We start from the raw sequence: 72,089 nt of genomic DNA, 5'->3' as shown, positions 1-72,089 counted from the left end.
AGAAGATAGGATTTGGTCTCTTCTCAGCATTTTTCTAGGATCCTGCCGGTGGTGGAGGCAGAGTGTTCTGGGACGAGGTGACTGCAGACATTGCCGTGGACGTATTCTTCAATGATGAAGCCATGTAACTCTTTGAAATAATTTCGAACAAAAAGGTTTTCTTATGAATGAAGCACCAATTGCCCCACGGTGGGCGCCAAACTGTTTTGGTCAAAAATCACACAAGGATATTGCAACCAAACTCTAAGTAAATGGGGAATGATGCTTGGTTTATTGAAAAAGTAAAGGATCACTTTAGTAAGAAATATGCAAGTGACACAAGGATTTATACGAGGAAAAAGCCCTTGATCAATGAATGATCTCCGGCATAAAAAACCTCGGGTGATGGCAACTACCGATCACCAACTTCAATATATAAAAATATGGTTACAACTTCGGATGATAATGAGCTGAGTACAAGGATTACTATCGTAATGTGTGTCTAAGCGTGTGAGAATTGTGTTGTGTGTTCTTCCGAATGGGGAAGAGTGTTATATATACAAGTGTAGGTGGCCTATTTTAGGTAAAAAGACTAATAATCAGCTCATTACCCCTTTAGAAATAAAAGTAAATCTAGCCTAAATTGTCGCCCTTAAATCATGCCAAGTTTCCATATCCTTTGCTACGTCCATCTCCGATTAAGCACATGCTATAATTGTAAAGACGCGTCCTTTGATTATGATGCTAAGAGCGGATCCTGCTAGTCATTCCTGCAAAACAACATTAAAGTTAACGAAAGCAACTGTTAGCATGAGGATCCTTGTGATGGTCCGTGATCCTGATCCTGGAACTCTGCTGAGGATCACTATCTGCCAAAGAAACAAGGATCACTGGCTAGGATCACATGTAAGGATCATGTATTGTAAAAATCCAGCCCTAACACTAAGGTTTTGACATTTTCATGTCACCAAGTTTGGATAGTCGCCAGTAAGGGCCATACTCCAGTTTACATACGATCCTTGGGCTTGTCCCCAGTTATCCTTTGGGCTTGTCCCCAGTTATCCTTTGGGCTTGTCCCCAGTTATCCTTTGGGCTTGTCCCCAGCTACTAATTTATCTTTCACATTGGCTTAGTCCCAAGTTATGTTCCATTTCTCAGGTTTTCGAAGTTAAACAATTAAGGATCCTTAATCCTTATTATCCATTAAAATTTCATTTACGGTTATCTTGATTGAAGGTTAGGATCCTAACTTGGATTCTCATGTATGATCCTTGACTATTTTGATTATACTCATTATTTTGAATAACCCTTACACTTTGACAACTAAACCTATGATCCTCGATCATAAACTATTTTTGAAAATTTTTCGATTACAGGATATTTGATCCAGGATCATATCCTAAAATGATTGAACATGATTTGCTTAACAATTGGAAAATAAAAGGATAAACAAAGGATAACAACACGAGATAAGCCAGAAAGATTAGAGTTATTTTATTAACAAAGGATTTTAAACCCTTCAAAGTTGTCGAAATTGCCAACCCACGTTTCTACCAGCAAAACGTGGCCGGTCCACATGGGTTGGCAAAGGGTGTCCATTGTTTATGCGGTCATAGCAGGTGCAGGAAAGTAAAAGTGGCAGGATCACAAAGGCTTCATCCCCCAAACAGAGGATCCCTCCACCATTTGCGATCCTACCTATTGTCCAAAGGATCCAGGATCCTTAATCCTAAAACTATTGTTTAAGTTACAGACCATCATTGTTTAAAACATCACCGCTACCAAAATTAAAAAATTGGGCTCTGGCTATGTCTAGAAGTTTCCTTCATCGCCCAATTCTGCAGCTCAAACTTTCGCAGCACCATCACCACCAGCTCCACTTGCTTCCCCCTGATCCTTGCCAGCATCACCACCTTCAAGCATTGGGATCTCCTCGGCTTCATCATCATCCTCCAACTCTGCTAACCTTGCCTTCCAGCCCTCCACATCCCATGTGCTCTTGTCAAAGGCAGGATCCTGAGCCTCCGCAGCCATCTGCAATTGGATCTTATACATAGCTATTGCGGCAGAGACCTTGGCATCCTGGGTGATCTCCTGCTTCTCACAATCCATGTTGATCAGCATTTGAGCAGCTTCATCCTTGGTAGCCCGGAGTTCCTTCTCAAGATCAGCTATCTTGAGATCCTTCAGCACGCCCATTTGTTGGAGGTCGGCGATTTGATGGTCCTGATCCTCAACATGGCCAAGGTAGGTTTCTATTTCAGCAAGTTTCTGCAGAAAGGGAAAAGGTAAGTTCAGGACCAGGTGATCCTCAAACAAGCAGGATATACAAGCAGGATATACAAGCAGAATATACAAGCAAGAGCAATGATCCTTACTTCATTAACATAATCAAGAAACTGTTGGCGGAGCAGGGGAAATCCTTGAAGATCCTCAGAAGCCTTTCTCTTCTTTCCCTTACCCCTAATAGGTGCTTTAGGGGCTGAAGCAGATGGACTAGCAACAGGGGTCTTCTTCCTTGTAGACTTGACATTAGCAAGATCATCAATACCAAACTTGGAGGCAGACTTGACATATTTCCCAGCGCCTACACAATCAAAATAAGATAAGTACTCTAACTAATTTAAAAATCTTACATAAAACTACTTTTTAAATGAGGATACTTACTTGACATTGTGGCAGATGCGGAAGATACTTCCTGTGAATCTTGAATGGCAACTTGAAAACTTCTGGTCTCAGGATCAAGCTTTTTGAAGGCTAAAACTCTCTCTCTTGCAGCAGGAGTCAACTTGAGATGAGCAACAGATATGGCTGCACAAAAAACAAAATATTAGTGATCCTCACCCTAAGGAACAAACCTTATGGTGATCCTTCCAGGATCCTCTATCCTACCATGAGTAACCCACTCCTTGGGCAGATCCTTCCCATTAGGGATGGTATCCCTCCTAACGAAGAAAAATCGTCGCTTCCAATTCGTGTCATTCTTGGTGACCTTAAGAATAGGGTGATCCTCTCCAGCTTTCCGTTAAAACAAATATCGACAGGATCCAAACGTTGTGAGATCATACATCTCATCCAGCTCCGCCATTCCTAAATCAATCCCTTCCTGCTCAATGATCCTTTCAAGGGTATATAAAACCCTCCAGATCATTGGCATGGCCTGGATATAGGAGATGCCGGTGAGGGAAAAGAAGGACTGGGTGAATTGAGGAAAAGGATACGAATATCCTATTAAGAACGGAGTAACGGGAAAGGCTACCCAAGTATCAGAAATAAAGTCACTCAAAGCAGTGGGAGTGAAGGACTTGAAGATGGTGTTCGCCGGAAAACAATGACGGATTCTATTAACCTGAGGATCAGTAAAACAGCACTTCTCGGTGGGAGAGTCTTTGATGATCCCTTGACCTTTCAAGGGACTGTTCTTCTCAGGATCCTTATGAGGGGAATTCCGGAGCAACATATTTGCAGAAGAATGGAAAGAGACAGAGAAACAGAGTAAGAGAAGGAAGAAAAGAGGAGAATACCTGATCAATCTTCGGACGAGATTATAAAGAGAGTTTCTCTTGAATTTAAATGCAAATTAATCCTATCTCTATCTCCTATTTATAATGATGATCTGCAGGGCTGTCACTTCTGTGACGTAAGAATTGCAACGGCTAGTCCGACTTCAACGGCTAGTTATCCGATTAACTTGTTGCGGATAAGATCAAGCAAATATAACTCATTCATTTACAATATTACTCCTTAAATTTTGGGGGCAATTGTTAGGGCTGGATTCTTATAACATATGATCCTTACATGTGATCCTAACCAGTGATCCTTATTTCTTTGGCAGATAGTGATCCTCAGAAGAGTTCCAGGATCAGGATCACGGACCATCATAAGGATCCTCATGCTAACAGTTGTTTTCATTGGATTTAATGTTATCTTGCAGGAATGTCTAGCAGGATCAGCTCTTAGCAACGTAATCAAGGGACTCGTCTTTACAACTTTGGCATATGCTTAATCAGAGATGAACGTTGTAGAGGATATGGAAACTCGGCATGATTTAAGGGCGATAATTTAGGCTAGATTTACTTTTATTTCTAAAGGGGTAATGAGCTGATTGTTAGTCTATTTACCTAAAATAGGTCACTCACACAGTCACACTTGTATATATAACACTCTTCCCCATTCGGAAGACACACAACACATTTCTCACACGCTTAGACACTCGATACTATAGTGATCCTTTTACTCAGCTCATTATCATCCGAAGTTGTAACCATTTTTTTTTTTTTTGTTATATTGAAGTTTGGTGATCGGTAGTTGCCATCACCCGAGGTTTTTTATGTCGGAGATCATTCATTGATCAAGGGCTTTTTCCTCGTATAAATCCTTGTGTCACTTGCATATTTCTCACTAAAGTGATCCTTTACTTTTTCAACAAACCAAGCATCATTCCCCGTTTACTTAGAGTTTGGTTGCATTATCCTTGTGTGATTTTTGACCAAAACAAAGGTAATGTCTCCAAATCTTAAGGGCAAAAATTATGGCTCCAAATTCCAAATCATGGGTTGAATAATTTTCTTCATGATTCTTAAGCTGTCTGGATGCGTAAGCTATAACCTTTTGACGTTGCATTAACACACATCCGTAACCTAACTTAGAAGCGTCACAATAGACTACAAAGTCTTCAGTTCCTTCTAGTAACGCTAGTATGGGTGCATGGGTTAATCTTTGCTTAAGGATTCTAAAGGCTTCTTCTTGTTTTGGTCCCCATTCAAACTTAATGGATTTACAAGTTAACTTGGTTAAGGGAATGGCTATTCTAGAAAAATCTTGAATAAATCTTCTATAATAACCGGCCAATCCTAAGAAACTTCTAACCTTGGTTGGCGACTCAGGGGTTTTCCATTTGGTAATTGCTTCGATCTTTGTTGGATCCGCATGAATTCCTTTATGATCGACTAAGTGTCCAAGAAATTGCACGTTCTCTAACCAAAACTCGCACTTGGAAAACTTAGCGTAAAGCTTTTCCTTTCTTAATAAACTTAAAAGTAAGTGCAAATGCTTTGCATGATCCTCTTTACTTTTAGAGTAAATTAGAATATCATCTATGAAGACAATTATGAATTTATCCAAATATGGCTTACATATTCGGTTCATCATGTCCATAAATGCGGCTGGGGCATTGGTTAAACCAAATGGCATGACAGTAAATTCATAATGACCATACCTTGTTCTGAAAGCGGTTTTAGGAATGTCATCTTCCTATACCTTTAATTGATGATATCCTTATCTTAAATCGATTTTCGAGAAAAATCGAGCTCCCTGCAGTTGATCGAACAGATCATCGATCCTCGGTAATGGATACCGATTCTTAATCGTGACCTTGTTCAATTCACGGTAGTCAATGCACATACGCATTGATCTGTCCTTCTTTTTGACAAACAAAATCGGTGCTCCCCATGGTGATGAGCTTGGCTGTATAAATCTTTGCTCCAATAATTCGTCTAACTGTTTCTTCAGTTCCTGCATTACAGAGGGTGCCAAACGATAAGGTGCTTTGGCAATCGGTGCCGTTCCTGGTAGTAGGTGGATTCTGAATTCAACTTCTCTGTCTGGCGGTAGTCCTGGCAATTCTTCTGGAAATACATCTGTAAACTGGGACACTACTGGAATGTTTTTTAATTCTTTTCCTTTAGTGTTAGTGATTATAGAAATCAAATACACTATAGATCCTTTTCTTAAATAACTTACAGTTTTCATCACAGAGATGAATTTCATGGATCTAGATAGTTTATCTCCTTTAATCGTGATCTTTTCACCCCTTGGTGAATTTACTTGGATTGACTTTTGATCACATAAAATACTGGCTTTATTGGCTATTAACCAATCCATTCCTAACACAACATCAAATCCTGCCAGATTCATTGGGTAAAGGTTTGCAATAAACTTTTGATTAAAAATTTCTATTCTTGCTCCATGCAAGATTTCAGAAATTCTAACGGTTTCTCCATTTGCTGTCTCTACTAGACATTCTTGTGGTATTTTAGTTAATGATTGATTAAGAAGTTTGCATAATGAAGTATTGAGAAAACTTTGGTTTGCACCAGAGTCAAATAATACTTTAGCAAAAAATATCATTAACTAAAAACGTACCAGCTATAACATCCGAGATCATCTTGGCTTCATCTGCAGTTAGAACAAATGCTCTAGCATTTTTAGGGTTCGTGTTGTTTGCAGCTGGAGCCAATTTCGGACAATTTGGCCTGATGTGACCCTTTTCTCCACAATTGAAGCACAGTCCATTACTGGATTTCTTCTTGCAATCTTCTTCCTTGTGTCCTGTGGCTTTGCAGAAATTGCAGTGAGTGGAACATCTTCCTGAATGCTTCTTTCTGCAAGTTTTGCAATATGGTGCAGAGGTAGAACCTACATTCCTACGGTTGGAATTCCCAAAACGGAATTCTTGAGTAAGCCTTTAGGTTAGGTTTCTCCTCTGGTCTTCTTCTCTAGTACGGATTAACTCATCGGTCAAGGTATTGGCTAGTTCTACAGCTTCTTCTATGGTTTGAGGTCTAGCTGCCTTGACTACATGCCTAATCTCTCCAATTAATCCCCAGATGTAACGGGAGATTAATACCGGTTCAGGTGATGCAAGGGTCGGTACTATTCTAGCATATTCAAAGAATGTAGTAGTATACCCCTTACTATCTACTCCGGTCATTCTAAGGTTTAGAAACTTATTTGCTATCTGCTCCTTTTCATTGGGAGGGCATAATTTCCTTTCTACCATGTTTTTAAACTTCTCCCATTCGATGTTATAAACCCTATCACTTCCCCTTGACTTGAGGATAGTGTTCCACCATTCTAGGGCTGAGTTTTAAATTGATTAGAAGCAAACATTATCTTGTCTTCTTCTGCACACTTGCTTACTTTTAGAACAGCCTCAGTTTTCTCTATCCAACGTAGAGCTGCAATGGGTCCTTCATTGCCCGAGAATTCTATTGGTTTGCAGGACCAGAATTCTTTGTAAGAACAACCATATGGCATGGTTCTTCTTCTTTTGGGAATGGGCACTTGAAGTACGGGTCCATTGTTTATGCTGTGTTCCGGTTCAATTGGTCGCTTACTGCTATGCTTACTTTTATTATCTGCTTCCTTAACAGTTTGGATAATAAATGGCATTGCATCTATGATTCCTTGTGCCTCTATGTGTTGGATGGCACTATTATCCACTTGATTTCCAATTATTGTTGTTGTTCGGATTCTCGTTATTCTGATTATCATTATTCGAGTTATTGCCATTCTGGATATTATCATTCTGGTTTTCCTGATTCACTTCATTGTCCATCCGAATTTTAAACATTTATCACATATTAATATCACCAATAATATTTGAATATAGCCAATCACATGACACGCACTTTGGTCAAAAGCGTCGAGCATTGCGACTTTTACTTTATTCATATATTATGCGTCTATTACACACTAGTACTGAAATTAAAAATTACAATACCAACTGAAATTTAGAATTACACTACTAGTAATAGGCATCCGTAATTTTTTTTCTAACACATACACACATATATATTATTATTATATTATTATTATTACTACTACCGTTCCCACCATCACATTCATGGATATGGATTCATCCAAAAATCCATATTGCGTTCATCGTATTTCCATACGAGACGCTCTCCCACCTGTCTCATTCTCTCACTGCTTTCGAAAATTTCCTCACCAAAAGTCCTAAGTTTTTGTACGTTTTCTGCACTCATTGGGGGTGCAGGTTCTAAGACTGGGTTCGGAATCTGGGGTGCGGGTTCCTGGTATGGGGGTAGAGGGGCCTGGTATGGGTAAGGATTCTCTAAAATTTCCCTAATGTATGCATCGTTATCGTAATAGGGATCTTGAGGATCTAACCCTGGGTAGGCTCCTAGATTGGGCATTGGCAAATCTTCGTGTATCGGGTAGCGTTGCACAAAGTCCCTAACGTCATCCCACCAGGGGTCATAATTTGGGTCTAGGGGATTTGGTGCAGGCACCCTAGGTATTTCCTCCGGGTTGAAATCATGCATTTCTACTTGATTTTCAGGGTTTTCTATCTCCATTGGTTGATCAGGAATTGGTGGTTGTGGTTGGGGTGCTAACAGTTGTTCCAGGTTAGGGTCAGCTGCAGTGGTTGCTAAGATATGAAAATTAGCTAGGCTTCTATTAAGCATATCTTGAGCATGAGCATCGGTTTCTCTTTTGGTTGCGGCTAACACTCGCTGGTCCTGTAACTTTTTCATACACTTTCTACGCTCGTGTGCTCCCCTACTGAACCATCCCCTCTTTCTCTGAGGAAATGGCTCTTCAGATTGAGCCTTAAATACGAATATTCCTTCTTCTGTATCAGCAGAGTACCCCGAGAGGGCAGGATGAGAAGAGGCACCTTCGCTGCTAGGCGAACCAGACAATTGACGATAGGCGTCAGATGGTCCTTGGTCGCTCATACTGTAAACTAACAAATAGTCAGATAACACATAACAAGAAAATACAATTATGCATGTATTCCCGTTATTTATTTCCTAACACCTTGAATTTTGATGTCAGCAGAAAACTTCTGTGGCTGAATCAGTGGCATAGCTCTGATACCACCTTCTGTCGCAACCCCCGATCCCAAATCCCCGGGAACGGGCGGCCGCGAGCCAGTTTCGGTGGTATCATGCTATTGTCTAATTTGGCAGCGGAAATTTTCATCAGGACCGTAGTTAGGAAATATTTTATCAGAGTAAAATACCACATTTCCATATCATTAAATACATGGGTGAAACCCAAATTTTCAGTACACATATCTTCATAGGGATGCACCCTATTTTATTTAAGAAAAACATTTATTTCTTTTTTTAGGTAACTTTATTACCACTTTTCCAAGCCTTCAGTGCTGTCCAGCTGGCTTCTATTTGGCTTTCACATTTTGTTACCTGAAACGCGTTTAAAAACATTTTGTCAGTGGGAAATACTGGTGAGTGAATCCCAGTTTAATCAAGTTTAAATAAAAATCAATTTACAGTATTGAGGGCACATCCGCAATTACATTTGTTTCCAAGATATAACAATTAACATCTGTGGTACTGTCATACTCAACTTGTGGAAATGTTACCATGCCAGTAACAAATTTTGTATACAAAACCCCAACATACCCACGATAATTGTATTCTTAAAAATACTCAATAACTGCTTAGTATATGTTTAATTAAGTGGGGTTTTGTAAAAACATTTAACAAAAAGAGGATTACTCACATTGCTGTTTTAGGGTTTTCAGTAAGGATTTCCTGGGAATAATCTATAAATTACACAAATGCACGTGTGTTAGTATAATAACCCATTTTAACATTAGTAATACCCTCCCCGAGACGGCATTCCAACGACTACGTCGGGCAGAACCACGACAGCCGTTACGGAACCCTAGATCAATCGGGCAGAGTATCTAATACGTCTCCAGGGGTTATGATACTTACATCGTAGCAGAACCTCGCTATTTAGGGGGGGGTATTAGACCCCAGTATAATGCCCACTATTCAGAAATTGAGATTGAGAAAGAAACTTTGAACGAATTTGAATGAAATCTGATGGCCTGCTTATATAGTTGCTGAGTCGGGTCCTCTCACGGCCCGCGTAAAACAAGGGCAGGGCCTACGCGGCCCGCGTTGACTCCGGGTCATCGTGTAGCTTGTCCAGATCATCAGGTAGGCTTGCCGTGTGTTGGGCCACGTGGGTGCACCGGGCTGAGCCACCTTTTAAGTTCACGCAGCCCGCGTGAAGGTTGGGCTTAGGCTTACGCGGCCCGCCTCAAGCCCAAACTTTAAATTTTTAATTAAATCTAATAGTATTAGGGTTTCGGGCCCGTTTTCACGTATGGGGTGTTTTTAGGTACATATTGGGATATTTTAAAATATTTTAGGGTGTCGGAAAAATTATGAGGGTGTCGAAGAAATGTGCAAATGACCTTTAAAAAGGTATGGAATGTGGCAGTTTATAGTAAGTCTAACACCTATGAGTTATGAGTTATGGTGATTAGAAGCTACAAGGCAGTGAAGGTTGTAATATTGTTTATAGGAATAGCTTTCGAAGCCTAGCTAGAAGCTTGTTGTACTTGACCCACATAAGGCCAGAGTTAACATTTAGGTTTATTTCTAGATTCATGCAGGATACACCAGCATGTCATTTTGGAGCAAGTAAGCGAGTCCATAGGTATGTAGCCAATATTGTGGATTTTGGGTTGTAGTATTGATGTGCCATCAATTATACATATTTTTAATGCATATTTACCCCCATTTTATGGTACTTTTATTACTTTATTGTTGAAAATACTATCTAAATCGCTCCTATTTGGTAATTGCGGGTTTTTAAGGGCTCTGGATGAAAATAAGCGAAAATGAGCAAAAACAAGGCAAAAATCCAGGATTCCAAGAAAATATGCCAAGTGCCAAATAGGCACGGCTGTCACTTCAAGTAAAATTTCAGGTTAATCCATACAACCTAATCACGGTTTAATTGTTAATTACATGCATTTAGACTTAATTATATGTTAATTGAGTCCCTAAAGTCTAGCATTGTCCGGGTAAATGCATGGGTTTGCATTTGGAAAGTGTTAGTGTCGTCTTATCACATAACTACAAAAGTATATAAAGCAAGTGTTGGTGATTAGCCGGTAAACATTTTCAACCTGAAATTGTTCCAATATGCCTGGAACATTACATCAATGGCATTATTATGTGTTTGGCATTAAAAATAGATAGAACAAAATACGGATATAAAAGTATCGTATTTTCAGGTTTTATCGCGTATATGTTAATTTTAAAGAAATGTAACTATACTCTTAATTTTTCACCAAACTATGTGTTGTTATGTGTTTAATTGTTGTCTAGTGATCCTAGAACCCTAAATTACAAGAATTAAGGGTAATTAAACATAAACACAATTAAAATATGATTAACCTAATCTAGGGGACAAGACTAGATTTGTTAAAGACATACATATCATACCATACCTTCTCATTCAACACTTGTAACCTTCTTTTAAATCAGAGTCTCTAAATCTAAAAGGCTTTTGAACATTTTCTCTTCTAGGCATATCTCTTGCAAGAATCAAGATTATAAGTATGTGTTCCTTCTCCTAAACCTCTATTTGATTCTCCTGAATCAAACTTATCTGACCCAGGTTCCACCTCAATCTAAACACCTTTTTTTTCTTTTCATCACATTTCTTGTACATAACCTCTAACCATTAGCACCTTCTGGATATCCCAGAAACACACCTTTCAATGACCTTGGCTCTAATTTTCCCTTACTTATATGTGCATAAGCCAATGAGCCAAACACCTTTAAATCTTCATAATTTGCCTTCTTTCTTGTCCACACTTCTATAGGAGTCTTCATTTTTAAGGGTTGTTGAAGGTGACTTGTTGATCAAATAGGTTGCAGTGGTGGCACCCTCACCCCAAAACTTCTTTGGTTGCCTTGAACCAAACAACATGCACCTTAGTCTTTCAAGCAAAATTTTGTTCATTCTTTCATCTAACCCATCTTGTCGGGGTGTTCCTGGAATTGTCAAATGCCTTGCAATACCATGGTTGTTACAGTATTTATTGAATTCATTATTGTAGAATTCTAACCCATTGTTTGTCCTTAACTTTTTCACTTTTCTATTTGTCTGGTTTTCTATCAGAACCTTCCATTCTTTAAACTCTATGAATGCCTCATTCTTATGCTTAATCACAAATACCTACACCCTTCTTGAATGATCATCTATAATGGACATAAAGTACCGAGCCCCACCAAGTGATTCTGTTCATGTAAGACCCCACAAATCTAAGTGTACATAATCCAACACTCCCTTTGAACAATGTATCCCTTTACATAACTCTCTTTTGTTTATCCATAATATAATTCTCACAAAAACTAATCTCGCAACTTTTAAGATCACCAAGAGCCTGTTGTTTCTTAAGTTCAACATGACCTTGTTTACTAATGCGCCCTAGCCTCTAATGCCACAAAAGAGCATGTTCATCACCTTCTTCTAAGGCCACAGCTATACATACATTAACTACCTTACAATCCAACAAAGTAGATACTATTCTCCTGTCTAGTTCTAGATAATACCACCATAGACGCTTTAACCACTTTAGCTTTCCCATTCTTTAAACTCACAACATAACCATCCCTTTCAAATGATAGTAAACTTCTTTGAAGAGTAGGCAGATACCTCCAATCCTTTAATCAATTTTTGTGCCATTGTTTAGCCTGAAAGTGACAACACCTTTTCCTTCAATCTGCATGGCCTATTGTCACAAAGTTTCATAGATCCAAGACCTTCTTGTTAAAAATCTTTAAAGAATTCTCTAACAGGAGTCATATGGAACGATCCATTAACCAGTCACTTTTGACATCTCCATTCGTGGTCATGAACACATTTGTGCGCTCATACCCTTCCAAAGAATCATCTTGACTGGTTTGGTTATTATGTATCTTGGAACTACTAGATTCACCTCTTCTTTTCTTCCATTCAGGACAATCTTTCTTGAAGTGTTTTTTTTCCTAATTACATAAAACACTTTCTCTTGGAATTAGATTTGGATCCTCAGTTATTATTTCTTTGTTTGAAGTTCCTATGTTCAGGCCTGCCTCTCACTACCAAACCCTCTCCACCTTCTAGATTAGGATCAGATTTATTTTTTAATTCTTTGGAATCTAGGGCTGCTAACACCTCATCCATTGATAATGTTTCTCTGCCATACATCAAGGTATCAACAAAGTGTTCATAACTTGATGGCAGAGATGTGAGAAAGATAATGGTCTGATCCTCCTCATCAAGAACAAACTTTAATATTCTCCAAATCAAGAACCAACTTCTTAAATTCATCTGTGTGATCTTCAAGTGTTCTTCATGGCCCCGTAAGGAAAGTATACAGTCTCTTCTTGTGTAACACCCCAAAAATAATTAATAGCTAAAACACCATATAATAAAAGTGTGAAAGAAAATGATAGATTTAACATTAGTCAACTAAAGTAAACTAGAGGGACTAATTCAGCAAAAGTGGGAAACTTGGTTTTTAGTAAAATAAATAAAAGATCAAGAAAAATCACACACACATACGTGCGTGGGTGTGTGCGACCAGAGGAAGAAAACAAGGACTAAAACCCTAGTTCTTGAGCTTGCCCATCAAATTCAACCTCTAAATCACATGATTCTGAGTTGCATGTTGCTGAATTAGAGTGCCTAACAATTTCTCTTCATAAGGTATGTTGGGAATTGATGCATACTTGTGTATTGAATTCTTGATGAAGTTTATGATGCATAATTGAGTAATAATCTGTTGAAATTATGTTAAAAATAGTATAATCTACATGATTTCAAGCAAGATTTTGATAAATATGAGTAGAATATTTGCTATGATTAGGTAATCGGTTGAATGCACAAGTAGAAACAATTGGGTTTTTGATGCATAATCGGAGCTCATGAAATCAGAAGGTAAATAATGATATCAAAACAAATTACAATCAGAAATTAGGTGTAAAAAAGGACATAGTAAACATTCTACTTGTTAATTAGGGGTTTTATGGTTACAAAACTTCAATGACAAGAATAATATGACTAATTGTGAAGTATGCACACAAGATGCTTGATAAAACGCCTAAAAGAAGTTGATAAACCCTAATTGTGGTGTTTGGCTAGGTTAACAAGCTTAAGTCGTGAGCCGAAAGGTTCTAGTGATAATTGGCTTGTGTATTTTAGGCAACACGAGTGAGGCGTCGGGAAGTCAAGCCGGTGCGGACACTCGCTTGAAAGGGAAGCTTTAAGGTACGTGGCTAACGTTTCGATATTATCGTTAATTAGTCTTCATTATTAAAGTTTGATGACAATATAGAATATGAGGTTGTAATAGTTTGGTTGCTTGAATGATGGACCTCATGATGGTAAATCAAACGGGTTATCAAGGGTGGGTACAAACCGGGTAACGGGAGTACCTTCTCCGTAGACTATAAGCTCGGGTGCCGGGTAATTATGTATTAAACACGTAAACCGGAAATGGGAGCGTGGGTATTAAACATAAAGAATACCCAAGATGGGTTACTTGTTACGAAATAATGTTCCGTGATGTGCCTAGTTGTTTGAAAAATGTGCAAAACTGGAACATACGGGTCAAAACAACAAAACAGGAAGATATGCAGAAGCTACCGTAAGTTACGGTAGCTACCGTAACTTACGATAGAGGGGATGTTGTTACGGCAGTTCTCTACTGGTTTACGGTGGACCATTGTAGTAAATTGACCACCGTAACTTACGGTGGAACTGTAAGTTACGGTAGAGCCTGAATTATTGTAAATTTTGTATAATTGTACATATTCAAATTCACTTCGACCGTAATTTTGATCAAGTATTATTTCTAAGCATTCTAATACAAATGTTTATGTAAACATTTCAGTTTTAGGTATTCAAGATTTACGGATGACGATCAAGCAAACTTTTGAAGAACCGAACACATACTTTTGAAGCTTTCGCATAAATTAACTCGGTTTAAACAATGTTTATGTTGTAATTTGTTTGCTAAACAACTTTTGAAACTTTTAAATTAGTTAGTAGAAAACTAATGTTTGGTACTTTAATACTCTACTTTTGGATCTTATGTTATTAAATGATCGTAGAATTTACATATATCGTACATTTACGTCATATAAAAGATGGGTGTTACAAGTTGGTAATCAGAGCTTAAGGTTGTCAACAAAGTGTTCAGTTCAAGGCTTGATCAACATCCGGTAAAAATTTATTTAAATCAAATTTAATTTAAAAAGATAAAAAGGAATAATGATTTATTGTGTATGGGAGGAGTATAGTAATATACTCGAACCCGGTAAGTACACTTAGTATAAATGGTTAAGGCAAAGTTATATACTTGGCCGAATAGCGAGTATGAATTCTCATGTAAAGTCATGAGAGTGATTGAATAAGATTATTTATCGAATTATTTTAACATTTCAGTAAGAAGATGTCGGGAGGTGCTAGTGACAATGTCCTATCCCTCACTGCCGACGAGTTGAAAGAGAGGATTGCCGAGGAAGTCGGAAGGGCAATTGAAGTTAGCCTACCAAGATTTATGGAAAGGATGCAAAACACCTTACTTTCGACTATGGAAGAAAAGATTGGTGAATTAAGAGAAGACCTTACCAATGATAGAGGCAAGGCTAAAGAAAAGAAAGGTTGTTCTTACAACAAGTTTATGGCGTGTAAACCCCCGATTTTCAATGGAGAGGTGGATCCAATTGCTTGTCAAAGGTGGATAAGCGATATCGAGGGTGTTTTCGAACGAACGCATTGTGATGAAAGTGATTTTGTGGCTTATGGAACTGGCCAACTTAGAGGCCAAGCCAAGGATTGGTGGGACAACCTCAGGAATGAAAGGGGTGTCGAAGCAACAAGGGCAATGACTTGGGAGGATTTTAAAACACCATTCCTCAAACATCATAGCCCCAAGGCGGTAATCAATAAGATAAAAGAAGAATTCATGCAATTGAGGCAAAAGGGTGAAACCGTTGATAAAGTTACGGGGATATTTTTGGATAAGCTCAAGTTTTGTGATGAGTTGGTTAAAACTGAAGAACAGAAAATCTATTACTATCATACCATGCTGAGGGCTGAATATAGGGAGTTTATGACTCCCTCACATTACCAAAGCCTTACCGATATAATCAATGCAGTGCGGGAACGCGAGATTGAATTAAAAAGGCAAGTTGAAAGAGGTGAGAGAAGGGCCTTGGATGAAAACCCGAGTCCCACAAAGAAGTCAAAGGTAGCTGAATCTTCGAAGAAAGGAAGTGTAAAAGGAGGTTCTCCGAGTTGCAAAATATGTGGACGCGCTCATAAAGGTGAATGTTACTTTAAGAACAAGCCTTGCGTTGCATGTGGCAAGACGGGGCATGGGGTTTTAAACTGCCTAGACAAAGTGACGGTGTGTTATAAGTGCTATCAACCGGGTCACAAAAAGTCAGAATGTCCGGAACTAACGGGAAAGAAAGAGACTGCTGACTCCAAAAATGAAACCCCAAAAGCTAAGGCAAGGTCATTCCAAATCACCGCTGCTGAAGCAAAGATGGAACCGGATGTGGTTACAGGTATATTCACTGTAAATTCTGTCCTTGCACGTGTTTTGTTTGATACGGGTGCGAATAAGTCTTTTGTTTCTCATAGATTTATCCAAAACCCTTTGTTTACATTAACTAAATTGCCTATGCCAATGGAAGTAGAAGTAGGTAATAACAAAAGTTTCATTGTTTGTGATATATGTCGGGAATACAAACTGGACATCGATGGCGAGGAATACTCCATTGATCTAATACCCATGTCCATGGGTGAATTTCAAGTAGTAGTCGGAATGGACTGGTTGTCTCGATACCACGCTAAGGTGATATGCTTACGTAAGGAGATACATTTAACGTCTCCAAGCGGGAAGCGTGTCGTCATCTATGGGGAGAAGACTTGTAATCCCGTGATATGTTCTATGATAGAAGCTCACAAGTTTATACTACACGGGTGTAAGGCATATTTAACTTATGTACGCGATGTGGAAAAGGAGACACCAAGAATTGAAGACGTACCTGTGGTGTGTGAATACAAAGACGTTTTTCCCGAGGTTCTTCCGGGAATGCCGCCAGAGCGCGAAATAGAGTTCGGGATTGAACTGACTCCGGGTGCTAAACCAGTTGCTAAGGCACCTTATAGATTGGCACCGTCGGAACTGCAAGAATTAATGTCCCAATTACAAGATTTACTCGAAAAGGGATTCATCCGGCCTAGCGTATCTCCTTGGGGAGCGCCAGTGTTATTTGTAAAGAAGAAGGATGGGAGCATGCGGATGTGTATTGATTACCGAGATTAAATAAACTCACGGTAAAGAATCGATACCCGCTCCCGAGAATCGACGACTTGTTCGATCAATTACAAGGCGCTAGCTGGTTTTCAAAAATCGATTTGAGATCAGGTTACCACCAACTAAGGGTAAAGGAAAATGATGTACTAAAAACGGCGTTCCGAACGCGATACGGACATTTCGAATTCCTCGTGATGTCTTTCGGATTAACGAATGTGCCCGCGACTTTCATGGACCTCATGAACCGGGTTTGCAAGCCGATGCTCGATAGATCGGTGATTGTCTTCATAGACGACATCCTCGTTTATTCAAGAAACGAGGCGGATCACGTTAACCATTTACGAGAAGTGTTGGAGGTGTTAAGGCGGGAAAGATTATATGCTAAATTCTCAAAATGTGCCTTCTGGTTACGAGAGGTGCAATTCTTAGGGCATGTCATAAGTGCCGAGGGAATATTGGTGGATCCGTCAAAGGTGGAAGCGGTGTCAAAATGGAACCCTCCAAAGAATCCATCCGAAATTAGAAGTTTCTTGGGGTTGGCGGGTTACTATCGGAGATTCATTCAGGATTTCTCCAAAATTGCAGCGCCATTAACCAAGTTGACCCGCAAGAACGAGAAGTTCGTCTGGGGAAGCGATCAAGAAAAGGCATTTCATACATTAAAAGAAAAGTTAACCCGTGCACCGGTGTTGACTTTACCAGATGGTACGGAGGATATGGTAGTGTATTCGGATGCATCACACCTAGGTCTTGCGTGCGTGCTAATGCAAAGGGGAAGGGTGATCGCATATGCCTCTAGGCAACTTAAGCCGCATGAAACAAAGTACCTGACTCATGATCTTGAGTTGGCGGTCGTAGTCTTTGCCTTAAAAATATGGAGGCATTACTTGTATGGTGTGAAAAGTACTATTTCCACTGACCATAAGAGTTTGAAGTACTTCTTCGATCAGAAGGAGTTAAATATGAGGCAGAGGCGTTGGTTAGAAGTGGTGAAGGACTATGACTGCGATATCCACTATCACCCCGGGAAGGCTAATGTGGTAGCGGATGCCCTTAGCCGAAAAAATGAATACGCCCCAATTCGAGTACGGTCTATGCAGCTGGTAGTAACCTCAGGCTTGCTTGAACGAATTCGAGGGGCCCAGATTGAAGCAGTAAGGGAAGAAAATTGGAGGAAAGAAAAGATCTTGTGGAAGGGAGTAATGGGATAAAATACCGGAATGGTAGGATTTGGGTCCCAAACACATGTGGTGTTAAGGATCTTCTACTTGACGAGGCTCATAAGTCTCGCTATTCAATCCCTCCTGGAGCAACCAAGAGGTATAGAGATTTGAAACAAGATTATTGGTGGCCAGGGATGAAAAGAGATGTGGCTAAATACGTGGAGAAGTGCATGACTTGTCTGCAAGTCAAAGCGGAGCATCAAAAACCTTACGGCAAACTCCAACCACTAGATAATTAATAGCTAAAACACCATATAATAAAAGTGTGAAAGAAAATGATAGATTTAACATTAGTCAACTAAAGTAAACTAGAGGGACTAATTCAGCAAAAGTGGGAAACTTGGTTTTTAGTAAAATAAATAAAAGATCAAGAAAAATCACACACACATACGTGCGTGGGTGTGTGCGACCAGAGGAAGAAAACAAGGACTAAAACCCTAGTTCTTGAGCTTGCCCATCAAATTCAACCTCTAAATCACATGATTCTGAGTTGCATGTTGCTGAATTAGAGTGCCTAACAATTTCTCTTCATAAGGTATGTTGGGAATTGATGCATACTTGTGTATTGAATTCTTGATGAAGTTTATGATGCATAATTGAGTAATAATCTACTGAAATTATGTTAAAAATAGTATAATCTACATGATTTCAAGCAAGATTTTGATAAATATGAGTAGAACATTTGCTATGATTAGGTAATCGGTTGAATGCACAAGTAGAAACAATTGGGTTTTTGATGCATAATCGGAGCTCATGAAATCAGAAGGTAAATAATGATATCAAAACAAATTACAATCAGACATTAGGTGTAAAAAAGGACATAGTAAACATTCTACTTGTTAATTAGGGGTTTTAAGGTTACAAAACTTCAATGACAAGAATAATATGACTAATTGTGAAGTATGCACACAAGATGCTTGATAAAACGCCTAAAAGAAGTTGATAAACCCTAATTGTGGTGTTTGGCTAGGTTAACAAGCTTAAGTCGTTAGCCGAAAGGTTCTAATGATAATTGGCTTGTGTATTTTAGGCAACACGAGTGAGGCGTCGGGAAGTCAAGCCGGTGCGGACACTCGCTTGAAAGGGAAGCTTTAAGGTACGTGGCTAACGCTTCGATATTATCGTTAATTAGTCTTCATTATTAAAGTTTGATGACAATATAGAATATGAGGTTGTAATAGTTTGGTTGCTTGAATGATGGACCTCATGATGGTTAATCAAACGGGTTATCAAGGGTGGGTACAAACCGGGTAACGGGAGTACCTTATCCGTAGACTATAAGCTCGGGTGCCGGGTAATTATGTATTAAACACGCAAACCGGAAATGGGAGCGTGGGTATTAAACATAAAGAATACCCAAGATGGGTTTACTTGTTACGAAATAATGTTCCGTGATGTGCCTAGTTGTTTGAAAAATGTTCAAAACTGGAACATACGGGTCAAAACAACAAAACAGGAAGATATGCAGAAGCTACCGTAAGTTACGGTAGCTACCGTAACTTACGGTAGAGGGGATGTTGTTACGGCAGTTCTCTACTGGTTTACGGTGGACCATTGTAGTAAATTGACCACCGTAACTTACGGTGGAACCGTAAGTTACGGTAGAGCCTGAATTATTGTAAATTTTGTATAATTGTAAATATTCAAATTCACTTCGACCGTAATTTTGATCAAGTATTATTTCTAAGCATTCTAATACAAATGTTTATGTAAACATTTCAGTTTTAGGTATTCAAGATTTACGGATGACGATCAAGCAAACTTTTGAAGAACCGAACACATACTTTTGAAGCTTCCGCATAAATTAACTCGGTTTAAACAATGTTTATGTTGTAATTTGTTTGCTAAACAACTTTTGAAACGTTTAAATTAGTTAGTAGAAAACTAATGTTTGGTACTTTAATACTCTACTTTTGGATCTTATGTTATTAAATGATCGTAGAATTTACATATATCGTACATTTACATCATATAAAAGATCGGTGTTACATCTTGATATACAACTGATTCGCCGATGACTTTGTCATATAAAGTGTTTCCAATTTTGCCCAAACACCTACTGCAGAATCTTCTTTTGAAACTTCCCTAAGAACTTTGTCCCGTGGACTCAGGATGATGGCACTGTGTGCCTTCTCTAGGATATCTTTCTTTTCTTTATCTGTAAGATCACCAAAAAAGTTTGCCACACCCAACATTGCATCTGCAACACCTTGATGAACCAGGAGAGCTTGCATCTTCACCCTCCATAAACTAAAATCGTTTTTCCCGTCCAATTATTTCAATTCAAACTTTGTCAAGACCATCTTGTTCTTCCTTTCTTCAATTAAAACCCTAATCAATCGAAAAAATCTCTGAATTAAGCCACAACCAGGCTCTCTGATACCACTTGTTACAAAATTAATTCAGAGAACATGAACAAAAACGAAATTAAAGCCAACGATTACTCTTATTCATCAACTACGATTGATTACAAACTAGAATGAAAGAAAACAACAATGAATCGAATGAGAATTTAAAACCTAATTTGAACCAACTAATTTCCCCCTTTTATCAGTTTATAACAGTGTTAACAAACTTCTTTCAAGATTGGCAGAAATGGTCCCTGTAGTATCACTACTTACGATGACTAAACTTTGTTGACTGTTAACTTTTAAGTATAAACCTGATACTTTGACTTTAACTCTAAACCTGATACTAATTGATTATTCGCTGGAATGAATTGGCATCAACTGAAATTAACCTATACATACTTCATGTGGTGTTTAATCCAAGCAATTATTGATAAACCATGAATTTCACACTACTTAGTTCTTTAAATATATATTACGCCATTGTCTTGCATTAGATCCTGATAATAACCTTGATTTGGACAACTAAATGAATGTTGAAAGTAGATACTCGCACTAACAACAAATAACAAAAATAATAGAGTTAAGTGCCATTTTCGTCCCTGTGGTTTGGTCACTTTGGCCATTTCAGTCCATTTTTCAAAAATGCGCCATTTTCCTCCCCGACATTCTGGAAAGGTGCCATTTCAGTCCAAAAATCATAACCCAGTTAAGTCGGTTAGTAAATAAGGATTGATTGTGTAAATTTGTAACATAAAGGACCATTTAAGTAAATATTAAACACCACCACCACTAGCCCTGCCACCACCACCACTCCGCTGCCACCACCACCACCACCACCACCACCGCCACCACCGCCACCACAGCCCTGCCACCACCACCACTCCCCTGCCACCACCACCACCACCACCGCCACCGCCACCACAGCCCTGCCACCACCACCACTGCCATCACCACCACCACATACTCTCTCTCTATGCTCTGCAATCACCACCACCATCACCTTTACCTCTCTACTCCGGTGACCGGAGTAAATCCGACCATCTTTCCGACACCCCACACCCCCACGTGTTAATATAGTTGAACAACTCATATTTGAAACTAAAAGCGAAAACATTCAACTATCATATACTACTGTAAGAACGATCATTGATTACTATGGCCTTTCAAAGAACGGTGAAGCTGCATTGACGGTTTTTAAAAACGTTAAATCCCTTTGCGGTACATTGTCAAAACAACGTCTTTTGTCTCTATATTTATCTATTTTGAAAACATTAGTCAAGTGTAAAATGGACTCAAAGATCTTGGATATGTTAGACGAGATGATTTTATCCAGAATTATTCCCGACATTCAAACATTTTCTTCATTGATGCATCATTTTGCAGTCACGGGGGACATTAAAACCGTTCAGAGGCTGTTTGGGATGGTCAAACAGAGTGGTATAGAACCAGATGATTATATGTTTAAGGTTTTAATAACTGCTTACTGCAATTCCAATAGAGCTGTTTTAGCTTTTAGAGCTATTGAAGATATGAAAACGTTTAATCGGAAGCTTGATGTTTCTACAAAGCGTTTGCTTGTGAAGAGTTTGTGGAAAGAAGGCAAGTTTAGGGAGGCTGCAGATGTTGAAGAAACAAGTGCCGAAACTAATGATGTTTTTAAGGTTAAGTTACATGGTAAGTCGCGTACCACGCTTGCTGCAGATGTACAGAGAGTTTATTTAGTTTATTCTGGTAGTTTTCCAACTATCAGTGACAGCAGAGTGGTGGTGGTGGTGGCAGCGGAGTGGTGGTGGTGGCGGTGGCAGCGGAGTGGTGGTGGCGGCGGTGGTGGTGGTGGTGGTGGTGGCAGCGGAGTGGTGGTGGTGGCGGTGGCAGCGGAGTGGTGGTGGTGGCGGTGGTGGTGGTGGTGGTGGTGGTGGCAGGGCTAGTGGTGGTGGTGTTACAAATTTACACAATCAGTCCTTTATGTTACAAATTTACACAATCAGTCCTTATTTACTAACCGACTTAACTGGGTTATGATTTTTGGACTGAAATGGCACCTTTCCAGAACGTCGGGGAGGAAAATGACGCATTTTTGAAAAATGGACTGAAATGGCCAAAGTGACCAAACCACAGGGACGAAAATGACAGTTAACTCAAAATAATAATAAATGTTAAAGTAAATTACAATTTTCGTCCATGTGTATGGTCAGATGTGTAACTTTCATCCAAAAAAATGTATTTTAATCTATTAACTTATTATAGGTTATTAATGTTACGGTTTTTTTAATACGAACCCAAACACGACACGAAAAAATCGTATTAGACATATGAACTACACGATACAAAAATATATGGGTTGACCGGAACACGACCCATTTGACCTTAATTTTTTTCTCTTTTCAATTTTTTTCACATATTAATACTCAAAATTTACATTTTTACTAAAAAATGTAAAAAAGTATACATCTTAGTTACAATTTTATGTCAAATTCTCTTTTTAAATTTTAGATTTTGGCATAAAATTCCAAACCAAGTTAATTTATGATATAAAACATGACAAAAGATCAAATAAAAATAACTTTAACGTACAAAACGTACGAACTGAAGGTTTTGCTGAAAAAAAACGCGGTGGCATTTTCGTAATTATCAAAATTACTCTACAAATGATCTTGTAGGGTAATTTTGATCTTGTAGAGTAATTTTGTAAAATGTTCTTGTAGCGTTATGTTGATCTTGTAGAGTAATTTTATAGAGTATCATAATTACTCAACAAATGATCTTGTATGGTAATTTTGATCTTGTAAGGTGATTTTGTAGAGTATCATAATTCTACAAATGATTTTGTAGAGTAATTTTGAATTATATGTTGTTTGATAAACTTGCAGAGTAATTTGGATACACTTGTAGAGTAATTTTGATAATTACACTACGAGCAAATAATTACGAAAATGTCATCGCGTTTTTTTGGCTTTTCATGCCTTTCGTACATTTTGTATGATAAGGCACTTTGTACGTGAACTTAACTCTATAAAACATATATCAAAAAAATAATGGGGTTGAACGGGTCAACCCGCAAACCCATCAGGTTAACCCAAACCCGGCCTGTTTATCTAAAAGAGTTAGCAGATCTAACCCGAAACCGACTTGAACCCGTTTATACTAAACTCAAACCCGCAAATTTCGTGTTAGGTTTGTTTCATGTCATAAATTCGCATCCTACTTTAGATCATGTTCAACAGGAGCTTTTGAAATAGAGTTCAAGTTGGGTTACGAATAGTATGAGGTTAGTATAAATAGACGGTTAACACTTATATAATTTGTGTGCTTTGATTTATAATAATGAAAAGAGTCGAGCGAGCGAGTTCGTTCATATCGTGTGCTTTGTGTTCGATCTAGACCTGATTTTCCAACACAAAATGTCTTTTCCCTGACTAAGCTAACTAATGGTGAAATTAACAATTGCATAATGTCTAAACCGTCTAACAATTAACACAACCAAACAATATCACTAGCAGTATACATGAACAAGATGTCACAATATATAAATATTCAAGTGTGGGATACAAACCCTCACGGACCAAAACTGCTCTCCATTTAAGAATGAACCCCGAGTCCCCAACTGTTGTGTAAGCCGTAAACCTCTTTTTGTTATTTTAGTTGGGCTGCCAACTTTCTATTGTGCATTGTTATGTTTGTGGGCTAGTGGGCTCTTTTTTGTAATGGGCTGATAAACTAATGTAATTCTTAGCCCAAATAATGTTAGCTAATACCCAGTTAACTTCAGTCAACCAAATTAACATCATCTTATTTTTCAGTAACCCAGTTAACTTCAGTCAACCAAATTAACATCATCTTACTTTTCAGTAACATACATGAAGAGAGATATGATATCAAACCTGGTAAGGGGACTCGGATGGAGTGTGATACACCTCCTTCACGGAATGTGATATCGTAATACATCACCGCTAAAAGGTGTATCACGCGTGATGTGTGTGTTTGTATGATACCCATCGCGATGTGATGGTCGTGATTTGTTGTTGAATATATCCGTTGGGGGAGGGCAAAATTTAAAAAAAAAATCATCGTATAAATACATCCAAGCTTTACCCATTTTATACACTGCAAACTATCTCTCAACTCTATAAAAATTCTCTATTTTTATAGTTTTTGAAAAATACCAATGAGGGATATGGAGTACCCAAGTACATTTTTCTTGTTGGTTGTATTTTATTTAATTTAATGCATTTTAAACATGTTGGTTTTTATTATATTTAATTTTATATTTTATTTGTTTTCATATTTTATTTTAATTAGAAAAACAAAAAAATGAGTGTTGGAATCTCATGACCATTACAAGTGTGATTAATGAAATGTTATAGAATTAGGTGTAAAATGGTGATTAGTGTGATAGTGTGATGAGTCATGAGTGGTGAAATCACACCACCACTTCCCCCTAATCTAGTCGGATTTTACCAACTATGTTTGTATTTTTTGATGTATAAATTTTCTATAATTTGGGGCTGTGAAATTCCGGGCCTAAAGCTTTATTTGTTTTAGGAAAGAATAGCATACATGTTAAATGTAAATATTTACACATCACTTTATGTACAATGCATTTGCTCTATAATATACTGTAGGGTTTATGTACAATGCATTTGGTCTATAATATAGTGTAGGTATTTGGTTTGTTTGATTCAATGGAATTGACATGTAAATTTCGCTTCTAACATGCCTGGTTTGTAGAATTCGATGAAATTGAGATAAAAATTAAAGAATAACATGTTTCGTTGGAAAATAAAGTGAACTAAAATATTAATATGTCAGACCCGACCAAGTGATAAGATGTAACAATTGTTATCAATAATAACTTAATAAGCACTGAAAATAGTTATTTAAACACATACATCCAAAGCTTTCATGTTTTTAATGGGGGCACAATGATAGTCTATCTAAATCATCAATACAACTAAATCAAAAGTCACCAACAAGGAAACATGTCTAAAGGTGTTAAATAACATCCAAAATCAAGCCTATCTTCTTGAATTCCTATCCAGTAAGTTACCTGAATATATGGTCAACAAAAAGCGTCAACTATACAGTTGGTTAGTCTTACCACAAATTCGTTCAAATTTGAGAGACAGTCTTCTTTATGAAAAACCAAAAGCATAATTATGTTGTGCCGAACAATAAGATGATGCCCATAAAACAATCTAAAATTGTCGATTCTTTTAATCCAAATACGACGATCGATGATGTCTGAGTTTCGATGGCCGTATCAAATTTGAGAGACAGAGAAGGTTAACGGATTAACTGAACAATAGGGATAGATGTCAATCTAAAAGGAGTTCTAGAGGAGTTCTGCCATGTGGACATCACTTTTGTTTTTCATGCATACAGAACTGGAAGTCTTACCACAAATTCGTTCAAGTAAAAAAAGTTAGCGTGAAGGCAATTCTAAACAAATTAGAATATTTCTCTCAACATCGTTGTAGTTGTCGTCATCGTCGCCACCGTCTTCATCACCACAACCTCCTCCATCAAAGCCAGAATCATCGCTCTCAACGTTGTCCCCATCGTTGTGACCACTATTGATGTTGTCACCACACTGTAACCCGTCTTTTAATTTCTACGAGTTAATCATGATTATTTTGTCAATAAGAGCCTTTTCAACACATCTCGTTTCAAATACTCACAGAAGTGTTATGCCAGCTGGCATATCAGATTTCTATACATCTTTCAAACATACCCATTGTATCTAATGGTACGTCAACTATTATACATCTTTCAAACATACCCATTGTATCTAATGGTTCATCAACTATCAAACACCATTATCTCTATATAATTAGAAAGAAAAAGAATAGTGATTTTCCGTACTTTGTTCTATTTTTTTCATTTAGTGTAAACTTTCACTTATAACCCATGTACTTTAATTGTTCTATTTTTTTACTTTAATCAAGTTACTTTTCTAGCCCTAAATAGTTTTTTAACGAACACGTTAATACCGTTTTAGACATATTTTTTTTAACTTCTCTTTTTTCTTTGCTATAACGAGTGTGACGAAGGTTTTTCTTTTTTAGTTTTTTTTAACGAATGCGCCGATACTTTTTTAAACATATTTTTTAACTTTTCTTTTTCTTTATTATAACGAGTGCACCAAAACCGACTGAGTTTCTATCGTTTTTTTTTTTCGTTTACCTTTGTTATTTACTATATTTTTTATCTTTTCTTATTACTTTGATGTTCAGACCTGAGTTACGACGCAAATACCATAACACATTTAGATATTAGTTTATTTAATTTGACGAATTTATTTATTGGTTGTCACGATGTGCTATATGTTCTGAATTCCAATCGCGTCTTTGTGCAACACACGGGTAACTACGACTCTAGTTTTCTTAAAAAAAACTAAAATTATTTATTTATTAAAAAAGTGTTGGTTGTGTGTAGAGGGCCCCACCACCTTAGACTCTTTTGCGTTTGGAATTCCAAACGAATTTATTAACGTTTAGAAGTGGATGTGCACTCTAAGGTCAGGGGCAGATTTAGAGGTGTTTTGGGCGTTCTTGGAAACCCCTCAGTTTGAAAAAATAGAAAATATTAATGAAAACCTTGTTTGATTTAGAATATCAAAAACAATCTATCTTCAAAAAATTCATGAATCTATCACTTTCTAAGTCTCAAATGGGGATGTCTCCTCTCGTGCCACACGACCTCCCTTCTACATTTCTCACATGCATCACATTATAATTTCTTATATACCTTCTGGTTTTTCTATATTTTAAATCGTTAAAAAAATTATTTCAAATACTTCATAATTAAAATTTAGTGGGTGTTTGGCATTTCTTCTCAAAATGACTTATTAACTTATATAAGTTAGAAGTGAGAAGTCAGAAATTCTGACTTCTCAAAAATAACTTCTCACACACACAAAATCCTCCAAAATAAGCTAATCCAAACACTCAAAAAACAACTTATTAACTTTTATAAGTTAATAAGTCAAAAGTTGCTCCAAAATAAGCTAACCCAAACACCCCCTTAGTTCTTCATAACATAATATTTTTTAGTAGATCATGTGACCAAAGGTCTCCTCCTCCTTATTTGTTCCTATCCTTGTTCCAATCATTTAATTATAAAATAATAACACACCATGACTCATTAATATCAACAGTATGGTCATGACTCATGAACTTACCTCCACAGACAATGCCCCATTTCTCTACCAGGACACATTATTTTTATTGTTTGAACATGCCAATGATCTGGTTTTACTCACCGCCCTTTTCCTTCTTCCTTTTTTTAATCACTCATTTCTTCTTCCCAAGAAACTTCCACACGCTTCCAGTTACTCCATCTCCCCTTTCACGAGTTTTGCTCTACTTTCAGATTCCAGTCACTAGATTGATAGATCATGGTGGAGAACGAGCACCACCACCAGCAGCCACCAGCTCCGGCGCCGCCGCCGCCCGCCGTCCAGCAGCCGCTGGGTGCTGCCAGAGGCCCTGCTTATCCACCTGCTGAACAACTTCTGCAGCTTAACTACTGCATCCATTCCAACCCTTCATGGGGTTTGTTTTAAACTTTTTAAATAATATTCTTGAATCTTGAATTTTGAATCTTTAATTTTGGTTTGTGGGAAGTGTTTAAATGATGGGTATCTTTGCAAAAGCTTATTAAAGTTTTGATTTTTTTTTTCCTTTTTTGTATATGAAAGGCATGTTTCTTTTTCCCCTTTTAGATCTCCTTATAAACCCTTTTTTTTCTTGAAAAAGAATGAATTTTTATTCTAGTTATATATGTGTTTTATGTGAAAAGTTGCATAATTTGCAACTTTCATTAGACTTGGCTATGGATTGCAGAAACTTTAGTGACCTCCATAGAAAAAAAAAAAGATGAAGATAGTGGCAAGATACAGTTTGATGTTGACCTAGTTTGACTCTTAGATCAAGCCAACTAACTTTCAATTTCAAATTAGTAGGTTTAGTTGTAACTTTTAGTAATTAAAAAAAAAAAGAAAAATTAATTTTAAAATTGCAATATATTCTATACATTAAGAATTCTAGATTTATATTTGCTAATGGAGATTATCAAGTGCTTAGCTTTGATCATATGCAAATTGTCTAACCTCATGGTCATGAAAACAGTATTTTTATTATTTGTTTACCGCAACTCGTATCTTTACATGGTTAACATTATGCAGCACAAACCGCTATTCTAGCATTCCAACACTACATAGTAATGCTTGGCAGCATAGTGATGATCGCTTCCATTCTTGTTCCTCGAATGGGCGGTGACCATGTGAGTCTTTTAGAACTCTTACAAAAAGACACAATATGACAAATATAGATTAAGTTACATCGTATGTTAACTAAAGTTTGTTTCTTTTGGGCTATACAGGGTGATAAGGCGCGTGTGATTCAAGCGTTGCTATTCATGTCGGGAATAAATACTCTTTTGCAAGCATTGTTTGGTACTAGGCTACCTACTGTCATGGGACCATCGTTTGCTTATATTTTAGCCATATTGTCGATCATAAATGATTTTAGAGACGAAGATTTCTCATCTGAACATGAGGTATATATCTCACTAAGTATATCTAATCTATATATTGCAAACTTATAGTTAAGTCCATTTGATGCACCGGGACGTTGTGTATAATTCTTTGTAAAAAGCGGTGATTTTATTATATAAATGATAGAGATTTCTGCATACTATGAGAGCTATTCAAGGATCCCTGATAATTTCATCGTTTATCAACATGCTCCTTGGATTTAGCAGGTCATGGGGAGAATTCACAAAGTAATATAACTTTCTCTAATCATTCTTTCTATCTTTTTTTTTTTTTTTTTTTTTTTTTTTTTTTTTTTTTGAGGTTGAAGTTTAACGATTATAATCGTATTTATGTTTGTGCAGGCTACTTAGCCCACTTATTGTTGTTCCTTATGTATGTGTAGTTGGCCTTGGGTTATTTGGGAGGGGTTTCCCACAGGTATATTGGTTTTTATCAAACATTTTGTTCGTATATTTCTCTCCTTACAAAAGGGAGGAACTCATTTGATCTCTTTTACTATGTACAGCTGGCAACATGTGTCGAGATCGGCCTACCTATGCTTGTGTTTTTGGTTGTCGTTCAACAGGTATCGGCTCTATGAACCCAAATGAACAACAAAGTTTGACCATAGTACAAATGTAAACAGTTCTTTTACCATAGTAAAAATGTATATCTTACGTTGTAGTACATGAAACGCCTACATCCAGCTGCACATCCAATTCTCGAGAGATTTGCGTTGCTCGTCTGTATCGCGCTCATTTGGGCTTTTGCAGCCATACTAACTGCAGCTGGAGCTTACAATAACGTTGGGGATGCAACAAAACGCAGTTGCAGGACCGATCGTTCTTTCCTCATGTCATCTGCTCCATGGTAAACGTTACATTTCCCAAGAACCAAAGGTCAACTGGTTGACCTTTTTTTAACTCTTAACAAACTCGTGTTAATCGCATATAGGATTAAGATCCCGTATCCTTTTCAATGGGGTACCCCTATATTCAGAGCAAGTCATGTTTTTGGAATGATGGGAGCTGCTCTAGTTACAGCAGTAGAGGTTCGTTATTTACGATTATATATACACATCGTCAATATGTTGATTTCATATTTGGTCTGTATATTTACATATATTATCATTGCTTTTCGTACAGTCGACTGGAACTTTTATAGCCGCGTCACGTTTCGCGGGTGCTACACCTCCTCCAGCACATGTTCTCAGCCGAAGCATCGGTCTACAGGTTCACACCCTTCGATTATTCCGATTTTGGTTCTTGTTTATCTCTAGACCTCCAAGAAAAAAAAAACTATAGCTTTTTTGTTTTACGTAATCTTGCAGGGTGTTGGCCAGCTGCTTGATGGAATATTCGGTTCGATCGCTGGAACAAACGCATCAGTGTGAGAACTCACGTCTTTTCACATCTTCAAGAATCAAGATTCTTATTTTGTGACATTAAGTTAACGTACGTACATTCTTGAAATACAGTGAAAATGTTGGTCTTCTTGCGTTAACACACGTGGGTAGTCGAAGAGTGGTTCAAATATCAACAATCTTCATGTTTTTCTTCTCCATATTTGGTTCTCATTTTTCTTTAATAATATTTTCTTTTAATTTTTTTTCTTTTTCAATTTTCGTGTCTTACTTGAGAACTGTGTTAATTCTTCCTCAGGAAAGTTTGGAGCTTTCTTCGCATCGATTCCTCTCCCAATATTCGCAGCCATTTACTGTGTCTTGTACGGTCTTGTAGGTGAGTTTTTAACTTGAGTAAAGTACACGATGGTCCCTATGGTTAACCAAAATTTTGGATTTAGGTCCTTAGTTTTTCAAAAGTACACGGATGGTCCCTGTGATTTACACTTTGTAACGTATTTAGTCCCCAACTTTTGTCAAAAGTACACGGATAGTCCCTGTGGTTTGCACTTTGTAACGCATTTAGTCCCCAACTTTTAGTGACTAAATGCGTTACAAAGTGCATACCACAGGGACCATCCATGTACTTTTAGAAAAAATTTGGGGACTAACTACGTTACAAAGTGCAAACCACAGGGACCATCCGTGTACTTTAAAAATGCTAGGGACTAAATCCAAAATTTTGGTTAACCACAGGGACTGTCCGTGTACTTTACTCTTTTTACGAGTACGCTTTTTGGTTTTTCATTATCTTGCAGAAAGTTTTATAAAGAATTTGTTTTTTAACAGCTTCTGTTGGGATCACTTTTATCCAATTTACAAACAATAATTCAATGAGGAACATCTACATAATGGGACTATCTCTATTTCTTGGAATATCAATACCGCAATATTTTGTGACTAACACCGATGGCAACTCTGGCCGTGGACCCGTGCACTCGGGTGGTGGATGGGTAAGGATTATGGAACCACAACGGTTAAATTTAAACGTATTCCGAACGTGTCAGTTTATTGTTTGTCTGACTTGAAATGGTTGTGTGGGCAGTTTGATGATATATTGAACACTATATTTGCTTCGGCTCCAGTGGTGTCGTTGATAGTGGGTACGCTACTAGATAATACACTAGACGCGCACCATGCACGTGACGAGAGGGGGGTACCATGGTGGGGTCCGTTTCAGCATAAGAAAGGTGATAGTCGAAACGAAGAGTTTTATAGTTTTCCTCTTAGGATTAACGAGTATGTTCCTACCAGGTTTCTTTAGACTCAACTTCTGTTTAATATCACTGACTCTACGAATTGAACTTGCTGATAATTGTTTTTGTTGGTTCATTTTGGTCGTCTGGTTATGTTCTTTTCTGTTTGGTCAAAGGTTATCTATAGCCTTTGAGCCCAAGCTTAGGTTATATGGTGTGGAATAAAGCCTCTAGGGGCTTTATCACGCAACATCTGCAGCACGTAGGCGACAAGTCAGCATGGGGCTTTATTGTTAATTGTCATGCTGTAGGATAATGTCCCATAAAGCTCCTATCTTCATTGTCCAATCATTGTTTATTTTTTTTTCTTTTTTTAGTCTAAAAACAACAAACAAAAACCTATAACATAAATGACTAAACGAGAAATGAGAACGTGTCGAGTTCTTTAAAAAAAATATTTCTGGCGGCCCATTTTAAAAGCAAACACTAGCCTAAATCTTTTAAAAACTAAAGGCCCATAAGCTCAATCACTTCTCTTTTCCTTTTTGTGTACATTAATAGTTCCATGCTAAACATAGCAAGCAGTGGCAGCAAGCAACCGCCTGAGATAGAGGCCGGCCATTTTTCTGGTCAATGAAGGAGACCGCCCGAGATAGAGGCCGGCCATTTTTCCGATCAATGAAGGAGATGTTAGGGCAGCAAGCGAGTACGAGCTTGGCAATGATGGTGGGTCCCCCGTTTCTTTCCTTCTCGTGCGCGTTATGGGCTTGACGGATGAGAACATGGCGCCCCTCTTCTCTCTTGCGCCATCGGGATGGTGTTAGGGTGTTATGAATCCGAGCTGGACCGGGGCGCCAGCCCACGCGGTCCAGCCAAGACCGACTAATCTATACACTGAAAACAATGTTGGACACAGGACGGGTGCATGTTCCTTAAGTAGGTGCCATATTGAACAAGAGGGATGTTTACCGTCATATTCCACTTACTTTTACGAAAATTCTGAACATGATTAATGTGAACATCTACACAAAACATGCATAATTGAAAAATGAGAAGAATAAATAAATAATAAATAGATTAAATGTCTGAGATTTTCATGTGGCAATATCAGGCGAACTCGAACTCAAGGGTAAATTCAAAACATTTAGGACAAATGGTGAAACAGGTTTCCGGAAATGGTTTTAGTTTTAAGATCTTTTACAAGTGGTATTAGGTGATATACCCGATCCAATTACCCGAGAAATACATATATACTTACCCTAACAGAATCATATGCGTAAACCTTTATTTTTCTGTTTATTTGCTTTTGTCTTGTGTAACATAAAAATCTACTTTTTTTTTAATGGCGCATAATAGTCTTCTAATTTACTAATTTTTTTCGTTTTTAATTTTATTTTTTTCTTGAGTAAAATTGGTAACATAATAAATAATCTACTTTTTTTAATGGCACATAATAATCTACTAATTCACTAATTTTTTCGTTTTTATTTTTTATGTTTTTCTCGAGTAAAATATATATAATAGTTAAAATATTAAAAAAAATATAAAATTTAGAAATCTTAATATATATTTTTAATAAACTAACGTGTATACCCAATATTCAATTTGTAACTATTCCGACACATAACTAATAGTATTGAGCCGAGTATAATACGCGGTTATACAATGGAACATCAAAATGGGATTACCATACATGTCCACATTGGTATATCTTTTCTTAGGTTTTAAACCGTGAGCCTTGTCGTTTTAAACGGATCGTATATTTTATTCTTTTTCGAACGGTGACCAAAGGCAAAGCGTGTATATGAATATGATAAATTAGAAATCAATTTGAAGTACATGGCAGGTTAGACGGAGTTATTGGTTTGACATTTAACATGAAAAGAACGTTTTATGTATTACGGCGAAAAGAGGGAAAAGGAAAAATCCCGACAGGTGTGAACAAATGATAAGATGAATAAAATATCACGACTTTTCGCTTTCCATGTGACATGTGTTAAGTTCCTACTAGTCTTTTTCATTGGGGTTTGTATAATTTTTTCAGAAACTATATATTAATTGTGTAATCACCAGACCCATTCATACTATTTGAGTACAAAAAATATATGTTAATTATGTAATCACAAGACCGATTCATACTATTTGAGTACGAATGTTCAAAAAATATATGTTAATTATGTAATCACAAGACCAGACCAATTCATACTATTTGAGTACGAATGTACATTTATTAACCAAACTCTTTTTTATTTAGTTCTTGACTCATAATCTCTAATTTCAACAACTTATACCTTTTTAACAAGAAACCACACTACTCTTAAAATTTACATTATTTGGATTTTAGGCAATGTGGGGTAGCCCATTTGGTTGAGACACATGCTTCTTAAAGGGGATGTCCAAAATTCAAATCTGAGTAAGGAAAAATAATTTATAATAATTGGTGAGAACTAGGTCGTTAAAAAACTTAATATCTCTTTAATGAGGCTAGAAGTGTCAGAGCATTCACATCCAACACCCTAAAATTATACATACATTCCACTAAAAAACAACTCCTAAATCAATATATTTTCACTAAAAACAAATATTTTTTCTCTCTCCTTCTCAATTAAATAATATTTTTATACCTTTATCATTACATTTTTCTCTCTCCTTCACTCACAACCACTTTCAATATATATTAAAAAATTATAGTGGGTGAACAGTGTCCCTCCAAATATACAGATGAACAGTAACATTTTCTCTCTCCTCTACTCACAACCATTTTTTATACTCTTTATATTTTAAAAACCCCAGACTCACATTTTAGTTCTTTGGATGTGAATGCTCTCATAACTCTATAACTCTGAAAAAATACAGAGATGCTACATTTTGATACTATTGGGCTAAAAGCCCTTTGATTTCAATAGGTTTCAATAACTTATATAGTTTCTCTTTTCCTTCCTCAACGCATCACCACCACTTATTCTTCCTTTTCAATTGATTTGTGCGTTTTGACGTAAAATCAGTTTTGAAATCTAATTAGGGTTTCATATACGTTTGGTTTTAGTTTTTGGAAATTGATTAAGTTGATTGTTGGTGTTTGAACGTTTAAGGATGAGTGATTTATAAAAGGAGGGCAAATAATTTGGGTGGGACATGCTTGGTTAGGGTTCTAGATTCTTAGTGTCTTATGGTGTTCAAATGTGTTTTGGGGGATGGATTCAAGGATGAGCGTGACTATATTCGGTTATAGACAGAAAATGAAACTATAACCGATGTTTTGGTTTTTTATCCTCATAACTATCTTGATTTGGCTATTAAAAAGGTTTGTTAATTTGGTTATTGAAAAAGATGGTTGATATAACTTGCTTAAGCATCGGTTAATCACTAACTTCAGACATTGTTGGATTCAAGCTAATTTCAATTAATAAATCCAGTTATATCTTGTTGCCTCGCTGTACTTTAAAAGTCGTGCGCCCTGCCAATAGGCAGGAACGTCGGTCCGGGAACAGGAAAACGTTACAGTGCTCAAGCATCCAACGGGCTCTTTCTGTCTGGAAAGACGGGGAAGGGATTAGCGAGCTAGTTGCTTCCCTCTTTCAGGATGTAAAGGAGAAAGGGGTGGTTAATGGGTCCGACCCGTTTCCCGAAGGTCGGGAGGGCCGAACCAATGTTAAGCAGTGCCTTCGTAAAGTGGCAGATGGTCATTTCACAGCTGCGGTCAAGGTGTTGTCCTCTTCTGGCGTTGCCCCCTTTGGGCCCTCCACTATGGAGGCCCTCGCGGATAAACACCCCATTACGCCCCCTCCGGTTGTGCCGGCAGGCACAATCCCTCAGGCACCCTTAACTGTTGATGCGGAGTGCGTTTTGGAGTGCATTAAGTCATTCCCCAAAGGAACTTCGTGCGGGAGAGATGGGCTCAGAGCGCAACACTTGCTGGATAGTTTTTGTGGAGAGGGGTCCTCAACTTCCTCGGGTTTAGTTTTAGCCATCACCGGGGTTGTCAATGTCTTCTTGGGGGGGTTATGCCCCAGGTCTCTTGCTGAGTTCGTTGCCTCTGCTCCTCTGACCCCCTTGCTGAAACCTGATGGGGGAATCCGTCCTATTGCGGTCGGGGCCATTTGGCGTAGGCTGGTTTCCAAGATAGCGATGAAAAAGGTAGGGAAAGAGATGGTTAGGTACCTGGGGGATCATCAATTCGGGGTTGGGACACCAGATGGGGCTGAAGCTATCCTCCATAGCGCGAACAGGTTCCTTAACGCCTTTCACGATGATGGAGCCTTCGCCATGCTTACTGTTGACTTCTCCAATGCCTTCAACCTAGTGGATCGCACAGCTCTTCTGCGGGAGGTTTGGATTCAATGCCCATCTATATTTCCTTGGATACATTTTCTTTATGGGCAAACCGCTAGGCTTTATGTGGGTAATGACTGTATTGGGTCGTCCACGGGGGTCCAGCAGGGGGATCCTTTGGGACCTCTATTGTTCGCCCTTGTCTTGCACCCCCCTCACACAACGTATACGAGACAGTTGCACCCTCCCCTTCCACGCGTGGTATTTGGATGATGGTACTATTATGGGGAAAACATCTGAGGTAGCAAAGGCTCTGGCTATCATTCAATCTGAGGGGCCACCTTTGGGGCTCCGGCTTAATATAAAAAAAACAGAGGTATATTGGTCGTCTTGCAATGGAGAAAAATTGGAGGCTAGTTTATTCCCGAAGGAGATTGGAAGACCAACGGGGGGCGTGAGACTCCTTGGGGGGGCTGTTAGTCGGGACCCCAGTTTCATTAGTGCTTTGGCTGCGCGACGAGCTTCCCGGGCAGTGGGCCTTATGAGTAGCCTTTCGCAACTCCGAGACCCGCAAAGTGAGCTTCTCCTGCTGCGCTCTTGCATGGGTGTCGCCAAGCTCCTTTTTGGACTGCGAACTTGTCAACCTGCGTTTGTAAAGGAGGCGGTATCCTTATTCGATAAAGGGCTACGGGGGGCTATAGAGGACATTGTGGTGTGTGGGGGCCCTTTTTTTGGGGATTTTCAGTGGCGGGTTGCTTCTCTGCCCTGTAAGATGGGGGGGCTTGGGCTTATCTCGGCCACGGATGTCTCCATTTACGGTTTTGTTGCCTCGCGAGCTCAATCGTGGGGGCTGCAAGATCACATCTTGCGCGAGAGTGGGGTTGTTGGGATGGATGGGGATTATGACATGGCTCTGGGGGAGTTGCATAGACACCTCCCGGATTTGGATATTGGCGGTTTCGCTAACAGGGACACCGCCCCACCGAAGACCCAGAAGACTTTGGCGAGTGCTCTGTTTTGTCGTATCGCTCAGAATATTGGATTAGATTTCTGTACGACCCCTCGTCAGAACGCCGTCCTAGAATGTTTGCGGGGCCCCCACGCCCAAGATTTTCTATCGTTCATCCCCATCGAGGGCTTAGGCCAAAAGATGTCAGCCGTTGAATACCGTGCTATCTTAAAATATCGGCTCATGATTTCTATATTCCCTGATGATGAGCAATGTCCGATTTGCCGGAAAGCTTGCTTAGACCAATTTGGGGAGCATGCTCTGCACTGTAAAGAACTGCCAGGTTTTAAGTATAGGCACGACTGGGTGCGGGATGTCTTGGGGGACATCCTCAAACGGGCGGGGATCTCGGTGAAGAAAGAAGCCCCTGTAAACTTTTTGACAGATCCGAGGGAAGGAAGATCCACATTGCGCCCTGCGGATGTGTTAGTTTTCGGGTGGGATGCAGGTAAACACGCGTGTGTCGATCTTACCGGGGTTTCCCCCCTTGTAGGCTTACGGGATACAAGTTTTGTCCCTGGTCAGGCAATTGCAAAGGCGGCAGCGAAGAAAATGGACAAACATGCAAAAGCCTGCGAGGATAATCAACATTCGTTTATCCCTTTTGCCTTTGATACCTTTGGCTCGCTAGCCCCAGAAGCCATCAGGTTTCTTGAACGGGTCCAACGGGTTGTTCACAACAACATTTCGTCTCCTAGAGATCGGGGTTTCGTTTTTACTAGGTTAGGTTTCGCTATTCAAAAATGGGTAGCGGCGCAGCTTGTTGCCCGCTTACCGGCTATTTTGGTGTAATTGTTCTTAAAGTTTTTATTTGAAACAACAATTTATAAAAAAAGTTATATCTTTGGTAATATTAATATTGACAATGCTTTTAATTAATTTAATAAACACTCCAATGTGACATATTTTTAATTTGTAAAAGTCATACCGGTTGACAAACCACGAATAGTGAATAACTTTTGCAAAGCTTACTTGGTTCTGACCTCAATCCTTGAATCTTTCTATAATATCCTTGAAGTGTTAGCTATTATCTCCTTATTTTATAAATGACCATGAGTTAATTTATATAGAGGTTTTATTCTAAAATAAATAAAATATGTATAAATAACATAAGTATTTGGCCGTACACACAATAATCGAATCTTACTGTCACCTTATGACGGCAGTCGGCTTTTATTCTACTCTAGTCTCCAACCCCTTTCACATATTGACGACAAAAACAAGACAATCACCGTCACATATTACTTAATAACACCCCCTAATTTTATCTCTTCCAAATCACTCACCTATGAAGTTGAATTACCCACCTAACCCCCTATAGTTTCTTCAAGTTGTTAAAACTTACCCCAAAGAAATCTTTTTTCAAGCATATAGAAAGATTGGTCCACAGTTCACCATGACACATGAGCAAGCAATTCAACAACAAAACTTGGTGGACAACATATAACCAAAGACTTTTCAATCTCAATAGCAAGCAAGATCAACTAAAACATCTTTTTTTTTTCTTCAATCAACCATAAATATAACATTAAATATTAAAAGTCAAGTTACATAAAAAAATCAAACAATAGAACTTGACTTTGCTTCTATTTGATAATCCGAAAATCAAGTACACTTAGGATTCTTTTGTTACTTCTATTTCAAACTAAAAGGACCAAAAGTAATCAATGCTTATCAATTACGTTATTTCTATGAAATGTGTTTTCTAAAGACTGAATAGGTCATACAACAATTATCCTTCATCCTTTTCTTATATTAATTGACGTTCTTGTTACTATCAAAATAAAATAATTCATATTTTGGAATTTCTCACAATTATTCAACCAAATATTGTGATTGTTTTCTTCTTAAGACTTGTAATATTACTTGATTAAGAAAACTTACTCTTAACAGACAATGAGCTAATCATGAGCTCATCAACTTAATCTTATAGTTATTTAAAGGAAAAATGGATTTTAATAATTCGAACTATTAGTCGTTGGCTGGTAACGGTCCAAACTTTAAAATAAGCAGTGGTGGTCTCACTTTTTCACATATTGTAAACTAATGGAACTTTACTAATAGAACCTTAATTTCTTTTTGTCCCCTTATTCTTTTCGGTTTAGTAAAGGTTCATTGGTTTACAATATATGAAAAAGTGGGACCACCACTAGTTATTTTTAAAGTTGGGACCGTTGTCGGCCAACGGCTAATAGTTAGGATTATTAAAATCCATTATTCCTTATTTAAATTCGTAGGTCTAAATGAACTTATAGATTGTTTGTAGCAACTCTCACTGAAAGTCCTATTTATTATTTTAATTAGTCTAATTGGAAACCCAAATTGAGAAACCCAAGTGATTCTGCAGAAACCCTGAAAGTTTTAGAACAATCAGAATCAGGATCAGGACCTCTAAAACTCAAGGGGGGTAAAACCTAGCTAATAATTATCCTCAAAACTCGTTGTTTAACTTTGATTGGTGGAAATTTTCAAGTCAGCAAGCCTAGTCCCGAACTTAGCCGCCTTATAATTAGACTGCTTCCCTTACGGACCGTAAGGGATATGGCATACGGTCCGTAAGCAAGACCAAAATTCGGCTATAAATAGCAGGCCTTGGGACTTGCCTGAGGAAGTTACAACGACGCACAAACTCTCTGTGTACGTCGAATTATAGAGGAAACAGTCCAAAAACACACACAATCACTAAATGCTGCTACGATTCAGGGTATTAATTCAATCGCTATTACGATTCAACGTCCGATCGATTGTAACTATCCAACGTATGATTAAGTGCTGCTCAAATTGAGTTGATACTTTATTGATTCGTCGTGATTTCGACTTGAATATTTGAGTGCTGTTCGAAGTCGGACTATGCTCTGTTATTCGTTGTGAATCCGCTGAATTGTTAAGTATTGCACTTTGTCATTTGTTGTGAGGGTTTAATCTCGTGAATTGTCGTAAATGTTGTATTGGTTATTTACCTAATTTCGTGTGCATTAGATTATTAGGCTTATCAGTAGGCTAAACTCTATTCAATACCCTTACAATCAAAGAAGATAAGCAAACCGAGCAAAGCAAAAGCAAAGGTGAGTTCACGAACTTTCTACAAGGCACGGCCATCCTCCAGAGGTAGGATGCCACTCCACTAATCTTCACACACATGCCTGTAGGGCCGCGACGTGATACGGATGCTAACCTTCGTACACATGTCTGGGAGACCGCAATACGGGCTAGTAAGCCAGTGAACCAACCGTGAATTCACTCAACTTTGTTGTTGACTCATTGTTACATGCCTTGCAGGTCGTTAGGTCCCTAGCTTAAGGAGCTTGCACTGGGAGGCGTGGTCGTTGTGGGAAAACTTATATTAAACTTATGTTTTGTTTCCGCTGTAAACTCAAACTATGTTTTGACACCAATTGTATTGTGGTTGGTTTTATTTACTTAAATACGTTGTTCAATATTATTGGTGGCTATGATCCTGGGCATGTCACGCCTCCAAGGCGGGGTGGGGCTTTGGAGGGGTGTGACAGAGTGGTATCAGAGCCATTGGTTATAGTGAACTTGGTTTTAAAAAGGGAAAAGTTTTTGATAAAACCGGACTATAACCTGTACAGTAATCCGCAACGATGCTTCGCTCCAAGTGCAAGACTCAATACTTTACTGTATTATTTATTTTAAGTGTTACGGCTAAGGTTAAGTCTTCCCTAAGTATTTCATGTATCCAACTTTAAGAAATACCTATCTGACGAATAGCTGGTAGTACCTCTTCAAGACAAATAAGTGAATGAAAAATTTAAAAGATTTGTTGAGAAACCACTTTAGATAGAAGACAGGTTAAGTTCCTCGAGCATAAAAGATTAGTACTAGTATCCTTACTTATTCAAATAAATCTCGAGGACGAGATTTCTATAAGGAGGGGAGAATGTAGCAACTCTCACTAAAAGTCCTATTTATTATTTTAATTAGTCTAATTGGAAACCCAAATTGAGAAACCCAAGCGATTCTGCAGAAACCCTGAAAGTTTTAGAACAATCAGAATCAGGATCAGGACCCCTAAAACTCAAGGGGGGTAAAACCTAGCTAATAATTATCCTCAAAACTCGTTGTTTAACTTTGATTGGTGGAAATTTTCAAGTCAGCAAGCCTAGTCCCGAACTTAGCCGCCTTATAATTAGACTGCTTCCCTTACGGACCGTAAGGGATATGGCATACGGTCCGTAAGCAAGACCAAAATTCGGCTATAAATAGCAGGCCTTGGGACTTGCCTGAGGAAGTTACAACGACGCACAAACTCTCTGTGTACGTCGAATTATAGAGGAAACAGTCCAAAAACACACACAATCACTAAATGCTGCTACGATTCAGGGTATTAATTCAATCGCTATTACGATTCAACGTCCGATCGATTGTAACTATCCAACGTATGATTAAGTGCTGCTCAAATTGAGTTGATACTTTATTGATTCGTCGTGATTTCGACTTGAATATTTGAGTGCTGTTCGAAGTCGGACTATGCTCTGTTATTCGTTGTGAATCCGCTGAATTGTTAAGTATTGCACTTTGTCATTTGTTGTGAGGGTTTAATCTCGTGAATTGTCGTAAATGTTGTATTGGTTATTTACCTAATTTCGTGTGCATTAGATTATTAGGCTTATCAGTAGGCTAAACTCTATTCAATACCCTTACAATCAAAGAAGATAAGCAAACCGAGCAAAGCAAAAGCAAAGGTGAGTTCACGAACTTTCTACAAGGCACGGCCATCCTCCAGAGGTAGGATGCCACTCCACTAATCTTCGCACACATGCCTGTAGGGCCGCGACGTGATACGGATGCTAACCTTCGTACACATGTCTGGGAGACCGCGATACGGGCTAGTAAGCCAGTGAACCAACCGTGAATTCACTCAACTTTGTTGTTGACTCGTTGTTACATGCCTTGCAGGTCGTTAGGTCCCTAGCTTAAGGAGCTTGCACTGGGAGGCGTGGTCGTTGTGGGAAAACTTATATTAAACTTATGTTTTGTTTCCGCTGTAAACTCAAACTATGTTTTGACACCAATTGTATTGTGGTTGGTTTTATTTACTTAAATACGTTGTTCAATATTATTGGTGGCTATGATCCTGGGCATGTCACGCCTCCAAGGCGGGGTGGGGCTTTGGAGGGGTGTGACATTGTTAAAACAAGCTTACCAAATTCTAAGCTTTTAATAATTTGATTAGTCCGAATAAATCTTTATCGGTAGAAAAAAGGGTGTAAATAAGTTGAGTCAGATTCGACTGATCTCTACCTTGGTGTGTTGACTTAACAGAGATTGATCTCAAACTTGGTCCATTAGTATTGTTAAGCTTAAACTTGGCTTAGGCTCGAGTTCCTTAATTATTAATCAATTATAACATGTTTTAATAAACTTATTATAATTCTATACATAAAAAATATAACTTTTTATTACTAGCCTCTTTTCGGCTCCGAGTCTAATCAAGTATTATGTATGAAGATCACTTTAGCACTCGTTTGTTAAATAAACTCCAGTTTAACTTTGAGCTCAAGTCAACTTTTTTAAGTTCGAGTTTAGCTCAAGCTTGTTTAATCTCGACATGAGTTCATGTTAAGTTAATTATGAGTTTAAGTTCGGCTCAAGTTCATTTAAGCTCGCACACAAACTCAGGTCAAGCTCTTTTAAGTTTAAACGCGACCGAGTTCGTTTAAGCTTAATCGATTTATAACAAGCGAACTCCGTAAAACTCGCCTTCTAAATAACGTAGCAAGGATACTTTTGTATATCTATAGATACTTGAAGGGGTGTTTTAATGAAATACAAAATCTGAGGGGAGTGAAATGCAACTCTCAAACTCCAAATAGTATTTGTCCCTCTCACTGGATTTGAAAATTCAATAGAAGATATCTTCTTCCATTCCCTCTTACCGTGTATACATACATACAAAAACTATACGTATATCGACGACTGAGTATGCACATGAGCATTGACTTTAGACTTTTAATTCTTGCCTCTTACACACACCAGAAGAATGAAAACGATAAATGATGATGATAATAATAAAGTTATATGATCGTGTTTCTTACTTCATGACAGACAGCAGCATGAAAGCAACACGCGTCTCAATTGCCGATTCAAATGCTGTTAGTAAATGCAACGACTCTTCATCCTCAAAACCCTAACTTTCGCTCACCATCGTTCTCGTTAAACCACCACAAATTTGCTCAATCATGAGCAAATTCTTCAGTAAACGAAGGTTTCATATCTCTTCACCTGCTAATCTGATGCCTTCTTTTACTTCTAGCTCTAACAATTCATCAAAGTCGTCACCGTGTTCGTCATCATCGTCGCCGTGTGGTAATCCGATCAACGTAGGGTTTTATTCGCCGCAGCCGAAGAAGAGGCTCACCAGACAGCGTAAGTTGCGTCGTGTGTCGGTGGAGTACTATCGTGCGCCGGAGGATGATGACGGTGACGTGTCCAAATCGTTGCCGAATTCGCCGCATCGGTTGCCGCAGCACTGGTCGTCGTCCGCCGTGCCGCAGCCGTTGCCGCTGCCTAATGATGAGTTGCGGTTTCCGGCTGAAGGATATAACGGAGGAAATGGACGGTAAGTATCTCTAATTATTAATAATAACGAGTACATGGTTGGTTCGGTTTGCTTCGGTTAAGCGGTTAATTTGGTTTCGGTTCGGTTATTTTGGTTTGGTTAATTAGGTTATTTTGGTTTCAGTTCGGTTATTTTTCTTGTTTCGATTGGCCAATTAGGTTATTAATGGTTTCAGTTTGGTTAAGCTGTTAATTTGGTTAATTCGGTTATCTTAGTTTCAGTTTCGTCAGTTAGGTTATTTTGGTTTCAGTTCGGTTAAGGCTTAAGCTTCTAATTTGGTTTCTTTCGGTTAATTTGGTTATTTTGTATTAGTCAATTAGGTCATTTTGGTTTTAGTTCGTTCTACGCCTATGCACATATGCGCATATGATGTATATATGTGTGGGGGGCAAAAGTCAAAGTGCACTAATTTTAACGTTATTTTACTAATTTCGTGAAAATAACATTAAAAGAGGGGATGATTAATCATGCATCATGTGATGGCGTTGATCGCCAAAAGACAAGGGAGTAAATGCACTAATCGGCCTTTGTCTTAATTGCTGAGTGTTATGTGCCGTATGTCCAATGTCCAAGGCTTGATGCAAAACTACTATCGAGCCGGGGTCTCACTGGAAGCGGCCTCTCTATTACTGTGGGATAGAGGTAAGGCTGTGTACATGTTGCCCTCCTCAGACCCTATGTTAGCTTTGCTATTGGTGGGATTTACCGAGTATGATGATGATGGTTTTAGTTTGGTCATTTTAGTTTCAGTTCGGTAAATTCGATTATTTTAGGTTTCGGTTTGGTCAGTCCCGTCATTTTTGGTTTCAGTTTTATTAAGGCTTAAGCTGCTGATTTGGTTTTGGTTTGGTTATTTTGGTTTCGGTTCGGTCAATTGGGTCTTTTTGGTTTGAGTTCGGTTAATTCAATTATCTTTGGTCTCAGTTTGGTCAGTTCAGTTAAGCTGTTAATTTGGGTTTGGTTGGTTATTTTGATTTCAGTTCGGTTAGTTTAGTTACAGTTTGGTCAATTAGGTTATTTTGGTTTCAGTTCAGTTGATTCGGTTATTTGCTCACACCTGAATATGTATGCATCCATGCAGTTGTAGATCTGATCGAACCGGGATGAATTCCAAGAGTCGTGGTGTCCCAACATCATCAAAAACTTCAACTTACCGTCGCCGTAAAGGTTATCCTGAAGATGCGAATGGTGAGAAAGTTCGTGATGATATCACGTTGGATGTTCCTGCTAGAAGCGCCCCATCTACCACTTTCACTAGCCCTACACTTAGCCCCAAACGGTTCAGCACAGTCCAAATATTTGATTCAGCAATTGCAGGCATTAAAGACTTTCATTTGTCATCACCTTCCGATTCATCAACACGACGTACTCAACTGCACAGTCCGCCGTTACAAAGCCCGTATACGAACAGCAGGGCCGATAGCAGCATCAATAACGTTCATCCCCTTCCATTACCACCACCTTCAAGACCCGGGACAACGCGTTCAAATTTGGACAAATCGGATGGGCAGTCGATAAAAGGTCAATGGCAGAAAGGGAAACTGCTGGGGCGTGGTACTTATGGTAGCGTATACGAAGCAACTAATCGGTATATCATATCGTATACTAATGTCAAAGTTTTGAATTTATTTTGTTACAATAAGTTTTAACTTTTTATATGATTTCTTATAGTGAAACCGGGAGTTTGTGTGCAATGAAGGTTGTTGATATCATTCCTGATGACCCGAATTCATCTGAATGTATAAGGCAGTTGGAGCAGGTTATTCTTCTGAACCTTTAAGTGTTTATAATTGTTTATAAGGCATATTGAAAATAGTATGAAAAGATATTAAATTATTTTTTTTTAGGAAATAAGAGTTCTTCGGAATTTAGAGCATCAAAACATTGTACAATATTTGGGTTCAGAAGTTGTAAGTTTCTTCTTGCTTCTTTTATGTCGTTTATTTTTTCCAATATGATTTTAAGATAATTACTGACAGAAGTGTGTCTTCTATGCAGGTTGAGGACCAATTTTGCATATATTTGGAGTACGTTCACCCAGGGTCCATAAATAAATATGTTCGAGAACACTGTGGAGCTATGACTGAATCTGTCGTTAGAAACTTTACACGCCACATTCTCTCAGGACTGGTTTACTTGCACAGCAAGAAGACAGTTCATAGGTATCTTTATTCATTGCGAAAGCAGATAAGCTAAAACTGAATTACAGTTGAAATTTGAGTTAAGTGCCATTTACGTCCCCGTGGTTTGTCCAGTTTTGTCATTTCAGACCAAATTTCAAAATTGTATCATTTTCCTCCTTGACATTCTCGAAACGAGCCAAGTCAGTCCAAAAAACTAATCCCAGTTAAAAAACTCCATTAGTTCAGGGGTAAAATGATCATTTTACATAGTGATTCAGAGGTTTTACATACCCTCCACCCAGGGGCGGACCCAAGCCCACCCCAAGGTGGGCGGGCGCACCCCCGGGGGAAAAAATTAGTGCTAAATTCCATCGAAAATCCCGTCCGCACCCCTTGGAATTTTTCGTCCGCACCCCTTAGTAAACTCTTATTTTTAAAACAAAATATTACCTAAATTATATAACTTTTAATACCTAACTAACTAAACCCAAATACCCATACCTTTACCCACTTATAATTCCTAAATAGCTAGCCCACTAAGTCTTAGCCATTAACCAAACCCAACAATATTTCAAACTATAATAAAATAATTAAAGCCCAAAACCTTTAGAAATTCTCTCCCTCTCTCTCTCTCTCTCTCTCTCTCTCTCTCTCTCTCTCTCTCTTGCGTCCCTGCACTGCCAACGAACAACATCACCCAGCGACAACAGTCCAGCAGCCGGCGACCACCGTAATCAGCCACCATACCACTGTCGTTTTACACCAAATCTAACCGGAATCCGAACACGGGTAAGTTTCTTTGTTATTTTGATGATTTTGGTTGATATTATAGGAGAAAAAAGGGTAATAAAGTTGTTAAATAGGTTTGAAATTTTGTGTGTTTTGACGTTGTTTATGGTTGTTTAGATGATTTTTAGGGTGATTATGTTGTTTATATATTTTTAGGGTGATTATGTTATTTATATATTTTTAATTAGGGTGATTACAACTTACGTTATGATTTCTAGGGCTTGAATAGTTGAAAATTAAAATTAAAATTGAAACATTATGTTATGGAGCGATGAACTTATGTTATATAGAGAAAGAATTGCTTAAGAAATTAGTTTTAGATGATGTTTTGGATAGATTTCAAAAAATGAAAACCCGTAGGGCGTCGACGTTTTAATTATGTTTGTAACAAGGTTTGACATGTTTTTGATGATTATATAAATTTAGTTTGATGTTCGTTTGTTTTACATGACCCGACCCGATACGAACCGATTTTTTTACTTATATACCTAGGGGCCTAAAATTTTTAAAAATGTTCCGCACCCCCATGAAAAAATTCCTGGGTTTGCCACTGCCTCCACCATGCACCAACCTCCAAACCACTATGTAAAATGACCATTTTACCCCTGAGCTAACTGAGTTTTTTAACTGGGGTTAGTTTTTTAGACTAACATGGCATGTTTCGAGAATGTCAAGGAGGAAAATGGTACAATTTTAAAATTTGGCCTGAAATGGCATAAGTGGACAAACTACAGGGACGTAAATGGCACTTAACTCTTGAGATTTTAATGATTTATGCCCGTGTTACATATATAGAGATATCAAAGGAGCAAATTTGCTTGTTGATCCATCTGGTGTTGTGAAGCTTGCAGACTTTGGGTTGGCAAAACATGTGAGCTGACAAATAGTAAATATATATTTATAGCATCTAGTCACCACTAGTATAAAGTTTATTTTTATTTTTGCATATTGAAAAACTTGTTTTTTGCAGCTTTCTCCATATATGACTGATCTTTCTTTAAAGGGTAGTCCACATTGGATGGCTCCAGAGGTATATATATCTTGCAACTTACAAATTTTAAGCTTCATGTTTATAAATTAAAATCTTTTGTTGTAGGTTTTCCAAGCGGTATTGCGAAAAGATGCGAATCCGGAACATACATATACCATGGATATATGGAGCTTGGGGTGTACAGTGATTGAGATGGTGACCGGGAAACCTCCATGGAGCGAGTTCGATGGGGTAATTTAGTAATTTTCCATTTAAATTTTAAGATAATGCAAGTGAATGTTATGTTACTTAATTTGTTCCATCACAATGCGTCTTTAGGTGCAAGCAATGTTCAATGTATTGAAAAGATCCCCAACTATACCTGAAACACTATCATCAGAAGGGAAGGATTTTCTATATCGTTGTTTGCAAAGAAATCCAGAAAAACGACCGTCGGCTGCTTTCTTACTCGAGCATCCCTTTGTGCGTCCTTCGTTTGATCAGCATCTTTCATTTTGTAAGCAAGAATTTTCTGGTCTGAAACTAAATGTAAGTTTCAAATGGCTTTATGTATATATTCATTTTATTTATTATTCTTGTTATTCCAAAATTCATATACTTTTGTATTCCAGGGAATACCTTATATCCCACGAGTTGTGATGCAACACTCACCATGCAAATGGGCTAAACATGGAAGGCTGCTGTTTCACTTGTAAGTAAAAAAGAGTTCAATATTTAACCTTTTACTCAATACAACTGGGATTGATGTTTATAAATTTTGTGCAGTGGGACACATAAACACACGAATTCAGAGACTAAACGGGACCATTCATCAGCTGCCGCCCACCATTCTCCCGCGTCATCCCGTGAAGTTGTTCCAAGTGAGTTCAACTTTAGCACACAACATCTTGGTGTACCAACTTGTGTTCCTTTTACAGGTGAGGGTAGAAGAACATATTCTCTTCCAACAACTCCGGGCAGGGAAAACGATCGATTGTAAATTAACCGGTGTCGAATTTGGTATTCATTAACTAAGTAGGATTTAGGGTTAGTAAGGATTAAGTAGATATTGAATGGGGTTGTGCTTAGAGATTCATAAATGATGTAGGTGTATCTTGAACAAGGAGAATGTTGTATGTGCTTATATTTGAAGAGCACTTTTAGTGTATATATTGTGATCCTTGACATTTCATTTGATTCAATCAAATAATGTACCAAATAGGAATTGTTTACACCAAAATTACTCATTTATTTTGCTTATAAACTTGGTTAATTATGATTTACAAGTTATGAATTCGTGTAAACCAAAATGGTATTGTAGTAATTCTATATGAAAAGTGTTTTTTTTTTTTTTTTTTTTTTTTTTTTGGCAAGAATATCATTGTTCCTCTTGTATTTAACTAGTGGGTTTCTACGCGTTGTGGCGTGGATGTTAAAATTTGTAGATCTCGGTTTCGACGACTATAATTTTTTTTATCCACAATGGTTTTATTACACAAGTTTTGTGATGTAACTCAAATATAAAGTTGTGTTTTACATCAATCGTAAACCAAAACTAATACATGTTAGCGTAATAAAGAAAGTTTAGTTTATTAGTTTATTTTGAGCTTTGGCCCGTTAGTTAGTAAGCCCGTAGCCCGGCTATATAATGTTTATTTTCTTTTCATTTGTATACAATGCTTTCTATTGAATAAACCCTAGCCACTTTTGATCCTCTATGTTCTATACATGTTTATCGTTTAACATGGTATCAGAGCCAAGGCTCGTAGATCACACGGTTGGTTTGCATTGAGACGATTCATGGTAGTGGTTGGTTACGTGTTACCCGCTCGAGATTGGAGGCTTGCGACTGTATTTTTTTAGTTGGGTCGGCACGGTTAGTCGGCCGTAACAACCAGCGAAGAAAAAAAAAATAATTATTAAGTTGTTGGTTGGTTAGTTTCCGAGGATTGTTCGAAGTGATAGAATTTCGATTCCCACAACAAAAAAAAGGTGAAGATTATTTTGTGCCATTCAAGAAAGTTTTTACAAGGAACAGTTGATCCGTTGGATACCTTTGGTGGATGAATATTAGGCTACAAGGTATGGTGATGGACCTTTAAGGGAGGCTGATTCGTCACGTAGGCGCCACGTCATAGTCTCCCCAAGGATGCTCCATCCCCCAAAAGTAGAGGGTATGGGAGGATGATCCTAGTCATAGTCCTCCCCATCTTTTTTATGTTTCTTTTTTTAATCTTCTACTTTTTTTTAACATTCCTAGTCATAGTCCTCCCCACATTTTTTTATGTTTTTTTTAATCTTCTACTTTTTTTTAACATTTAACAAATAAACTAACAAAATATTTTCATTAATATTTAAAAATATTACATAAACTTAAAAAAAATAAACTTAAAAAAAACATAAACATAAACGTCGTTTGTGTGCTTGATATAATTTATGAACGTCGTTTGCGTTTGGTTTCCGCAGGTATCGCTTGCTAACAACCCATTCGCAAAACTTGTGCAAACATAGACGTGCGGTTCTTTCAGACATCCTTATATACTCGTCTAATGCATCGGGTGCGTAACCGTATGCAAGTTGGCGAATGGCCGACGTACATTTTTGTAAATTACTGAAACCCCTTTGCCCCCTAGCGTCGTTTCGCAATGTAAAAAACGGATCAGACTGGGTCATGTCGCCTGCAATACATAAAAACAGTGGACGACTCATGCGGAAACGACGTCGAAAAATATCGGCTGGGTACACGGGTTCGTCGGCAAAATAATCGGCTACTAGTTTAACGTGGCCGGCTATAAATTTAAAACGAAACATAAGTGAAATTAATTATAAAATACATTTTCAAATCTATATAAAACATAAGGAAAAAAAAAGTAAAATACCTTCTTGGTCTCGGTTATATTTTGCTCGTCTAGTTTGTCGTTCGGTCGACGCTTCATCACCCGCCATGAAGACCTGAGTCGCGTCCATTATCATGTTATGCATAATAGCATCCTCTTCCGAAGATGATGAATACCCCGTAGATGAAGATGATGAAGAGATGGAAGAAACTGAAGAAATGGAAGAAGGTGAAGCCATGATAATTTTTGAGCGAGAGATGAGGTGGTAGCGAGTAAAAAATGGTATAAAATGATGAGTTTTTATAAAAAGGGAAGAGTGGTTATAAAATGTGAGAGAGATGGGGTGGTAGTGGGTAAAAAGTTGTGAAAAAAATGGTTAAAGAGATGAGTATTTATAAAAATGGAAGTGAATCGGGGGATTTTTTGAAATATAGCCGTTATTATTTAATTAATATAATTCTGAAATTATTTTTTTAAACGGTCATATGCCATATGGTCCCACTTGTTTTGTCATTTTGTGTGCGTCGAGATCGTCCGAATACAGACGTTGAGGACGGGACGTGGGGGGGCGGCGCGGTGTAGCTGCCGTCGCCGATCCAAGACGGTAGAGGGACGACCCCCATACCGTGTAGCCTTATGATCCCTGACATCATCATGGTAAAAGAAATTAAGGATGGTAATGCATTTAGTTTTGGAAGATAATTTTTTTTGGGTATTAGTTTCTTCTATTTCGTTAGTAATTAATTGTTTGGGTATTAATTCTTCGTATTTGCTTCTGTTGTTGGGTTCGTATTTGCTGTCGTTTAGAGATCGAACTGTTTGGTACTTATTCGTATTTGGTGCTTCCGCTATTGGGTTTGTATTTGATATTGGATTATTTTGCTTTTGCTTGGTATGGATAATATGGTGAAAAAGGCTGAATCTCTTTCATCTACACGTGTTTTTGGTTCAGTTCCAATGTCTGCTTCAGATTCTCGGGTTTTGGACCAATTCAGGTTGTTTCTAAATTTAGCTATGTCTTCGTCTAATACTACAGGTATTCCTTCATCCATATGGATTTTGGATTCCGGTGCATCTCATCATATGTCACCCTACTTGTCATCTTTTGTATCTTTGATCTCTGGTTCGGCTACGTCTGTTATGTCTGCTAGTGCTACATCTATGCCAATAGAAGGTGTTGGATCAGTTGTTACTCCTCATATTTCTCTCACTAATGTCTATTTTATTCCAAATCTTGCTTTAAACCTTGTTTTGGTTAGTCAGTTGTGCAAATCTGGTCATTTGGTGTGCTTTTCTGATTCTGTTTGTTATGTATTGGATTCACGTTCTATGAGGGTGATTAGGACCGGCCGTAGGGTAGGTGGACTTTATGTCTTGGGTGATCTCAAAGAAATTGATGTTGCCGCTTCTAGTGTTGATTTGTCATCCTTTCGCTTGAGTCATTCATTTCCTGACTTTTATCGGTGGCATTCTCGATTGGGACATGTGTCCACGTCTCGTTTAAGGTTTTTGGTTTCTACAGGTGCTTTGGGTAAGTTGAACACTTGTGATATTTCTGATTGTAGTGGTTGCAAACTTGCAAAGTTTTATGCCCTGCCTTTTGCAAAAAGTACCTCTCGTTCTTTGGCCCCTTTTGATATTGTGCATTCTGATGTGTGGGGTCCGTCACCTGTATCCACTAAGGGTGGGTCGATTTATTATGTTTCTTTTATAGATGACTATACTCATTATACCTGGGTGTATCTTATGAAACGTATATCTGAGTTCTTTGGTATTTACAAAGACTTTAGAGCTTATGTTAAGACCCAATTTTCGGCTGTGATAAAGTGCTTTCGTTGTGACCAAGGGGGTGAATATACCTCCAATGACTTTGCCCAGTTACTTGCATCAGATGGTACAATACACCAGGTATCTGGTACCTACACACCCCAACAGAATGGTGTAGCTGAAAGGAAACATCGTCATCTTATGGAAACTGCTCGCTCGTTTCTTTTATCCGCCGATGTCCCGAGTATTTTTTGGGGAGAAGCACTCCTAACTGCCCAACATGTAATTAATCGGATCCCTACTTCTCATAACTCTGGGATGTCTCCTTTTGAGAAACTGTATGGCGTACTCCCAGATTACGATGAATTAAGGGTTTTTGGATGTACATGCTTTGTTCTCCGTCCTCATGTTGAACGAGACAAATTGTCAAATAAGTCATCATTATGTGTGTTTTTGGGTTATGCTAGTGGTCCGAAAGGTTATGGCACTGCACAGAAAGGATATCGTTGTTTTGATCCTGTTAGTAAGAAGTTGTATGTGTCAAGGATGTTATCTTCCTCAAGCATATTCCTTTCTATTTGATTCCATCTGTATCCCATAATGTAACAAAGTCAGATCTACTAAACATTGACCCCTTCAATTATGACATTGATGCATCCACATCGTCCAATGTTCTCGCTACATCTGCTGACTCTGATGGGCCAGTAGAATCTGATGGGCCGGTAGCATCTGGTGGGTCAGTTCAAGATACCCATACATCACCAGACACAACTTCAGGTTCGGCTATGCCCGAGACAACTCCTTCACCTACTGAGACGGTTGCACCTCTGAGGAGGTCTTCTCGTGAATGTAAGTCCACCAAATTACCAGATTTTGCCTACTCTACTTACTCGCCTTCGTTTGCCTCCTTCATCGCAAATATACATCATTTGTCTGAACCTGAATCATATAGAGAGGTTGTCTCTAATCCTCTTTGGCAGAATGCTATGGCTGAAGAGCTCACTGCTCTTCATCAGACACACACATGGGATTTGGTTCCACTACCACCTGGTAAACATGCAATTGGTTGTCGTTGGGTATATAAGATTAAAACAAAGTCTGATGGGTCTATTGAGCGATATAAGGCCAGACTTGTAGCAAAAGGATACTCACAGAAGTATGGTATGGATTATGAGGAGACATTTGCCCCAGTGGCAAAAATGACTAGAGTTCGTACTCTAATAGCTGTTGCATCAGTTTATCAATGGAAGATTTGTCAAATGGATGTCAAGAATGCATTTCTGAATGGTGATCTCCATGAGGAGATTTTCATGATTCCTCCCCCAGGCATTGCTCATAAGCCTGGTGAAGTTTTTCGGCTTCGTAAAGCTTTATATGGCCTTAAACAGGCCCCTCGTGCCTGGTTTGAAAAATTCTCTACAGTGATTACTTCTCTTGGTTTTGTTCCAAGTAATCACGATTCAGCGTTATTTATTAGATGTACGAGTGCAGGGCACATTCTTCTGTCTGTATATGTGGATGATATGATTATTACAGGAGATGATTATGAAGGTATTGAGTCCCTAAAGCGTGATTTAGCTCACCGCTTTGCTATGAAGGATCTGGGTATGTTACGGTGTTTTTTGGGTATTGAGGTGGCACAATCTCAGAAAGGATACCTCCTTTCTCAGACAAAATATATTTCTGACCTGTTTCAGAGGGCAAGGCTTTCTGATAACAGAATTGTTGACACTCCTCTTGAAACTAATGCACGGTATTCTCCCACTGATGGTGTTCTGTTGGCTGATCCAAGTTTGTGTCGTACTGTTGTAGGCAGCTTGGTTTATCTTACAATTACTCGTCCAGATATTGCTCATGCTGTTCATGTCGTTAGCCAGTTTGTTACTGCTCCTACTTCTGTTCATTGGGGAGCTGTTCTTCGTATTCTGAGATATCTTCGAGGCACTCAGTTTCAGAGTCTTTTGTTTCCTTCAACATCTTCTCTGGAGTTGCGTGCCTACAGTGATGCTGATTGGGATAGTGACCGTAATGATCCTAAATCCACCACTAGTTTTTGTGTTTTCTTGGGAGATTCATTAATCTCATGGAAAAGTAAGAAACAAGATGTTGTTTCAAGATCTTCTACTGAGGCTGAGTATCGTGCCATGGCTGTGACTACATGTGAGATTGTTTGGTTACGATGGCTTCTTGCAGATATGGGTGTTATAATCTCTCAGCCTACCCCCTTACATTGTGATAACCAAAGTGCTATGCAGATTGCTAAGAACTCTGTTTTTCATGAGCGAACAAAACAAATTGAGATAGATTGTCATTTTACTCGTCAACATCTTCAGCTTGGAACAATTTCGCTTCCTTTTGTTCCATCATCCTTGCAGATTGCGGATATTTTTACAAAGGCTCAGTCGGCATCTCGGTTCCGGTTCTTATGTGACAAACTCTCAATGCTCATTACTGTTGCATTGTGAGTTTGAGGGGGGATGTTAGCGTAATAAAGAAAGTTTAGTTTATTAGTTTATTTTGGGCTTTGGCCCATTAGTTAGTAAGCCCGTAGCCCGGCTATATAATGTTTATTTTATTTTCATTTGTATACAATGCTTTCTATTGAATAAACCCTAGCCACTTTTGATCCTCTATGTTCTATACATGTTTATCGTTTAACAATACTAATATCAGTTCCGATAACATCGGTACTGGTATTGCTATTCTTCTGTCTGTATCGGTTCATCAGTTCTTCACCATACCACAATTTTGAACACTACTATGTTTTCCACATGGTTGTAAAAGTCCCGCCTAGGCTCCAAGTACTCCCCGAGTACTCGCTACAAGGTAGGCTGCCGAGGCACGAGTACTCTTCTCCCAGGCCAATTACACCTCGAGTAATCTCCGCCTAAGCCGAGTACATCCTGAGTACTCCCGAATCCGACTAGGAAGCGCCTAGCGACTTTTGCAACCATGGTTTTCCATAAGACTTATATCCGAATGTCGAGAGGAAAAAAAGACTAAACGCAATCGCGTGTTTAGTGGGTGAAACACACTCGTTGCGGCAAAGATGTATAAAATTTGTAAGACTCAGTTTTGAAGGTGACAAAAAAAAAGTTTATCTACAACTCTATCTACATATTCCCTACCAGACACCACCACCTGCCTCCTGACCACCGCCACCAGCTAGTCACTAAAACTTGTAGGCAACCTGAAAACACCCAACCCCAAATTGAAACCAATCTCGAAGGAAACCCCAAAGTGAACACCAACCACCATTCCACACTGCCAAAGGAGCAGTAGATTAGAGTTTGAAACCCACATCTCGCCGGCCGGAGTTGCAGGTGAATCCTTCCATCCTTGGTTATAAACACCCAGATCTGTGTAAGGAACCCTCAAATCTATGTAGGGTTCAAGCTAGAGACCAGCGACACTGGGGAATACGAGCGTCTAGGGGTGGGCGATGGTGATGGCGGGTGGTTACAATTTTGCAAGTGGTGGTGGAAGATGACGATTTTACGTGGCTGGTGGTAGTCGTAGGTGTCTGGTAGTAGTGGTAGGGAGTTCGGATTTGGTGTTTTGAAGGGATTCACTTTTCAGGTGAGGTGGTCGGTTTAGGGGTTCACTACGCATGGTCTTACTATCAAAATACTATACTCTGTATCTTTACAATTTCTTATGATTACTCCACCTAGTGTTGAGAAAAGATTCTTTTTGAGACATGCAAAATTACTTTATTAAAAAGGCTGATAAACTTGTAAATCTACAAAAATTCATAAGGTTAAGTAGGCCTGTAAATGAACTGAACGAAAAGCATGTTTGAGTTCGTTCATTTAACTTTAACCGAACATGAATACGGACATATAATCAAACACTCGTGTTTGTTTATTAAGAAAATAGGTATGTTCTTGTTCGTTTATGCTTGTTTAAAACTTAAACGAATAGTTCACAAACGTAAAGGACCGTAAATGAACATAAACAACAAACTTAAACGAACGTACTTTAACAAACAATAAACAACACAAATGAACTTAACTAAAGAAAATAAATGAACACAAATGATCATAATTTACTAACCATACACGAATATAAAGTAAACTTTTAGATAAATTAATGATTAATTATGATAAATTCCATTGGAAAACCCATTTTTTATTTTACTAGAAAGTCCGATTACTAATTAGTTATTATATTTGTATAAGTAGATAGAAAGTTTCTTTTATGTTTAATATATATATATATATATATATGTATATATATATATATATGATAGGAGTTGGTCAGAAAGCCCAAATTTCCTAAAAAGTGTAAAAAGTCATAAAACACCGTAATGTCAACCATAAAACACACCAAAACCCCACAAATAATATGATGAAGATTACTAAAATATCATGTATGTGGGTTTTGTGTTGTGTTTTAGATGTTAAGGCTCTGATTGTGGAATGACAAATATTATTGTGTTTTATGTTGTTTAGCATTGTGTGTTTTATATTCATAGTTCTACGATGGTGTGTTTGAAGTTTTTATGGACTATTAGAGTTTGAATATGGTGTTTTAGTAATATTCATTCTATTATTTGTGAGTTTTAGGTGTGTTTTATGCCTGAAATTATTGTGTTTTATGACTTTTTACACTTTTTAGGAAAAACACACTTTCCGTAGGATCCCCACTCTATATATATATATATAAATTTACCTATTTATATATTTAAATTAACAAACATAAACGAACATTCACGAACATAAATGAACGAACAAAATGTGTGTTCATTTTCGTTCGTTTAATTAAATGAACGAACATAAACGGACTTCCCGCCGAACAAGTTCACGATCAGTTCATGAATGGTCAATTCGTTTACAGGCCTAAGATTAAGCTAATAAAATCATAAACTGTTAAAGCTACCTGATTAAAATTCAAAAAATTCATGTAACATGTTACGTTATGTACACATGAGTGATACATGGCCATAAAGGACGTGCGCCATAAATATCACCAACGCGTTTTGTCGCATTGATTGTGGATGTTAGAAGAACTTTACTCTTAAACATGCTTTAGTGAAAGCAATCCATGATAAGTACGCTCCTAGAAAGTTTCTACCCGAGAAACCAAAAGCAAATACGTGATATCATTACAGGTAAAGTGAATCCATGATGGGTGGTATCAAGGGAAGTTTCAATTTTGGCAACCGAAAAAAAAATCCGTGAGATCCTTATGAGCAGTGCATCCAATATTGGTTAGCATAAAAAGGTGTGAGCTTTTTAACCTTTATTATAGATGTGTACGCAGGGCCGTCCCTGAGAATTCATGTACCCTGTTCGAGCTCGAAAAAATGTGCCCTTAGGCCTTAACGAAATTGGGTATTGGGCTCACTAAAGGTCTAAATTTAATGCCAAAGGGGTTAATAACTAACCTAAACCATAAGAATAGTTTTGTAAGTGGGCATATGTTGGTGTTTGTATGGGTGTACCCTATTAAAAAAATATTTTACATATACATATCGGGTGTTTTTCATAAAAAAACGTGGCCCTCAAAATATCGGGCCCTGGACGGTGGTCCTCCCCGCCCACCCCCAGGGCCGGCCTTGTGTGTACGAACACGCTTCATAACAAATCATGTATGGGTTGATTGTGTGGACAGTTTTCAGAGCAATTTTAAAGATCAATAGAGGAAACTAGGATTGAATATGTGAGAGGATGATGTAGGATAGTTACTCGAAAGGTAGGACTTTTAGAAGTCTTGAGTATGCAATTTGTTTGTCTTCACCTCTCGTCTCAACGTTAGAGCCGTGTCTCAGATGTCACTTTTATGAAGATAGGTTATATTTTTAATGGCAAACTAACCTATTCCTGTTAACCGTTAATATGTACATTTTTCACTTCTAGAATAAAGTTAGAGACATCTTACCACCACACCTTATGACTTAAAAAAAAGAGTAAATTACAAGTTTTGTCCTTTGTGTTTACACCAAATTGCAGACGCTGTCCTTTAGCGCAAAAACTGAAAAGTTTTGTACTTAATGTTTCAAAATCTTGCACGTTATGTCCTTTAGGCCAAACCCAGTTAGATTTTTTGGTTAAATCTGGTCATGTGCATTGCACATGAGGGCATTCTTGTCATTTCACATTCAAGGGGCTATTTTGTAAATAACTTTATTCAGGGACTATTTTATACAAAACTTAAAAATAAAAAACATATAAAAATCTCTTTCTCTGGAATTCAAGAACTCCACGTGCCACCATCACCGCTAGCCTGAGATGCCGGAACCTTGCCGGAAAGTTGGAACGACCGTCTGAGTCATCACAATCTTTTAATAACAAGAACAATCAAGAACCAATTCCCAAGCTCATTAAAACTAGCCGTTGTAATCTTCACCCTCGATACCGACAACAAGTGTATACAAACAAAATCTGGCATCTGATACAACCCAAACACTCCACTCGAAAATCCCATCTCTATGACCTAAAAACATAAAAGGCTTACTTACTATTAACCTCACCCCTAACTTTCTTCAAACAAAACAATCTAACAGTCAAGTCCTTCGAACCGGCTAACAAATACCTCGAATCAGGACTCTAATCAACACAAGTAACTTTATTATCACAATTAGCAAAAGTTCTCAACCCTGGAGACCTCCAAATCTCGACTAACTTACCAACACCAACAGTAATAAACTCTCCGTTAGGGCGGAGGTTGATGAACTGGCAGCGGCCGTTGTCGTCGATGGCGACGAGGAAGACGCCGTCCGGTGAGGCGGCGATTTTGGAGATGTTGGATGAAGATTGGAATGGTAGGGTTAGGGTTTCGGATTTGAGGAGATAGGTGACGGAGTTCATGGTGGTGGTTTCGAATTTGAGGAGGTCGGCGATTCCGAGATGGTTTTGGAAGCGGTAGTTCATGGTGGTGGTTAAGGGTTTAGAGGCTGAAGAAAGTGATAAAGGGTGTTTTGTGCTCGGGGAGATTATGTACTGTTTTTTTTTAAACATATATATCATTTACATTATATTACATAATAGTCCCTATACATTAAACATTTACACAATAGTCCATGTAATGGTGAAAAGACAAATATGCCCTCATGTGCAATGCACATGACCAGATTTAACCAAAAAATCTAACTGAGTTTGGCTAAAGGACATAACGTGCAAGATTTTGAAACATTACAAAACTTGTCAACTTTTGCGCTAAAGAACAGCGCCTGCAATTTGATGTAAACATAAAGAACAAAACTTGTAATTTACTCTAAAAAAATATAATATTTTTAGTTTTCTCATTAATTAATGAGTCGTACAGAAGAAAATTTGAAAAGTTGTTGCGTCATAAATTTGTTTGAGTTGGAAAACTGAAACCCCCATCTTCACCAATGGAAGAAGAAGAAACTTCACTAAACCCCATTTCACTCTCCGACCTCCTCCACCGTTCCCGTCCCGTCACCGGCGCCACCTTTCTACCCACCGGCCACCCAACTCCCCGTCCAAAACCACCACCACCAGCCACCCCTTCACCCTCCAATCCACAAACCCCCAAAATCCTAAAACCTTTCACCCACCCATCACCCCTAATCGGAACCCTAACCCTAACCACCCCTCCCTCTTGCTCCAATTCCAGTTGCCTCCACTTCTCCGACCACTCTGCCACCGTTTGTTGCGACATTCTCGACTTCAATCTTCGAATCATCGGCCAAACAATCAGAGTTCTTGCTTGGAACTTTATTCCAGTTAAACCCCATGGTGGGTATTTGGAAATTATCAGGTGGTGTTTTGATGAAATTGGTACAACTAAATTTAATGCATTTTATTTGAACTCTGTATTGCCGACATATGAAGAGAGTATTATTATTCCTCGTTGTTTAGTTTATGGTATACTGGAATCTGTTAGTCCGGTTACGAATGTACCTTGTACCGCGAATAAAACCGGTACGAAAAACCTTAATGGGTTTCTTGCTGAGGTTACTGTTTGTGAGTGTGAATTGTGTAGTTCTAGGGACAGAGTAATGTCATTGGATGATTTAATAGGAAAACATGGTAAAGATCATGTTTTTATGAAATCCAAGATTTTGTATTTTTGTGGGTCGGCGTCGGTTTGGTATTCTGTGATGTCGAGATTGGTTGGAGGGACTGTGTTGATTTCGGGTATGAAGAAGAAGATGGTTTTTCTTGGAGAAGGGAAGTCTTTGATGATGTATGTGAGTACAGAGAAAGCGATTATTCATATTCCAATGTCGGTTACTTGTAAAAACGGTGGTAATGGAAGAAATGATACTGTTAGAGAGAAGGGGATGTGTAGTGTCTACACTGGAAGCGTCACTGCGATGTACATGCAGGGAATGGTCGTTGAATTGGATCAGAAAGTGTTGCTTTTACTTACGGATAACCAACTCTCGATGCCGCATAGTCTAAGAATTGGGGCGATTGTATGTGAACTGTAATGTGGCTTCTTATTTTACTTAGCCGAGGCTTCATTTTTTTGATGTATGGATGGTTCATGCTGTTAGGTAACCGTGAGAAACTTCCATATCGAGGATCCGAAATTCTCGTGGACAAAAGTAACGATATTTGGATCATGCTACAAGACTAGCATTCGTGTTAATGTATTTTCTCCAATTGAGAGTGGGTTAGTAACTTAGTCCTGCTAAACTCCTTTTGGTTAATCATATTTATCGTGACAAATAATTACAAATATGTGTTTTTTTGGCTGTAGATGTTACCAAGTCTTGCAATCACGAAGCCTTCTTAGGAAGTTTATCGAATCACTTCAATTTTCCGCTAGATTATGGTAGTAACATGTGAATTCAATATTACTATCTATCTACCATTCTTGGCGTTTAATATGTTGTGCTCATAAGTTTTTATCACAGGGTGTTACTTGTAGTTTCATCTTTTAGGAAAAAGTTCGCCGGAGTTTTATCTGAGACAGAGATCTTAGGATCAAAACATGTAAGTATATCATATGCTATGATGTTATTGTAAATAGTTTAACAAACTTTGTTCTAAGCTTAAACATATATTTACGATGATGTTTTGCAGATGGAGGGTTTAGTTCAGAAATATTCAAGTTCATCTTTACCTTTATCAGTCTTTCGCTTTCGGGTATAATCATTTTGAATATTGTCAAGGGGAACACACTAATTATATTTAAGGATTAGGATCAAATACAAAGGATCCTAATTGTAAAAAGGGTACAAAGGCTCCTAAAAAAACCCACTACACAAAAAAAAAAAGAAAAAAAAAACTTAAACATCCACCACCACCAAAAACCTAAACCCCCACCCCCACCCACCCCCCAATTTTTTTTTTTTTTGCCGAGGGGGTGGAGGTTTAGGTTTTTGGGTGGTGGTGGGGGTGGGTGTTTAGTTTTTTTTAGGTTTTTCGGGGGTTGGGGGGGGGGGTTAGGTTTTTTTTGGGGGGTGGGTGGGGAGGTTAGGTTTTTTTTGGTGAGGTATAGTTTTTTTTTTTGCCGGGGGTTGGGGTTAGGTTTTTTGGGGGTTTTTTTTTGTGAGGCATAGTTTTTTTTGCCGGGGGTTGGGGGGTGTTTAGGTTTTTTTTTTGCCGGGGGGGGGGGGGGGGGTTGGGTTTTTGGGTGGGTGTTTAGGTTTTGGGTGGTGATGTAGTGGGTTTAATTTTAGGTTATTGGACACTTGTCACTCTATAAATCCTTCTTACACTTCTTACAATTAGAAGCATTTGTAGAATAACTTGACCCTTATATTTAATATGTATAGACTTTAGAAATGTGTTTCGTTTGGCAGCATGGAGTTCTGTCAGAGTATTGTTTGCATGACTTATGTGGCTGCGGGAAAGAAATTGATTACAGTTATCCAAAACTGGTACATTAATACGTTATAGCAATTATAAGTTTCTATAAAGTTTGTTGCGTGTATGTTTTTAAACGGGTCTGTAGTAATTAATAATATGATGCCGTTTTTTCAGGTTGTGCCCATATCCAATCTTATCTCTAAGTGCGAAGACATGTACATTAAAAGTTTATACGAGATGAACCGTCAATATAGTAGTATAGTTTGTGGAGGGAAGTCTCATGATCAACCGTTTAGAAAAATTTTGAAAAGTGACGATATGAACATAGTTTTTCTTGGAAATTTAAGGGTTAGTAAGTTTTTCAATCTCGTGTAATATGACCATATGAGATAATGTATTTTCTTATATGTTTTTATTCTGTTTGTGTAGGTATCTGAACACTCGGGAAAATTACAGTTAAATGATGCAACTGGCAGCGTTGATGTTGTAATACCTGATCTTCCATCCGTTTGGAGCGTTAAGGACATATATGAGGTAATTAATTACATTCTTATAATGTATTTTTTTCATATTTCCGTGCAATTGTTTTATTTTTCGTTTATTATTTGCTTGATTTTATCAGATAAACGAATTCGATGTTGTAATGGAAGGGTTTCCTCGAAATTTGGAACATTTGGAATTGCTCAATAACGATCCTTTTGCATGTGGAAATATTTTCAACCATTTTCATTTTCCACGGAGAAAAAATATAAATATTAATATTTATATTCATTGCTATATGAAAGACGCAAAATCAAGAAATCATATCCTACGTCCCAGCGTTGATATGGAGGAGAATTTGACGGAGTTAGAAAGCGGATTATTCCACCTGCTTTTATTAGTGCACAAATTTCCCGTACAACAAAAGGTATATTTTATAGTAGAACCGATAGCAACTACTCGTAATATCTGTAATTAATACGAATTCAAAATAATGTCAGTTTCCCGGTGATTATGTTGTTTCAAACAATTCAAGCGTATACGCTGAGGCCATAATTCTCCCCTGGAATTTAGCCCATCATAACAACGAGATAGATTTGATTGATTCATACGTTGATAAAAACCGGTGTGATTTAAGCTGTCATCGTGAAATCCCGTGTACCATTGACTGTCGAGTGCATTGCGAAAAGTCAACGATCAACTCAGGTAACTTGTTGAATTGCACAACAGCTGCAAAGAAGGTGCTTCTAGAGTTCAAGTCTGATAGCTTCAGCAAGTTTGAGGTTAGCCCTAGATATCCATCAACTTATTATTTACAATGTTTCTTACAATATGACGGTTATTGCAGTCGTTGAGAATCGGTGGTTATTATTTGACAAAGCATCATTACAACGGTCTCGTGTGCACCGCAAAGGGCTCTGATAAAGTATCTGTGGGTTCCAAATCACATCTCTGGAATGTCTCGTTCTCTGCTGACGAGGCTGGTCCCACCATTGCTCAATCCGTTGATATATATTTACATCTTTCACCTGACCATTTAAGCTTCTTTGAGGTCAAACTCCGAGAACTAAAACAAGATCTTATTATCCAGCCAATTAACTCGATCAAAGTGACGAGTGCACCAACACAATCGGGGGCGTTTGGTGTAAATTTGCCAACCGGGAATTTGTTATCGGTGCAGGGACGTGTAATGGCGGTTCATAGGTCTGATCAGATTCGTCCTTTTACCCGAGCTCATCCTCGTATTGTTCCTAGAGTGTCTAGTGTCTGTATTCATGTTTTAGTCGACCGTAACATTGTAAATGCTGCTTCCCTATGTTTTGGTTTCATTTTTATATTTGAGTAAAATGCCATTTTCGTCCCCAGGGTTTGGCTATCTTTGCGACTTTCGTCTAAAGGTTTGTTTTTCTGCATCTGGATTCAAAAGGTTTGAAATCTTGTCATTTTCATCCGGCTCGTTAACTCCATCCACTTTTCTCCGTTAAATGAGAGACATTTCTGTCTTTTTAGACATTTTTTATTAACATAAAAACACTATAAGAAGTAAAGATCCACTTCTGTTGACTTTCTCCCCACCCAAACCCTTTAATCATCACAAAAAATATGTTTAAAAAGAAGAAAATACCCCTGACTTAACGTTAAAAATAGATGGAGTCAGCAAGTTGGATCCAGATGCGGAAAAACAAACCTTTGGACGAAAGTCACAAAAGTGGCGAAACCTCATAGACGTGAATAGCATTTTACTCTTTATATTTTGTTGCAATATTTTTCTCATAGTTTTGATCATTTCAGGTGAAGATTTCCAGCAGCCTAAGTGAACACAGCTATCCAACTGGATTTGGACCGGGCGTTAAAGCTAACTTTCACCGTGTTCTTTTAACAGCGTATGTTTCATTCACGCACTTCTTTGAACGTTTAAGTTTTAACCGTTTTTTGTATCATTTTATAAATATGGAATATTTATTTGACGAGTTTATTACAAACTTTATCATATTGTATTAGTGGAGGGGGTGTGTTTAAGTTGACACCTGCATCTTTCATTGAAATCGACTCCATAATCATTGACGACGACCAATGTAGCAATGAGCGCGATATTACGTCTGTTACGTCAGTTGTGGGGACCACCACCTCGTTGTTAACTGGTCCTGCAGTTTTAATTTCTGAAATGACGCATTTCTCGGACCGTAAAAAGATGCGGCTCCATTGCAAGGTAACTCAAAACATACGTTTTTTATTCATATCGGCTTTAGTTGAACAGTAATTATATTGGCAGGTTGTGTCGGTTTATATTTTGGTGATGGAGAAGACTAGTGAGTTCCTGCAGTCCTCGAAAGTTAACTCTTGTGTGAACTTTCCACTTGCGGGTTTTATAATGGGTATGCTTCTTTGTTTAACCAGTAGTTTGATAATATTTGATTTGTTTAATGAAGTTTCATTAATGATTAATCCACTCATGTGCGCAGATGATGGATCGTCTTCGTGCTGTTGTTGGGCCGATACTGAGACAGCTATGACTTTATTGGGTTCTCACAAATGGTCACCCCATAAACGTACTAAACGAAGTTCATATAAACCAGACAAGAAATTAGAGGCCTGCGGCTACTCTATGTCTCGAATGAGCGATATTCTAAATCAGAATGGCAGAGTAGTAATTAAGAACCATGGATCGGTGTTTGATTCATGTCTAGATGCTGCGGTTTCAGTTGATTCAGATGGGGCACTTAAGGAATCTGATGAACAGTTTCTCAAGGCTCTAATACTTCAAGCTTGCTGTAGTAACACTTGGGTGAGACAGACATGATAAACCTTTGTTACCTGTTATTAAATAATGACTAAATGGTTTTATTAAATTTTTGTTTTTGTAGAATGTTGTTGGTAGTGTGTTGGATTCAGAAGCTCTGAAGCAGATAGAGGAACAGTTGCAAAGGCTAGACATGATGATGAAGCTGCCATTTGTAAACATATGGGCTTCTGAAGTTTCTCATTTGGATACTCTCAATGAAGGAAGAAAAATTCTTCAACAACTCCTTAAATCTGAATGTTGACTGACTCTTCAAACTTTTAAGTATAGGCAATGTATATAAAAAATGAGATAGATTACAATTGCTGATTCTTTGTAGGCTAAACTGCATGTGCTGGTTAATTTGATTAATAATCAATGAATATTATATAGCCATAAATATGCAGAATTCATCGATTTTTTCTATGAAGAATATCAATTTTGTAAAATTATGTACACTGTTTATTATCTCACTATTCATGTTTATACAATCTGCAAATTGATATAAAGATGGATGGTTTAAACTTTAAAATACAATTGTAAAAGCATCTAAAGGGATAATGATGATGATGAACACCTGAGGAGAGTTAAAACATAAATTTATAGAATTTATTTATATATAGTGCAGATTCAAAGTGATATAAACAGTTTAAGCCCATACATTTGATTAAACTAAATAATGCATATGAGAAAGGCAGAAACTCTCAACAGGAAAGAGAGCAAGAGACGTTGAAACCCGATCAGTCATAACAACCTTGTAATAGTTTATCTTCGAAATGGGTGCTTCAGTTTAAGTAGATGAGAAACACCTGCAACGACATGGAGCCGACTATGCGGAATACCAGTTTTGGCAAGAGCATTTCCTTGTTTGTCCAACAACACAAAACACGGAACATAATTTATGTCATAATGAAGAAGCTGCAACCAAACCAAGTCGTAAAACACAAATCAGGATACACATAAAAAAACAACAAAACTGTTCTCATTATATCAATGCAAGGTAGAATGCAACATTTCAGTATTATTTGATTAGCACACTAATTACTTAAAACAATCACTCAGCCAGCATACAACTTGCAAACAAGGGTGTCTCGACTGTATAAAAAAATAGGCTAGAATATAGTTGTGTATTTTAGAAATCGTGTACAAAACATGTGTGATCATATTTTCACGTGTTCCAAGCAAAATATATATTTATATTTTTCTAAAAAGGGTCCGAAATTTAGAATCCGCTTCGGGCCTAAAAGGAAAACGTTGAGCCGACCCTACAAGTAAGCATCGAACCAATTTATCTAACAGTGACATTTCATCGAACAGTTGGAGTGCATTCTAATGTGCATATAAATTTCAAACAAACAAGTAACAAAAGACTAGTACCTCAGGTAACCATTTATCATTCTCAGCATCCACCATAACAATATTCAACCAATCAGCATTCTTACTCTCCACATGCCCCACAAACTCCACCATCGAATTACAAAGACTACACTTGGGAGAGTAAAACTCGATCACCGTAGCATCTTTCCCATTAGCCAAAGCACACGCTAACGCTTTCTGTTCCAACTCCCCTTGTTCTTCCGCACTCAACCCCTTTGATTTCACAACCCCGGATGAAACCTGGGGGTTTGAGACCGAACCCACGAGTGTTAGAGCCAGAGAGCCAAGGGTTTGGAACGATTTGAAGATCCAAGGGGGTCCTGAAGTGCAGGAGTTAAGGGGTTTGTTTGGATTGATGTCCCATGGCCATTTTAAACAGAACAGAGGGTGTTTTGGAGGAGTGTTGTTACCCATTGAGTTTGATTATTGAACTTATGATAATTTTATGAAACCCTAACTTGTGAAGATTGTTTAAATTGAATTGATTTGAGTTCAGATTGCGAAAGATGGCAAGGGTTGAGCAGATCAGGGAGAAAGAAGCTACCCGTGGTTTTGAGAAAACTTGCAGAAAATTACCGCAGTAGCTTGTATTTGGGTTCTGTAAATTGAAAATAGACCAAAAACACACACCAAATAAAAGACATAACAGACATCAGACTAAAAATAATCAACAACACCCAATACGCAACAAAACAAACCACACAATGGACAACTTAAAACACAATCGATAGCATAACCAGAACCTATGACACAGTTTATAGAAAACCCAAGAGAAAAATGCTCGGATAGTCCCTTTGGTTTGCTCATTTTTCACCTTTAGTCTCTAACTTTCTAAAATTATACCTATGGTCCCCAAGTTTTTTAATTTCGTTCCCGAATAGTCTCTGACGTGGACGAGGGTTAGTTTTTGGTGTTAGGTGGTGCGTATGGAATGACAAAAATACCCTTACTGATAAATTAATAACTAAAAAGTTAAAAGAAATATAATTAATGTTTTGTAATTTATGTGGGACCCACCACCCACTTTATCTTTCCTACTCCACACCACCACCACCATCTACCCCCCCCCCCCCCCAACGCCACTTCAGCATCTTTTAAAATAAAATAAAAAAGAGAAAAGTAATATTCTTGTATTTGGCCCAACCGGTTCAGGTAAAAGTTTTGTGAATCTGTTATCCTATTTGTATTTTCACTACCGTCTACCCCTGTATTTGCTCACACTTGAGTACTTGTGAATTTTTTTTTATTACAGAGAAGACGCTACTTGCAAAAACATTAGCTCGCTTAGTGAACGTTCTATTTGTTATTGCAGATGCTACCACACTTACTCAGGCAACTACTATACATTATTTATCAAATAGGAAGATAAATTGGTTGCTGTTCAAATGTCGATAGGTTATGTATGCGTCTATTTTTCTCATATTTATAGGCTGAGAGTCTTAACATTAGTAGAGATGTATCCGGTGAGGATGTATATTGTTTCCTTTTCTCTTTTTTATTTTATTTTAAAAGATGTTGAAGTGTGTGTGTGTGTGGGGGGGGGGGAGGGTATATGGTGTTGGTGGTTGAAAGTGGAGATGGTGGTGTGGAGTGGAGTGGGGAAGATGAAGTGGGTAGAGTGGGTGGTGGGTCCCACATAAATTGTAAATATTAATTATATTTCTTTTTACTTTTTAGTTATTAATTTGATAGTAAGGGTATTTTTGTCATTTCACACGCACCTAACACCAAAAACTAACCCCAATCCACGCCAGGGACTATCCGGGAACGAAATTCAAAAACTTGGGGACTACAGGTGTAATTTTAGAAAATTATGGATTAAAGGCGAAAAATGGGAAACCACGGGGACAATCCGAGCATTTTTCTCGAAAACCAAAATATAACACTATCTTGATTATGTCATACATTGTGTTATAGGTTCTAATAAAAACGCAATTGACATAACCTAAATTAACACTGTGTTATAAGTTTTGATATTAACACACAGAAACCTTAGTAAAACGTAAGGACAAAAACTCAGTTGAAAGACACAGTGACTAGAACCTTTAACACAATACAAAGAAAACCCAGTAAAAATGAAATTTTTTATTTTATTTTTATATAACAATATTATACTCGTATTAAAGATAAAAACGCTCGTTATTATGGTGATTTAAAAAAAACAAATGTCTTATGAAAAAGTTATGAACGTTTTAAATTGATGGAAAAATTGGCATGCGTCTTACACGTGGAGAGGGGAAATTAATAAAAATAAGATTCCTTTTATGTCCTTTCATTATTTTGTTTTAGCTGAAATTAATCACAACCTTCCAAATCTAAGATCAATGGACTAGAATCCTTCTTACCTTTGTTATTTATGTTGTCCTTTGTATTTGATCCTAATCCTCAGGGTGAAGGGGTGCACCCCTCATGAAATGGGGGGAAAATTTCACTCACCCAATCTGCCAATCATGATGTCCCTTGTCAATTCCCCCTCTCATACACCACTCTTGCCCAAAAACATAAAGGGTGGTTTCACCCAAACCATTTTTTTAAAAAGATATGATTGGTTGAAAGATAGTGGACCCCACCATCACACCCTCTCCTTCATGTTCCCCGCATGCGGCAACAAGTCCCCGCTTAAGACCTTCACCGCGCGGCAATGTTTTAAAAACGGGTTTTTAAGTCATACCGGGTTGTGCTCTAAAATGGTTCAACCGATTGAATCGGGTTGTATCGGGCGGTTGAACCGGGTTACTAGTTAACCTTATAAATTCCGTAAAATACAAATTCATCTAAAAAACAATCCAATCCTAACTAGGATTTATGTAACTGATCATAGTTTTATCTAAAAACAACTATTTTTATTGTAAACTATTAAGCATTTTAAGAATATTTTTATTAGTTATTGTTAAAAATATGTATCTAATATCAATCAGTTTTATATTTTATAGATGTTTTTATATACATTAGATATCTAATGTTGTTTTCTTTTTTTTAGCTAAAACATAAGGTATGGATGGAGTTGTATTGTGGCTTAGGTTTATTGGACTATCACTTCTGGACTTGTTGATGGGCTTGAGGAGCTGGGCTGAAGCCGGCCGGGTTGTTATAACAACCCGGATATATTGGAACACCCGGGTGTATAAAAAAGAGGCTTCATACCAGTCGCGAGATACACAACACATTGAGATTTTTTAAGGGTCTAGAAGTTTCAACCTTCTTCATTTTTTCCAAAATACTATCTCTCTGGAGTCTTCTTCTGTACAGAAAACTTGGTCTTTCTCTCCTAGGGTTACACTTTCTATGATCTTTCTTGATGATCTCCTGTTGACATCTAGTGTCAGAGTGTTGGATATCGTCAAGTTGATGATCCACCTGTGAGGAGTGAGTTGATAGTTCATTCTCTGTACATATTTCTTAGATTCTTGTTAAATTTTATAAATAAAAGAGTTTTGATCCATCTTTTTTGGGTGTTAGCCATCTTCACTTGCTTAGATATCGGTTTCCAAACGACTCGTATTACGGGTAGAAGTGTTAGACACGAAGTAGGCAAGGACATACCTCCCACTTTGTAGAGTGTTATAGCAACTATCTCGGTATTGTTCCATTAGATGGATGTTTGAACACTTAGAAATCTTGAATGGGTGGTGATCATTAATTTGACCCGCAGAGTCCACCAGGATTTCCATGCACTACAAGTCGTTATTACGTGGGCCCCCGTAATAATAAATTGTCTTGCATGGTCACCCTAATTTTCCCTCGTAGATGATCAACCATAGAGGGGACACTACTGTCCTTATACCTTCAACATGGAAAGGACCATTATGGTGGTCCACGCGCTAACATCCGTTGTCGTTACGCGCGAATTGGCACAATGCTTAGACAGAATAGGAATAAGGAGAGTTCCTAGTAATAGTAGTTGGAGGGGCCCCTTCAAGATGAGTACCTCGTCTTCCTTGTCTGGACAAGAGTGTCGTCAATCTTGTTTCGTGAATGCCTCAGGGACCTCGTCCCACTGATAAGGTTGTTGTCCAAGGTTGCCTCCTCCGCCTCGCCGTTACTATCGAAGTCAGGCACCTTCGCATTCGAGAAGGAAGTATAGCCATCTTCTACGGAAACAAGCTCAAGGTCTCATTTGGTAACTACATCAGCCATAAGCTCCGCAATAAAAGCGAGATCGATAGTCTCATTGTGCGAGTCAAGAATAATAATAGGATTCGAAGTCGAAGGTATCTTATTCCCGTTAATACTTATTCCATACACATATATGCATATATATTAATGAATAATAATGTTACTTAGTATATACAAGCAAATAAGTGCAACATGTCACATATAACTCTCGTTTGTCCTTTCGGGGGGTCATTTCGTCTTCGGCAAGTCTATCTCGCGTAGACTATCTCATTTGGCACATCAGTTGGGGTGTTCTCCTCCCTACTAATGTCCTTGCTTTGTCTTTCCTTTGAAACAAAATGTTTGACTCATGGATCTTGGCGCTTTCGTAAATGCAATGAAAAACCTTTTTGTAAAAAGAAATGTTTTCGTGAGAGAATCCTATTGATTGTAGTCTAGACTCGAGAAGGAATCCTAGTTCACTACAATCGAAGCTCTGATACCAAACTGTCACAGCATGACTTTTAGGGATGGCAATGGGTGGGGTTCAGGTCGGGTATTGGTAATCCCATACCCATACCCGGTTGTATAATCGTATCCCATACCTGGCCTAATACACGTCGGGTATTTGTCGAGTAATTACCCGTCGGGTATCAGGTATACCCACGGGTGTCAGATATATCCATTAATTTGTTAAAGGATATACGTTGGGATTTCCAAATACATTTCTTTACGATTATAATTTTTATATAATTGTATTTGTACAACAACTATTACAAACAAAAAATGTACATCACATACATATAAGTTATATCATAAATTAATAATAACTTATAATACTTACACACTTATATGTATACACTGATGTAAGTATCTATGGAAAACCCATTTAAACTAGAAAACTTGGGAAACCTGGATTGTGTGGACAGGATTGATCCACATCATCTATTAAAAACACATGATCAAAGGGCAATTTAGTCATTTTGTTTTAACCATCACCTCACCCTTCCCCATCCCATCATTTTCTTTATGTCACATCTCTCTCTCCCTCTCTCTCCCTCTCTCATATATCACTTTTCATCTAACCATTTTCAAAATAATTCATTAGATATTAGAGAGAGAAACATCACCTTTTCATCAAAGCCACCATCAAAGCTACGAGATCTGAATATCGAAGATCAAAGCCACCAGATCTGAAGATCGAAGACACCATGTGTTCATGTACTCATCCCTTTCTTTTGAAGCCACCAGATCTGAAGATCGAAGCAGGCTGAAATCGTTTGGTTGCATGAGTTTCTAGAGAGGGAAAATTATTGGAACACCAAGACCAAAAACACACACAAGTATGCGAGTGAGAAGCAGGTCAGAAATCATTTGGTTCATTGGTTTTAGAGAGAGAAAATTGTTAGAACACCAAGAACACACACACAATTGTGTGAGAGAGAAGCAGGTCAGAAATCATTTGGTTCATGGGTTTTGGTTAAGAGAAAAAGTTGTTAGAACACAAAGAACATACTCACAAGTATGACATGGACTGGTTCCATGTCTTAATGTTATTTATTTGGTAAAAGTTGAATGATTTTGTGTGTGTATTAGTAAAATAGATTTGATAGTTTGTTGGGTATTTTTTTTGTTTTACATGTATTAAAAAAAATTTAGAATCGAGATAATGATTGTTGTTGTTATATAT

The 72,089-nt window shown here is 38.0% G+C and overlaps 4 protein-coding genes across 4 annotated transcripts; 3 read left to right on the top strand and 1 right to left on the bottom strand.

Moving 5' to 3' along the window:
• Nucleotides 1-27,613: 27,613 nt before the first annotated feature.
• LOC110879475 (nucleobase-ascorbate transporter 3) lies at nucleotides 27,614-31,706 on the top strand. The gene is made up of 14 exons (XM_022127938.2): nucleotides 27,614-28,006; nucleotides 28,639-28,736; nucleotides 28,836-29,012; nucleotides 29,137-29,237; nucleotides 29,352-29,427; nucleotides 29,516-29,575; nucleotides 29,675-29,859; nucleotides 29,944-30,040; nucleotides 30,135-30,221; nucleotides 30,320-30,378; nucleotides 30,467-30,558; nucleotides 30,651-30,728; nucleotides 31,181-31,344; nucleotides 31,437-31,706. The coding sequence occupies exons 1-14, from the start codon at nucleotides 27,850-27,852 to the stop codon at nucleotides 31,653-31,655; spliced, it is 1,650 nt and encodes a 549-aa protein (XP_021983630.1). The 5' UTR covers nucleotides 27,614-27,849; the 3' UTR covers nucleotides 31,656-31,706.
• An 11,045-nt stretch (nucleotides 31,707-42,751) lies between these two features.
• On the top strand, nucleotides 42,752-48,535 carry LOC110879474 (mitogen-activated protein kinase kinase kinase 5). The gene is made up of 11 exons (XM_022127937.2): nucleotides 42,752-43,451; nucleotides 44,533-45,039; nucleotides 45,123-45,210; nucleotides 45,299-45,361; nucleotides 45,450-45,613; nucleotides 47,159-47,234; nucleotides 47,334-47,393; nucleotides 47,460-47,585; nucleotides 47,673-47,882; nucleotides 47,966-48,045; nucleotides 48,120-48,535. Exons 1-11 carry the CDS (start codon nucleotides 43,072-43,074, stop codon nucleotides 48,331-48,333), a joined length of 1,968 nt encoding a protein of 655 aa, XP_021983629.1. The 5' UTR covers nucleotides 42,752-43,071; the 3' UTR covers nucleotides 48,334-48,535.
• A 10,737-nt stretch (nucleotides 48,536-59,272) lies between these two features.
• On the top strand, nucleotides 59,273-65,327 carry LOC110879472 (CST complex subunit CTC1). The gene is made up of 16 exons (XM_022127934.2): nucleotides 59,273-60,326; nucleotides 60,408-60,526; nucleotides 60,614-60,688; nucleotides 60,771-60,849; nucleotides 60,940-61,002; nucleotides 61,662-61,739; nucleotides 61,843-62,016; nucleotides 62,098-62,202; nucleotides 62,291-62,575; nucleotides 62,649-62,930; nucleotides 62,996-63,445; nucleotides 63,940-64,031; nucleotides 64,150-64,357; nucleotides 64,421-64,523; nucleotides 64,611-64,933; nucleotides 65,013-65,327. The coding sequence occupies exons 1-16, from the start codon at nucleotides 59,277-59,279 to the stop codon at nucleotides 65,190-65,192; spliced, it is 3,666 nt and encodes a 1,221-aa protein (XP_021983626.1). The 5' UTR covers nucleotides 59,273-59,276; the 3' UTR covers nucleotides 65,193-65,327.
• A 184-nt stretch (nucleotides 65,328-65,511) lies between these two features.
• LOC110879473 (thiol:disulfide interchange protein TxlA homolog) lies at nucleotides 65,512-67,028 on the bottom strand. The gene is made up of 2 exons (XM_022127936.2): nucleotides 66,305-67,028; nucleotides 65,512-65,845 (listed from the first exon to the last, which is right to left on the bottom strand). The coding sequence occupies exons 1-2, from the start codon at nucleotides 66,716-66,718 to the stop codon at nucleotides 65,693-65,695; spliced, it is 567 nt and encodes a 188-aa protein (XP_021983628.1). The 5' UTR covers nucleotides 66,719-67,028; the 3' UTR covers nucleotides 65,512-65,692.
• Nucleotides 67,029-72,089: the final 5,061 nt, after the last annotated feature.

Source organism: Helianthus annuus, chromosome 9, assembly GCF_002127325.2.
Source record: "Helianthus annuus cultivar XRQ/B chromosome 9, HanXRQr2.0-SUNRISE, whole genome shotgun sequence".
In the NCBI taxonomy this organism is placed as follows: domain Eukaryota; kingdom Viridiplantae; phylum Streptophyta; class Magnoliopsida; order Asterales; family Asteraceae; genus Helianthus; species Helianthus annuus.
This window is presented reverse-complemented; position numbering and strand designations above follow the sequence as displayed.

Excerpts from the sequence above, each read along its gene's own strand:
- LOC110879474 (XM_022127937.2), top strand. The coding sequence starts at position 43,072 with ATGAGCAAATTCTTCAGTAAACGAAGGTTTCATATCTCTTCACCTGCT. Across the intron at positions 45,040-45,122 it reads GTATACGAAGCAACTAATCG|TGAAACCGGGAGTTTGTGTG; the intron begins GTATATCATATC and ends GATTTCTTATAG. Across the intron at positions 47,235-47,333 it reads ACTTTGGGTTGGCAAAACAT|CTTTCTCCATATATGACTGA; the intron begins GTGAGCTGACAA and ends TGTTTTTTGCAG.
- LOC110879472 (XM_022127934.2), top strand. The coding sequence starts at position 59,277 with ATGGAAGAAGAAGAAACTTCACTAAACCCCATTTCACTCTCCGACCTC. Across the intron at positions 62,203-62,290 it reads GCGTTAAGGACATATATGAG|ATAAACGAATTCGATGTTGT; the intron begins GTAATTAATTAC and ends TGATTTTATCAG. Across the intron at positions 62,576-62,648 it reads AATTTCCCGTACAACAAAAG|TTTCCCGGTGATTATGTTGT; the intron begins GTATATTTTATA and ends AAATAATGTCAG.
- LOC110879475 (XM_022127938.2), top strand. The coding sequence starts at position 27,850 with ATGGTGGAGAACGAGCACCACCACCAGCAGCCACCAGCTCCGGCGCCG. Across the intron at positions 28,007-28,638 it reads CCATTCCAACCCTTCATGGG|CACAAACCGCTATTCTAGCA; the intron begins GTTTGTTTTAAA and ends AACATTATGCAG. Across the intron at positions 30,379-30,466 it reads GCTGGAACAAACGCATCAGT|TGAAAATGTTGGTCTTCTTG; the intron begins GTGAGAACTCAC and ends CTTGAAATACAG.
- LOC110879473 (XM_022127936.2), bottom strand. The coding sequence starts at position 66,718 with ATGGGTAACAACACTCCTCCAAAACACCCTCTGTTCTGTTTAAAATGG. Across the intron at positions 65,846-66,304 it reads ATGATAAATGGTTACCTGAG|CTTCTTCATTATGACATAAA; the intron begins GTACTAGTCTTT and ends GTTTGGTTGCAG.